Below are 56,540 nucleotides of genomic sequence, written 5' to 3'. Positions count from 1 at the left end.
GCAACCATCATATGTATACTTAGGGGTATAGTTATCATGCTGCGTAAAAATTGGAGTAAAACATTACAGGTGATGTTGCTTACAGCAGCAAATCAGATGCTTTGCTTTGATTTTCTAACTTTTGAAATCTAATTGCTGATTGATTGGTTGCCCTGGGCAACATGATCGGTAATGCTTCACTCCACTTTTTACACAAAATGATAAATATACCCCCAAGTGCGTCCAGCTACCCATTATCACATCATAATGTAACAGCACTTGGTGTTGACTGACTGGATGTTAGCACCACTCCTGTTAGCACTGTAAACATGTACATGCGTCTCATGCAAACTGGAAAAAAACAGGCTTGACCAGAATATTGTGGAAGAACAAATTTTAAGATATCTTTATTGTAAAATATTTAAACAATAATTTTGTATTTCAGGCAACATTTCCTTTTGTCAACGGCAATCTTTATCTGTAGGAACCACATCTTGTGATTCACAAGTTAAAAATTCAGTTTGTGCTAACATAATCAGTACAAACCAGCTGGCCTTTACACGGTGCAAGAGACCACACTGATAAAATAACTTTGAGCTGGTAATTCACAAGATAAGATTCTCTTAATTCTTGTCATTTACTGGTGACTTTTCCTGTAGAAAACAAGTATTACCGGGCCTCATTATCTTTTCAAATGAAAACTACACATTCCATACATGTCAGGGGTAAGCAAAGACTATCTCAAGTAACAGAGCATGTTCTGTTGTCACAAAACAGAAGTCCTAGAAGTACAGCCTTCAGATTCTTCTCCATTTCAACTCAATGTCTGTATTCACGAGGGGCGAGCTGGGGCAGTATCTGTCCCTCTGACTTGCAGGTAATTCAGATGTGCCAGGTTAAGGGACCAATAACCATTGTTGAAAAGTTCAGGTAGGGGATAGCTCATGTAACTAAGAAAATAGGTCCCAGTATAAACAGTTTTACTCTATATTACTTTTACTCTATATAAGGAAGATCACATACATACAATAATTAAGTAATGTAATAGTCAGTTCATTGGGGGCCAGTATAGCTTGCCCCAACTTTAAACCCCACTCTCCTGTCTGCCCCTGTCACACTACTATGCCTTGTCATTATTTAAGACATATGTTATGGAAGCTTATGTGAAAGTTACATAAGTTTGCACTACACAGATGTGTCCCCTTCAGATTGGATTTGAGACAGTCTTTTGGCAAAAAAATGTTCAATTTCAGGGTCAGACTGCAGACTGGCTGCAGACATCAGTGGGGGTGGGCCGGTGGGGCCCCAGGACTAGGGCTCGTGATTTTTCCTCATATTTCGGTGGGCCCTGGACCTGGGGAGCCATCTGCCACTAATGCCATCAGTGCTGAAAAGAAAAATCAAATATGACCATGCATTTGTTTACAGGAGTTTAGTCAGACAGAGTTAGGTAGATAGAGACAAGCACCATGGTAAAATAAAACTTTGTGCAAGTGAAGGTGAGGTAATGCTTTCTATCTAACCATTTCTGCTGGTGACCTTACAGGCATGTTTGTGGGTGAAGTGCTCATTGGCCATTTCTTCAATTATCTGGTATGTCTGGGGTTAATATGCTGATTATCCATTTTCTGTAGCATTTATGCTGGCAGGTCTGGGCAGCACCAGATTTGTCATCGGGGTGCCCCAAGGCCGCCCCCACATTCGTGCCCAAGACCCACACACATCACCCATTTAAACTCACATATGGAGCAGTGGGGAGAGGTCCCCATGGCTCCATATATGAGCAAAATTGCAGTGCGGCTTGGGTGGCATGCCACCCCTGCATTTGTACCGCCCTAGGCTCAGGCCTTTGTGGCATCACCACAAATCCGGGCCTGCATCTGTGATAAATATTCCTGAAGGAAGTTCTACTGGCATAGCATAACCCAGCCCAGTACTTGATCCAGATGCATCAGTTTGTAAATCATTTTGATGATTCTGCTTTTCTCTTTTACTTTCCAGTGGCTTATTCTACATGACACAATTCCTTCCAGGTGTTCAGTGAATATCCTGTCATCTGATCTTCCTAATGGTTTGATCGCCTGAAGGAAGTGTTGACCCTTAAAGTTGAACGATGAAAGAGAACAATTCAATTACACCTTATTAAAGGCAAGGTAGCTAAACACAACAGTGTTGTAAAACATTATACAAATACTCTATGAGTCTAAGGAATCATCTCTGGGTTTCTCAGCTCTCTAACACCCGCAGTATTGTCTGTATCCCAATCTTGCTGCTTAAATTTACTTACCCCAAATTTTACTAGACAATCATTCATTTCCATACTAGATACCACTAGGATCAGTAAATGCATAATTTGACAGAAAGCTGTAGTAACACTAGGTGGGCAGAAAAGGAAATTTAAGTTGTAAATTACATAGCAGATTTTGTATTTGCCATGATTTGTGGCCAATTATTCAGAGCTATACAACCATTTATGTTCATGACCAAATCATAACAAAATACATTTTCACTTTAGTGGGGAAACTATAACATGTATGGCAACCATCAGTCCTAGGTACACATATGTAATGTTAGTTGTACACTCAGTGAACCTGCCTGCCATAGGGCAACTGCACTGTAACCAAAGCAACTAATCCACTATGTCCTACTTCATTTATTAATTTTGGCTTTAACGTGAAAAGGCATCCAGCTGTTCTGAACTGTGCTCTTTGCTATTTCATGAACTGTGATGCCTTATAAATGATGCCAGCCTTCCATCTGATTGCTCACCCAGTGCAAAGCAATAGGAACAGGGCTACAACAAGTCATTTACAGAAATATCATTTTAAAGGGGAACTATCATGATTGGAAATCTGCGTAACAGCTTGTGTTCTGAGCAGAGAGCAGTGGGAGTGGTCCAACTATTCTTGACTGACATCCAGTGTCGGACTGGGACCCACCAGAAAACGTAGACCATGGGCCCACTCTCCAAACCATTTTTCATCCACTTCTTACTCAGTCTTTATATTTTCCTAGTTTTTTATCTTTATATACTATAATCTATTCTTCTGTATATTTAGTTGTTTTGTTCCCATAGAGAAATAGGGAATGACTATAAATTAGACCAAATGGCTAGTGATGTAGCGAACATCGCCGAAAATGTTCGCGAACCCGTTCGCGGACTTTCGCCAAAACTCGCAAATATTCGCGAACTTTGCGAACCCCATAGACTTCAATGGGAAGGCGAACTTTAAAACCTAGAAAAGCCATTTCTGGCCAGAAAACTGATTTTAAAGTTGTTTAAAGGGTGCCATGACCTGGACAGTGGCATGCAGGAGGGGGATCAAGGGCAAAAACTTCTCTGAAAAATACTTTGTAAAAAAAACGCCAAAAAAAAAACGCCAAAAAAAAACGCCAAAAAATAACGCCAAAAAAAAAACGCAAGCTATTCCTATGTATATGCATAGGCGAAAAAACGCGGCGAACCCAAAGTGGCGAACATCGGCGAATTAGTTCGCCGGCGAACAGTTCGCTACATCTCTACAAATGGCTATAAGCAGGAGGGCCCACTGACACCTGGGCCTACCGGGAGTTTTTCTAGTATCCCTGTGGGCCAGTCCGACACTGCTGACATCTAAGGCTAATGCCACACGAGGCGTAAGGCTAAAATTCTGCTTGCCGAAAATTCAGCCCTACGCCTGCTACTTGTGCCTGCACCCGAATGAATGGGATACGCTCGGGTGCAGGCACATGTAGCCGATATACGCATGAAAACGCGCGAGAATGCAAAGTCTCACGTTTTCATGCTTATATCGGCTACATGTGCCTGCACCCGAGCGTATCCCATTCATTCGGGTGCAGGCACAAGTAGCAGGCGTAGGGCTGAATTTTCGGCAAGCGTTTTTCCGCTTGCCGAAAATTTCAGCCCTACGCCTCGTGTGGCATTAGCCTAAAGTTCAACCCCCACCTGCCCATTTTTCCTTTCTAATAGAAAACCTGGAAAAGTTCAACTAATTCACCCTTACATTGCCTAACACTTCATTGTCTTCTAACTCACCTGGGTCACTAACAAACACCTAGAATTTATTTCTTGGTTATTTATGAGTAAACATGAAATAAGCTACATATCACTTTCTTTTTTGAGCAGCAGCAATCCAGTTATTTAGCACAAAGGTCCAGCAATTTGAAACATATTTGTCAAGCTGGCAGGTGATGCTGGGAATTGTAGTTAAACAATAACGTTAAGGCATCCGCTTATACATTCCCTTAAAACTACAATTTGCCTTTTGTATAACTTATAAATAAATGTTGTAGCAATAGTAACTTGAGCTACAGTACAATAACATTGTAGTCACTCTCTATATGTATGCAAGCTAATCGATAACAAAATATATAGCAAAATGGACTGGCTATAACAGAGTAAATGCTACAGACTAACCAGGTGGGCCTGGTGAGACTCAGCTGACTAACCAAGAAGTCTGAAAGCCTGGCTAGTCAGTCTATAGGAGAGTTCTGACTGAAAGACATAGAGAGGTGTCTGTGAATCCAACATACAGGAATCTACGCGCCTGTACACACACACAGTTGCTTGTGCAGAGGTCTGGAATATTGTTGTAATTGATGTATCACTGTCACTGGTATGGAGGAAGTCTCTTTTATACACTATTTGGTTAGACCTGTATCTAACTACTTAAGTAAGATTTGTATGTGCATGTGTAAATTGCAGTAGGGTGACTGAAAGCTGATCTAAGCCTGCGGGTGGGCAACACGAAACCCAAATGAGTCTAAAGTGTTGTGTACATGTGGATATTAAGGATATAAACAATAAGCTGCTTTACTGTTATATGTACAAATGCAGCTTCATCAGCACCCAGTCTGGCTCCATTCCTTTACTTTCCCTTTGCACATGTTTGCTGTTGAGGGATGTGGCCTCATGACATGCCACAGCAAATCAGCTTTCACTCTGTTCTGTCACTCACACATTTCTGTGTCACTGACACAAATCAGGGAGCCAGAGATTCTGGAGGGTGGGGGATGGGAAGCCACTTTAATAATTAGCCACAACTTTGTAACGGTGCAAAATTTCTAAAAGCTATAAATTGTCAAAATGTCTGTACACTTTATATTTTCAATATTATAAAAACATTTTTCATGATTGTTCCCCTTTAAGAAAATAATAATTTAGCTAGCCATTTGTCAGTGGATCCTTACAATAAAGAGAGAATATAAAATTACTTCTAAACTGGTATTTTTACCATCTGATAAAACTAAGCCCATCTCTTAGAGACAGGCAACCCACAGTTGTATTTCTGAAAGAACCCATTAATCTCACTAAGGATTGCTACAAAGAGCACTGCATTAATTTCCCCAGTAGAATAAGGACTCGGGTAAAATCGTTTTTTTTCCAGTACATTTTTATAAACAATGAGGATTCCAGAAAAGTATGCACACATTTTTTTAACTGTTTATTTCAATATATATTTATCACCAACAAATGAATTTAAAAGCCCTTTTGCCTTCAGCTGTAGTTTTTTCCTGATATAGTATATGGCATTATAATAAGCTGTGTGATCATGTTTCAGGAAAAAAGATACCATTTCACCAAGAGATAATAAGGTGGAAATACACTCTGCACTTGACATTTCCAGTCATCCCAAAGCAATGTCATGAACTTTTTACAGGTGGAGATTATAAAAGGCACGTTGACTTCATGCTGGTCTTCATGTAGTCTCTCATTAAACTACTGTGAAAAGAATACTTGCAGCATCAGGTGCAGCTGGCCTTGGCCATATTTCTACCCAACAGATTGATATTCTGACCGAATTACTTCAACATGATGGGCCCCCCTGAAATCTGCATAAAAATGCAAGAAAATCAAAGTCTTGCGTATTCCATTCATTGTTTTTCAGGCTTAAAAAACGCTTAAGAACTTTTTAGTCCATGCCCTTCAAGCACTTATTTGCCTAAACTAGGCATAAACAAGTGGAGCCACAGGGCTTACCAATACTCTTTATTTCCCAGGGAGACACAATCATGTGACCTGTGCTCTGATAAACTTCTGCCACACTTTACTGCTGCGCTGCAAGTTGGAGTTATATTCCCCCCTCCCTTTCCCCCCCAGCAGTTGATCAGCAGAACAATGGGAAGGTGGGAAGGTAGCAAGACAGCAGCTCCCAGTAGATATCAGAATAGCACTCAATAGTAAGAAATCCAAGTCCGGCTTGGGACTCCTCCAATTACATGGAAGTAGGAGAAACAATAGGTTACCTGAAAGCAGTTCTAATGTGTAGCACTGGCTCTTTCTGAAAGTCAGGCAAAATGCACAGAGATGGCTGCCTACATACCAATAGTACAACTAAAAAAAATACATTTGTTGATTCAAGAATAACATTTTAAATGGTAGAGTGAATTATTTGATATGTAATTTAGAAATAAAAAGTATACCATAATAAATTTCATTCACTTTTCTCTGCTAATATGCTTCTCAACGTACCATCACATTGACCATTTTTTTATTCCACTGTCATATTTCAGAGGTGTTATTGAACTACATTGAGGATGCTTGGATTTTCATTTGACAACAGCTGTTAAACTAAAGGTTTGACATGTTAAACATTTTAGTTGTGCTGGTTAAGGTGCATGGATACAGCCTTAATTACAGATCATAGGAAAGAAGAAAACAGTTGGCTGTTGGCAAAAACAGCTGTGCCCAGCAGCCTCACTTATTTCTCTGCTTGCTGTTAGGAAAGCAGGATTCCTAATGAAAGGGTCCTGGCACAGGCATAAATGGGTACAACCAAATAATTTACATTCTTCTCATGAGAAACCTCAGGTAATATGCAGCAGTATTGTTAATTTATAATGCAATTACTTTTATTGATTATTATGGTTCTACATATGTGAAGAAGACTTGCATAGTTCCTACAGATTTATAACAGGTGATTTTGTCTTCACAACAGCAAATGACTGGTTTGTTAGAGTCAAGTACTGTATCTACATTAAATACTCTGTATTGCCACCTAATTGAATTTAGTTGCAGATATGAACGCATACCTCAAAAACGCATGGGTTTATACAGTACACAGACAAAGCAAATTTCCCTGAAGACTGTATAATAGCTATCTAGAGCAGTGCTGTCCAACTGGCGGCCCGCGGGCCGCATGCGGCCCGCGACCCCCCTCTGTGTGGCCCCCCACCTGTCTGGCTGCTTTGATGGCTTACCTTTGTGTAAGCTTTAAATGGTATCAGTACTGTGATTAACTGCCCCCCCCTGCATGGTTCTCACCTCAGATTCAGGCTGTAATCAGGCTGTATTGTTTAAATATGTAATCCCCTGTGTTGTTCACACCTTTTAATCTCTGCATTGTTCTACCCCCTGCAGTGTTCACACCTCAGGCTCAGGCTGTAATCACTCCCATTGTTCACTTCTTCACACCTCAGGAGCAGTAGAAACCCACAAATAATCCCTGCATACTACAAAAAGAACATATACTGAGGTGGTACTGCAATTAAAAAGTTTTTTAATATATAGTTATTGTGCAGACTGTAGGAGCAGTGCCAGCATTGTGTCACTGTAGGCTGCCTGTGTGTGAGCATAGGGCAAGCAGAGTATGGCACACACAGGCAGGGTAGGGAAGGCAGAGTATGGCACACACAGGCAGGGTAGGGAAGGCAGAGTATGGCACACACAGGCAGAGTAGGGCAGGCAGAGTATGGCACACACAGGCAGGGTAGGGCAAGCAGAGTATGGCACACACAGGCCAAGTTTGTCACAAACCAGCCAAGAATGGCACACACAGTGAAAGTATGGCACACGCAGGCAGGGTAGGGCAGGCAGAGTATGGCACACACAGGCCAAGTTTGGCACAAACCAGCCAAGAATGGCACACACAGTGAAAGTATGGCACACGCAGGCAGGGTAGGGAAGGCAGAGTATGGCACACACAAAGGCAGGGTAGGGCAGGCAGAGTATGGCAGGTTTTTGCTGTACTACAACCATTAATATGGGTATGGTCATGTGATAACATGGGTGTGGTTTCAAGTGGGTGCGGTTTCAAAAAGGGGAGTGGTCAAAACTGGCTTCCATTATCGGCCCTCCACCACGTAGGTCGGAAAAATTCCGGCCCTCGGTACAACAGAAGTTGGACAGCACTGATCTAGAGCATATGTGTATTAGAAGGAAGAAGACCACCAGAGGGACAGGTTTATTATTCACTCTCCAGCACTCAGTTTATAACCTCTGACTTTGTCCCTAAACCAGCATTCCTATGAGGATAAGGAGTCTGCCCTTTGTCATTATTACTGAGCTCATTCAACATTTGGATTCTTAAATTATATATTTGGCAACACTTTTAAGTAACATTAAATTCAAATACTGCAACATATTTCATAGCATTCATCTACTTTCAGTGCCAACAGCTGTATACGCTGAATATACTAAAGGCTTGTCATGGATACAATAGAAGTCAGAAGACACTAGCAAAGATAGATATCAAGCTAAAAGCTTGGCTGTGAGCAAAAGCTAGGTCTCAGCCAAATATAGACCTAGAATTAGAAAAGACAATAAAGGACTGAGTGCCAAGCCTGACTCATTGCTACTTACCAATGCATGAACAGCAATGATCTTAAGAAAAAAAATACAGCTAATGCCTATTTATATTTATCCATTAGCATACTATAATTTTTTTAATCAATTCCATTGAGCAATATTAATGAGTAAACTGTAAGGGCTAGTTATGTCTCTCTCAGTTTTGGAAATCACATGAAATTTAGCTAAGCACCAGTAACTAAGTTGCATAGGCTGGGAACAGGAAAAAGTCAAATATGTACTTACATTGGTGGTCTTGTTGCATATCTATCTTTTGACTCAGGACAGCTGCAAGGAATCCCTGGAAACATAGATAACACAGTCCCCACATTGGTCACTAGATTAGTACCCTGAGGCAGTACAATTTTTAGTAAAGGGTAGTGCCTGAAGTTCTAGGTTAGTGATTATAATTACTGGTTTTCAGGCTGAAGGAGCAGATTTCAGACTGGGCCTTGAGGAATTGCCTACAATGATTTTCTAAGTTGTTTGTATGTATGTGCATATAGAAATATACTGAGGCTAACACACAAAACTAACTATTGTCTGAACAAAGAATGTTGTGTGGAAACTTTTGAGTGCAATTTTTCTCTGAATTCTGATGTCATCGTAATCACATTGGGCCAATTCGGCAAAAATGTATACCAATAAACATGCAAGCACAAAAGTGCATATAACTTTTTAAAAATGAGATAGTATCCCTTTAATCAACAAAGTAACTTGGAAATGTTGCCCAGACGGCCTTTACATCCATTTATGGTTTTCATGCGGTCTGGTTTTGAAATTAGCAAATCCTTACACTACGTGGGGCATTTACTAGATCTCTAAGCTGGGCTTTTTGTCTCCGAAAACCTGAAAAAGTTGTGGGAAAAAGAGTTACAACATTTTTGAGATTTTTTTTTACTATGTGTCAAAATCGAAAAAGTCATGGTTATTGCAACTGTTTGGTGACCTTTTTCCCACACGTGCTTTTGCAGTTCGGATTTTTTATTAAATGTCTGACATTCCTTGAAATGATTTTATTTGTTGTTTCAAAAAAATAAAAATTAGATAAATCTGCCGCTATATATTTACTTGAATGGTGCAAATGCTTTTTTACATATTTAAACCACTTCTACTAAACTTACTGTTTCTTTAAACTTTTTTTTTTTTTACTCCAATATCCAGAAAAAAAAATCGTAATGTTAGGAGGGTGGGGAAATGTGTATTCTTAGAGTTTGCGTGAGCTTATTGGTAGGAAATAAGAACCTTTTCTGAAGTCTGTCTTTTAGCAACTGTGACATGTACAACTCTGATGTCTGTAAATTAGGAAATACGAGACATATTGTCCTGGTTGCTGTGGAGTATATAAGGGGAAACATAACTTAGAATTATTGTAAGCTGTGTGGCTAAATTACTTTTAAGATAATTTTAGAAAGTCTGACGGCCACTGCCTGGAAAAGTGCATCCCACGGTGTAGGAAAATACTCAATTTGCCTCCTAGTTACAAGCAAAAGAACGGGGAGGGAGTGGCTTCTTCAACAGCCACAAAAAATGCCTGTCCCTTCACAAGCCAGTTGTAGCTGAAGTCTCAAGGGCTCGGCTGGGTCCCCCTGTCTCCCAAAATACATAACAGTAGCCAATAGTTTTAGTTACTGTAAATGCACAGTAAAAACACCTATAAAAATGTATTTGCACAGTGAGTCATGAACCAGCATTTGACATAATGCCAGAGAAAACATGTTATATACACACAAAGGAATTATGGCAATTAGTATGAAAGTATCACCCTTATGCTTTTGGCTTGACCAATACCAACTAAATTCAATTATAACAGCAGAGAAACAGCTGAAGACGCAAAAATGTTATAGAGATAGCCAGAAATCATTTGCTTGCTGCAAAAAGAATCTAGTGCCAAATTTTGTGTGTAGAGCTTGACCATACCACCCAACTGTCTGGACATGTATGGCCAGTTGAAAAACTGTTCTGACAGATATTCCTGTGATACTGGTGTTTCCAGTATTATCTGTTCTGGCAGATCATTTCCAATGGTCGGACAAAAAAAGTGAAGATTCCGCTTCACTTTGCTGTTCCAATTGTTTTGCCAATTGTGCCAAATAAACAGAACAATACAAATATTGGCCATACCTGTATAGCTCCTTGTACAGTATCTGTCTGTTTGGCCTCTGGCTGATCTTTTGGAGTACCATATGGGTTAGCCAGAGTATGGCATCCAGCAGTGATTTAAAAATGCAAAACAATACACAAGTCAAACTGTGGCTTGAAAGGGGAAGGAGCCTAAATTATATATGTGAGTGCCATTCTTATTCTTTTGTGTTTTCAGTCAGTGTATGGCAGTGATTTGAAAAGTGGGTCTCAGATTTAAGGATGACTTAAAGCGTGCCATAAAGCAGGGATCCCCAACCCTTTTTACCTGTGAGCCACACTCAAACGTAAAAAGAGTTGGGGAGTAACACAAGCATGAAAAATGTTCATGAGGGTGCCAAATAAGGGCTGTGATTGGGTATTTGGTAACTCCTGTGTGAACTGGCAGCCTAAATGAGGCTCAGTTTGGCAGTACAACTGGTTTTATTGAAACCAAAACTTGCCTCCAATCCAGGATTAAAAAAAAAGCACCTGCTTTGAGGCCACTGGGAGCAACATCCAGAGCAGGGGTCCCCAACCTTTCTTACTCATGAGCCACAGTCAAATATAAAAAGACTTGGGGAGCAACACAAGCATCATAAAAGTTCATGGAGGAGCCAAATAAGGGCTGTGATTGGCTATTAGCCTCTATGCACCCTATCTGCTTACAGGGGCTTTATTTGGTAGGAAATCTTGTTTTTATTCAAAACTTGCCCCCAAGTCAGGAATTCAAACATAACTACCTGGTTTGGGGGCACTGAGAGCAACATCGAAGGGGTTGGGGAGCAACACGCTGCTCAAAAACTACTGGTTGGGGATCACTGATCCAGAGAGTTGGGGAGCAACATGTTGCTGACTGGTTGGGGATCACTGCCATAAAGCATCACATTATTTATGTTGAGTAATCCTGAAGCATGACAGGACTGCTGCTTTGTGTTAGTATGGTTACCCATTTGATTATGTTATACATTTTAGTTGCCAAAAACATTTCCCTGTAAAACTACTAAATATCAAGCATTGGTTTCATGGAAATGTCCCTTTAAAAATCGTCAACTGTCGAACCAACCATGTTGCAATTTCTTAAGAACCATTTTTTGCATAATACATTGTTGCAGCGACTTGTTTAAGCGCCTCATGGTCCTGCCCCGCAAATCCTTCTGCCTAAACTACAACCTAAACGACTGCTTCTTTGCTCCTTTCAGAACACTGTCCCCACTGCACAGCTTTTGGCTAGTACTGACAAACGTATGTCGCACATTTCCAGCATTCCCACAATCTCAGTCTTGCTGTATTGAAACTCTCCCACAGCGACACACCTCTTCAGACAGGTCTCTCCGGTCAACCCGCCCAACTCCTTACAGCGCATGCGCCTACGATTGTCTGTTTAAAAGGCAGCGACAGCAGCAGCAGCCACGGGGCACAGAGAGGGTAGTAATGCGCCAGTCGGTGTGAGCGGAGACAAGGGACTTAGCGGCACACACACAGGTAAGGCTTTGTGGGAATACCTCCCATCCCCATAACAACACTGCCCTGTCTTCTCCTCACGTCGCTCCCTCACAGCAACGAGAAGGCAACTTGGCAGCCCAGTGTGGGGACTTTGGCAGACTATTCTGTGCTTCTCTCCGCGGGGATCCTCCAAGCCTTAGTGCTACTAATTGTCCCAGAAGCCCTGGTCTGCAGGGGGCAAAAGAAACAGACAGAGCGGCATAAAATACTTGTGTCTGTGTGAAATCCATCCCATCGCTTCATACAATAGCAGGGCATGGGAGAGCTGCAAACAATCCTAGCACTGTGTATTTGCTTATAAAACATTCTTTAGCCATTCCGATGCCTTAAGCAAGTGGCCTGTCAGTACTGGTTACCGGGACTGCCCCATTAGTCAGTGGTCACTGGGAACTGAGGAGTCATTTGCTTACTGATGCCAGTGATATAAATAGATGTTGAGTTTATGGTACCAGTGAGTACTATATGCACACAAAACACTTATACTAGGATGTCAGAACCACACAGCATGCTGTCAGGAACCTTGTAGAACTGAGATCAAAGCAAACAGCAAGGTATTAGCAGTGTTTAAGTCCATGAGCAAGGCCTTCATCAAGATAAAGTTATGTATAACTATATCATATACAACTACATACATGTATTATATATAGAAACAGAGAGGAGCACACCCTTCACAATTTAAATTGCTCTGGGTGCAGGTTAAAACATACAAATGTAGAAAGAGTAGCACACACAGGGACTTCATGCAAAAAGGTGATGTTTAATGGTGCTCTTTCTCAGGGACAAACCTGGGACAATATATATATATATACATACACACACAAGCACACATAAGATGGTGTACTGTAGCTTGAAAAATGAACATTAGTCACTGATGGCAGACATGTATATTTCTTTTCAAATGTAATTTTAAAAAAATGAATTTTTACAAGGGAATGTATTTGAATTGTTAAATGTCATTTGCTGCTAGCTGTTTATGTAGTACATTCTGTAAAATCACCTCTTCCTTAATTTAAGAGTTATGCCCTATTTTTGTCATCTCTTCCTCTATTCTTTTTTTTTTTTTTTTTTTGCTGGAGCAGTGCTGAATTTCTCTCTGATCTTCCGGATGAGAATCATGACTCACGTTAAATGAATACTTAGGATATGATTTTGTCCTTTTTCCCATCTCCTGTACACCTAATATGCATGTCCCCAAAGTAACTATTCATTGCCTGAAAAATTCAAATTGTGGTACAATATTCTACTTCAGACTTCAGTTTAGATGATATTTTTATCATGAGAGTGGCCTAGCAAGATGAGGGATTAAAGGGGCCTAAAAACTATCTGCAAAAATAACATTAAGCAGCACTTTGCCACTTACTGAATGAAGCATTTGTGCATTGTGAAGGCCTTACAGTATTATTCCAGCTGTGGTACCACAGTGCAATGTACATTGTATCAGTGATGACATTTTCATGCAAACTCAATTTGTTGCATGAATATATGTGACTCCACATATATTGTGGATTCATTTTAACAGCAGGCATAAACAGTGGGCAGTATAGCAGGTACATTGCTATGATGTGTCAGTAGCATATTAGTTCTGTTGCAGACCTAAGAGAAAATTAGAGAAAATGACTTTCCCATTTGTATGTCAGATCTAGACACACAGGAACAGTGGAGCTCATTTATGAACACTGGGCAAATTTGCACATGTGCAATAACCTATGGCAAATAGCCTTTACTGTTCTACCTACCTTGGGTGCAAATTTGCACAGCCTTCATAAATGAGCCCCAATGAGTGTGCCATTTGCACCATTTGTATGGTTGATATTTGGGTGGCCACCTTTGAGTTAACTTTTAGTATAATGTAGAGAGTAATATGCTGAGATAATTTGCATTTGGTCTTCATTTATTATTTGTAGTTTTTTTTATTATTTCAGTTTTTGTTCAGAAGCTCTACAGCTTGGAGTCTCAGCAGCGTTTTGGTAGCTAGGATGCAAATTACCTTAGCAACCAGCATGTGGTTTGAATGAACAGAGAAAAAGGAAATCATTTTTTAAAATTATAATTATTTGCTTATAATGGAGTCTATGGGAAATGGCCTTTCCGTAATTCGGAACTTTCTAGATAACGGGTTTCTGGATTAGGGATCCTATACCTGTAATAACAATTAAACTGTAGCTTCACAGAGCAATAGTTTTTTGGCTCAGGGGTCAGTGACCCCCCCATTTGAAAGCTGCAAAGAGTTAGAAGAAGAAGGCAAGTAATTCAAAAACAAATAATGAAGACTAACCGAAAACTAACTGAAAAGTTGCTAAGAATTGGTCTTTCTATAACATACTAAAAGTTAACTTAAAGGTGAACCACCCCTTCAATTCATCATGGACTTTATTTACTAAAAGCAAGCAAGGTTAAAAACACACAAAAAGTATCATTTCTATTCAGCTATTTTAATATTAATATTTTGTAGCAGTTGCTATGTGCAAACAATATGCTAACATAGTTGCAATTTTTGTGCCTGTTTGTAAATTTTGGGAAACTCGTTTCCTTGCCATCATGAGTGTCATGTGTGCATGACTTGGGTATTTTCTAAACACTCATTATTTGTGCACTGTTCACTTGGGGCAAAAAACATAACGTTCGGCCACAGCAAAAAGAGGAACATCCAGTCCACAGCAGGCGTAATGGGTTCCCATGTGTCGCATGTCTTGTCATATTGTAAGTTACATTTGTCAGAAAAAGACATTGTCAGAATAAATGCAGCTATTTTAACATTGTTGCAAGTGCTTTATGTTGCAAGTGTATGATATTTTTGCAGGCAGAAATTTTCCAACAGTTTTTGCGCCTAGCACTGAACCATCCCTTTGTTAATGAGGCCCCAAATATTTATCTTGCCTGTCTCATGATTATTGAACAAGTTGTTGAGGCAGCAGTTAACATGCTTAGTTTAATTACTTCCCCCACAGTTCTGTTTAAATGACAGCACCCATGCACACCAAAAATAATGCTTGGAGGAAAGATATTACACAGAACTAGCCGACCTGTATTTCAGGTATTTAGCCTTACATTGGATATGTTGTCTTGCAGATCTGGGCGGGTTCTCTATAATGTTTTTTCTTTAGCTATCAGCATTTTTTGTTAAGATTATTTTTCTGTTAATAGTATTTGAATGTAGAGTCTTGTGATATCATTGATTTCTACTTCTAATGGCTATTTAGTTTAAAGGGGAAGCTTCCCAAAAACTTTCCTGTGCCTAAATATTTATGTCTCTAGTCATAGCAGGTGCTTAATAATTTTTGTACTTATTTGGTATTAATTTTAACTTGCACTATTCTGTTATGATTGTTATCAGTGGAGTTAGAGAATCTAGGTAGGATGCCAGACTCCCAGCAACCCATCAAATTTCAGCCAAGCACATTCTAAGTGCAGTTAATTATGATTTATGCAAAAAAAAATTGCATCTGGTCAAATATTTTTCTTCAACCTGACATTGGTTGTGTGTGCTATTCCTTTGTTAATATCTAAGTAAGGACTAAAAGGGGACATGTTTTAGGATATATAAGAAATAATTACATGCATTGGAAGTGTATCTATTTTTAGATTTTTTATACTTTATTTGCAGAATAACACTTTTATGTGCAACAAGCAGGATCATACTAAGCTCTAGTGTTTGACCATGTAGCTTAATATCATAACACATTATAGGAAAGGAGAATGTAAACTCATCTGGGACAGGGAGTCAACTATAAATAATCTGTGTAAACAGTGCATAATATATTAAATATGTTGTAATAATAAAGAAAACCTTGATTGGTGGATCTTTTATGCATGTTAAGCAGCCTTAACCAATTGCAGAGAGAAGGTAATGGGGGCTGGTTAAAACCAAGTTACATATCAGGAAATGCTTAACAGATTATGAGCTTCCTCGTTGTATAAGTCTGACATACAGAAAATGACATGACATACAGAAAATGTATTTTTTTTACTTATATGCATTTTAGCACTGATAAAGTTAAGTATCTCCCTGTCTTGTTCTGTATGTGTCTTTGATATAAGCTACATTCACAAGTTTTAGGCACGCAAATGGAAATACCACATGCACATAGCCTTGAAAAAATAATGACAGATCACTCTGCTGTGTGGCTACTCCTGCAGGGAACTGTGAAGAGCATTTTCAATTTTTTTACAGGTCTGCTAGGTCTGGAAGGTAATATACACCTGCATTATTTGAAATGATCAATCTTTTATTTTTAGTTTTCCAATTAGTCTTGTTTCTTGTTTTAGGAAATTGGTATTTGTAGTTTAAATAGCAATAATTAAGGCAAGCACTAGTTATATTAATAAAACCAAGAAAATGCAAGAATTCCTGGGAATATTTTGGTTTCTTGAAATCATGAGTAATCAAGCACTGATTACCCCAGAATGACCTCCCTACTTATCCAGGGAACTCCCATTGCATACTGAACTTAAAGAAAGTATCTAGTAGCAGAAATACCCATTGCTGTTACATTCTGAGATAAATATGTATTTTCAAGTCATTCTTTTTACTACCTCATCATCATTGTAGTCCTTGCAGTGGACCATTTTAGATCCACATTTTCAAGATCAAACAAAAATGTCTATGAAGCACTTTTTTAGGCTGGGCGGTTATAAAGATCCCTTTGAAGGTCACATTTATTTAGTCTGATTTGACCCTACACATGGTCCAAATGGGGCAAAGATCTGGTTGTTTGATTACATTGCCAAATGAGCTAATCTTTACACTTATGGCCAGTTTAACAAATCCATTACATTTGGGTGGATCATGGGTGGAGTTTGGGCATAACTGAGCCATGGCTAAGGTTACCACCTTTTTTGAATAAAGTGACATCTTTGCTATATTTTTTTTTATCTTTCTGTCCTATGAATAACATTGGCATCAAACATTATTTTTACGAGCCAGATGGCAACCCTAGTCATGGCTGGGGCAGTTAGGGTTGTGACTGTGCTGCATGCATTTCTTTTTTTCATTAGGCCCCTATTTTACTTGTTAGCAGGCCCTTCCACTCACGGAGACCTGTGTTGCTAGTTCAGTGTTTATTTATTTTTTAACTAGCAGCACTAAGTAGGGTTAATGTCATGTGAGTGCTTAGGATGTGTAAGAATCATTGTTAAAAGGATTATTTAAAAAATGGTAAATTATACTATTATCCCTTTTAAGTTCTGCTATTTCAATAGAAGCCAAGAATATTACCTACGATCCACTGTTTCCATGTTTGGTGGAATCACAGTGTTAAGTATTGTGTTTCATTGAGTAATACCATTAAGAACTTTTTTTGCCTGACAGTGATTTAATATGTTACACTGTTTTATTTTATGCCTGAGACTATTACCATATATTTTACTTTATCGTAAAGGGGATATATACCCTCTTGGTCAACATGAGTTTAAAGGGCTTAGGTTGAATTTATTAAGTGAACCTATTCCATGTATGATCAGTAAATACTTACCAGTACACAACCCCCTCCCTTTACTTTTTGTTGTGACAGTTTTGTTATGCAGGGGAACTATCTGTGTGCTGGTAATATAAAGATCTACCTTGCAAAGGACTAAACATGGATCAGTTTTAGTTTTCTTGTTTGTACTGTTTAGCTAAAGAAAATAACAAATCATATTTAGTGAGTAAAACAATTATATATTAAATTTATGGTGAACAAGGGTGTACACTGCCCCTTTAAAAAAGGGATGTATCATTTGCCTGGAAAGATCTAACAGTCAAAGAAACAGAATTTTTTTTACTCAGATTCTTAAGCCAAGAGGCTGTATAGAAGCCTATGTTAAGTGGCTGGAGTTGTTTTCTCTTATAGTTTTAATCCAGTATTGGACAATAATTTTACATCATCATCCTGATCAAATACTTTCTTTGACAGAACAGTTTTCCTACTGTTAGATCAGCATAGCTACAAGGTGAAGGCAAGTTCAGTCATCACTCCCTTCTCTGTGTATACAATTGTAAAGGAAACTTCCAGGATGCAGATTCCTGTTTGTTGCTATAATCACATTTTTTATTAATGTTATTTCCTTGGGTTAATTTGATTGCAAGTCCCTTGAAAGCAAATTGTTATGTGGGGTAAACACTTAAATGTCTTGATGATGAACAACTTGCAGCCAGTTTCTGCAAGGTTTGATAATACAGCAACGCTCCAAACACCCTATAGTTAAAGTGGTGGTGTTCTCAATTTGGTTATATTTTGCAGTGTTCTACATTTTGAGCATTAATTTCTGTGATACAGTACAAATACATTTTCCTTCCTGAGGATAATGGCACAGGGGTGTTTTGACCACTGCTACTTACAGCAGCTTGCCAAATGTCCGCCCCCTACCTCAAACTGTGTCCTATTGACTTGAAGTGCTGCGGTTTTCCCTGTATGGGACATTATTGTCTGAAATATTAATTACTTTGGGCATTGTTTAGGGGCTGCAATAAGCAGTATAAGCTAGCTAATAACAAAACATATTTATAGCTATAAGGCTGGGGTCCAGATATCACTGAAAATATTGCACAAGGCCCAGCCCAAAGCCAAACAAGTATGACTATTAAATGTTGCACACAGCATTCTTCAAGCAATACATCCTTGTAAGTTGTTAAACTACTAAGCTCCACTTAGCTCCACTAAGTCTCCTTCAGCACCCTGGCCCAAAGTTGTAAAGAGGGCTGTCCTGGTAATGGGTATCACTGCAGTACTCTGGTGGCCATTTTGGGATGTTTGCAGTTTCCCTATTATTTGGCATCAAGTGTAATTTTTACTGGCCAGATGGCCAAAATATTTTTTGTGCACATTAATTAAAAAAAAAATTCTTTGTGCGCACCACAATATGTTGTGTGCGCTAGCCTTAAAATTTGTGTATGATGCTTAGAGGGAACATTGCACCAGAGCAAGCTACCTGATTGAAGAATGTTAGGACACTGTTTTCTGTGTGGCTTGTCCTGATGGGTTAAGAATATCCAATAATACCAATGTCAAACCATGAACTATTGACTCCATAAAAGCAAATCCTATTTAAACTTTTCTTTTTTCATTGTTATATATTTATTTTGCCTGATGTTGTCTTTTGCCCAGTGTCAAAGGATAGCGAAATAAGAATTGAACATAAAGTAATACCAAGTATAGAGTAGCACTTGCTTCTTTGCTGTCCAAACTGCTTTAAGGGCGAAGACACATGCAGAAATTAGTAGCCTTGACTTTTTAAAAAGTTGTGACAATTAATCCGTGCAGCGGAAACCATGCGCGATTAGTTGCAGCGAATTATACAGTAACCTAAGGCAGGAAAGTCGGCCGACTTTTTTAAAAGTCCTAGCAACTAATCGCCCCATGTGTCCATGTGTCTTCGCCCTAAGAAAGCATTATAATCAGATTATATAAAGGTGTGTGTGAGCAAGTCCCGATTAACAGATATATTGTACAAAGTGTGAATCCAGTGTGAGTTATGGCAATGGCTGGTAAATTTCTCTAGTTGTTATTCCTGTATAAGTGAAATTAGTAAGGAAAATTAATAATGCTGGCTGTTAAAATAATCAGGCATAAGGCACCCCCTGCTATTAATATCATTATTTTTTTCTGTGGCTGTTGACTCCTGTTACAAAAGGCCTGTAAACCTTTAGGCTAATGCCAGACGTGACTTTTGGCGTATATTTTTGGGCAAGCCGAAAATCGTTTGCCGAAAATAGCGCCATACGCCTCCTACCTGTGCCTGCCCCCGAATGAATGAAAAACACACTCGGGTGCAGGCACATGTAGCTGATATCCACCAAAAAACGCGAGACATGTGTCTGCACCTGAGCGTATTTCATTTATTCAGTTGCAGGCACAGGTAGGCTATTTTCTAAAATATACGCCAAACGCCACGTCTGGCATTAGCCTTACACTGCTAAATTTCCAGGTACAGGTGCCAAAAGGCCCTTCAGTGAGTGAGTACTATCCTGCATGTTTTAAAAGAGTATTCAGTTATATAAAACCAAATTGGATCTCTTGTGCTACTGGAAGAAGTTTTACAGCAAAACATGTTTTCTGTTGGAATCGCTATGAATCTGGATGTGAGGCTTTTGGCCAGCCTTTGGAACAAGTTCATTCCTATTAGAGAAGAAGTGAAATGCCACCCTCCTGAAATAGGCTGATTAAATTGCAATCCATTTGAAAAAACACTGCGTCATCTGATTCATTGGCCAGTGGATGAAGCAAGAAGATATCGTGGGAATTGGTCTTGTGTAGCAACCTTTATCTGCCTCAGGCACACCAGAGAGAGTGAGAAAGCATAAGGTTCAGTGAATCTCTTTAGCCACATCTGTTACCTGAATCTCTTCTGCGTATTTATCAGCTGAACTTTGATTCAGCAAACAGGGCAGAGATAAGGCATGTGGGGGAAAGAGGGAGGGAAGGTAAAATATATAAAAGAGACAGAAGGAAAATAAATAAATCTGTTTTTTTTCTTTGGAAATCCTGTTTAAATTTGGGTCTTAGAACAATATTATATAATACATTTTATATAATACTACAATAAGTGAAAAAAAAAAACTATACACTGGGTACCTGATATTTGCATACAAAGGCATACATTGGCGAGAGTGATAGAAATTACTGCACAAATCTGAGTTTCTCTGTGGCAGTTCTGCTGTGTGTTTGTGTGTGTGTTTTTACATCACAGTTTGGTTGTAACTACAGTTGCCAATATGGAGGATGCGATGATGGTAAATGAGGAAGCTGAATCCTTGTGGGCTGAGCTTTTTACACAGTAAAGAATCCAGTAAATTAATGGTAGGGGTATGCTGTAGACCCCCTAATGTAAGCAAGGAGGTAGAGGCTCCGCTCCTGTTGCAAATAGAAAAGGTTGCTAGTTTGGGGAAATGGGGTATTTTAATTACCCAGGTATTGACTGGAACTATGGTACTGCCAGGACAGTAAATGGGAACAAGTTTATAAACTTGTTGTATGACAACTTTTTGTCACAGGTTATTGAGGAGCCAACCAGGAACCATTTTGTGCTGGATCTAGTGATCTCTAATGACCCAGAACGTATAGCAAACGTGCAAGTGGTTGAACCCCTGGGTAACAGCGACCATAATGTTATATCATTTAATGTACAGTGCAAAAAACAAATATACACAGGCGCAACAAAGACCCTGATTTTCAGAAAAGCAAAAATTGGGGTATTAGCTTTTCTGCTAAAAACACAGAACAGAAATGGTTGTTGTTTAAAATTATATTAAATCATTACTGTTGTCCATTTATTCCTTTAAGAAGTAAATGTAGATGCATTAAAAACCACCCTATGTGGCTTAATTTAAAAGTAAAAAGTTAACAGGGAAAAAAGGAAAACCTTTAAGCGATAACAATCAGAAGCTTTATTTAATTAATATAAACACTATATCAAGTGTTCTGAAAACCCCGTATAAAATTGCGGGGTTGAGAGTGTGGCTCCATTGAATTATGGTAACATTATGGTTATAACTGATACAGAAAAGACAAATGTGCTAAATCAGTTATGTTCTTCAGTATACAATAGAGGAGCCAGAGTTCCAAGGTCCACCCAATAACTTCACTGTTGGCTCAGCTCAAACTAGTCAGTGGCTGACTCAGGATATGGCGCATAAAATTAATGTCAACAAGGCACCAGGGCAAGATGGAATACACCCTAGGGGTACTGAGAGAGCTTAGTTCAGTTCTAGCCAGGCCTCTATTTCTGATATCCTCTATTTCATCTGGTATGGTACCTATGGATTGGTGGAAAACTGATGTAATTCCTATATTTAAAGGAACAGTAACACCAAAAAATGAAAGCGTATAAAAGTAACTAAAATATAATGTGCTGCTGCCCTGCACTGGTAAAAGTTGTGTGTTTACTTCAGAAAGTCTACTATAATTTATATAATAAGCTGCTGTGTAGCCACGGGGGCAGCCATTCAAGCTGGAAAAAAGGAGAAAAGGCACAGGTTACATAGCAGATAACAGATAAGTTCTGTAGAATACAATAGTGTTTTATCTGTTATCTGCAATGTGCCTGTGCCTTTTCTCCTTTGAATGGCTGCCTCCATGGCTACATAGCAGCTTATTTATATAAATTATAGTAGACTTTCTGACGTAAACACACAACTTTTACCAGTGCAGGGCAGCAGCACATTATATTTTAGTTACTTTTATACACTTTCATTTTTTGGTGTTACTGTTCCTTTAAAAAGGAATTCTGATTCTGAAAAGCCTGGCAATTATAGGCCAGTAAGTTTGAGATCTTTGAGCAATAATAAGCATGGCTTTATAAAGGACAGGTCATGTCAGAGAAATTTAATTGTTTTTTATGGGGTTAGTTTAGGTTAGTAAGAAGCTGGACAGTGGGGATGCAGTAGATGTGATCTATTTGGATTTTGCCAAAGCATTTGATACTGTGCCCCACAAATGACTGCTTTTTAAATTGGTACAGAGGGTGGTTGTTAATGGTACATTCTCTACTTGGAGTAGGATTCTTAGTGGGGTCCCTCAAGGTTCTGTGTTGGGTCCACTTGTATGGACAGCTAAGTGGCAGATGAGATTTAATGTTGATAAATTTAAGGTCATTATCCTGGGATGTAAAAATATCCAAGCCACTTATACCCTTAATGGGACTGCACTAGGCAAATCCATAATGGAGAAGGACCTTGGAGTCCTTGTAGATAATAAACTTGGCTGTAGCAAGCAACGCCAGGCAGCAGCTGCAAGGGCAAACAAGGTTTTGAGCTGTATTAAAAGGGGCATAGATTTGCAGGAGGAGGGAGTTATTCTTCTGCTTTACAGAGCGTTGGTAAGGCCCCATCTAGAATATGCTGTGAAGTTTTGGTCTCCAATGCTCATACGGGGCATTATTGAGTCAGAGAGGGTTCAGAGAATGGCAGCTAAGCTAGAAATGAGCATGGAAAGTCTTAGTTATGAAGAAAGACTGGCCAAGTTGGGATTGTTTACACTGGAGAAGAGGCACTTAAGTGGTGATATGATAACTATGTTTAAAAATATAAGGGAATCATATAATAATCTCTCTAATGCTTTATTTATCAAGAGGTCCTTCCAGCAGAAACACAAGGGCAACCGTTCTGATAAGAAAGGAGGTTCTGTTTGAATATATATGCAGTTCTTTCCCAGAACTGTTGCACTGACTGATACATTAGATAACTCAAGAAGGGGTTGGATGGCTTTTTAGCAAGTGAGGGAATACAGGGTTATGGGAGATAGCTCTTAGTACAAGTTCATCCAGGGACTTGTCCGATTGCCATCTTGGAGTCAGGAAGGATTTTTTTCGACCCTCTGCAGGCTTCAGAAGGGGTTTTTTTTGCCTTTCTTTGGATCAACTAGGCAGGTTATAGATAGGCATATAAGGTTAAACCTAATAAATGTGTCTTTTTTTTCATCTCACTTGCTTAATGTCACTATAACATGAAATAATGTATATGATCAATAAAAGAATAGTTTTGAAAAGCATGTAGCACATGAGTAAGTGGTGTACCTCAGATAGGGCAAACGGTAGGAGGCATCTGGGTCGAAAATAAGCAACAGGGTAGTAGAACAGAAAGGCTATGGGAATTTGACAAAAAGTACAGAATAAACTGGGTGAGAAAGTAATCATGATGCCAAGAAAATTATTTTAAAAATATAACATTTTACTTATTCAGACTGGTCAGCAATCCACACTACATTTACCACATTTACTGAAGGGGTTTTGAATGTTGTAGCTATTTGGATAGAAATGATGTACACTGCATATTGTTTACTGTACTAGCCTAGTACAGGCCTATGGTAATATGTCATAAATGACCCATGCCTCAGACCTTCATCATCCAATATGCGTCTGTTAATGGTTATTCATCTTTCTGATGTTTAAAGCGCTGCACATTGGCCTCTCCAGATGGTTATAGGGTATGCTCAGGTATTGAGTGGCACACATGAGCCTGGCACAAGCATGGAGGCATGATTCTTCATATGGGAGGGAGGAATATCTCTCCCCAAGGAGGGTACAGAATTTCTGTGCATAATCCCCAAATAATTTTTTTGCATGAATAACTGAGCTAAGTGTTTTTTGTTTTTGCCATCATTTCCTTTTTGTGCATTCTCTACAGTCCTTCACTTTCCCTGTAGGGTAGAGTGAGTATGTGAATTGTACAGTTGTTTTCGCATTGAGAGACATGCATAACTTACACTTACACAGTTTAGACTGTGAAGTATCTGCTGCACTGTACATGCTCATTGCCCTATCTAGATTGTTGGTGTTCCTAGGGAATGCTAAGGTGTTTTTTGCATTACAACCTATTATAGTCTGAATTGTACTGTTATTTTGAGATATTTTACATCTCTCCAACAGAAGTTTTGCATTCCTATTTTAAATGTAAGATCCAAGCTAGTACTTGCTTGTGTGCACTGTAATCCTTTGTAATGTGTGCTTGTCATTCTTTTAATATTTTTCCTCTGTATTCTAATTTCCAATAATGTTATCTTTACCATTTCCATTTATTAAAGCTTATTTGGATATTACCTTACATTTGCTGCTTTCTCAGTTCTTTTTGGTTTATTTTTGCTTTATTACAATACACTTGCTTTTCCCAGTAGCAAACTAGTTACAGAGCTGGAAAGAACGAGTGTGTGAAACAGAGGAATGCTGAAATACCTGCTGCCCTCACAAAGAATGGGAGAATGCCCCCTCCCAGTATAGTATCAAGTACCACTTTATGTAAACCCAGAGAACCTGAGAGGCCAGGCAGCCACAGTTCCCCTGGGGCCTCCCTTTTAGTAAAGAGCAAGACTAAGGTAATACAGATCAAAGCATAGATAACCTATTGTGTGTGTAGTAACCTTTATGCCTCTCAAATGTGGGAGTCCCCAGCATTCTGTTTCTTAGATTGTGGTTTATACAGCTGTCAAACCTTTTTCAACTTAATGATGTGATTAATTGTACAGTTTAAGAAATATGTTCTGTTTGTCCTAGTTTCATTATTTGTATATTTTCTGTAAGTCGCTACTAGGCATGATAGGTTCAAAATAAGGATTTTTAAATTTATTAGATTAATAGAAATAATCGAGCCAAAAATAACTCAGGAACTAGTGTTTCTTTTTTTAAATTCTGTGATTTTAGTTACTACAAGTTGTTACAGTATGACCAGGCTTTATTTTATTTTACATGCTGGTTTAGTAACTTCTAGTTGTGTGAAATTTAATTCAGCACAGGTCTAAACTACAGGGATTCTGCTTGTTTGTATAATAAAATACTGAATGAAATGATATTTCAATGAAAACATCAGCAAATTAATTTATATTCTGGCAAATTGAATAATTGTAGAAAGCATCTTTTCAACAAAAAGAAATTTAAGGTGAGGTTTGAAGTACAGAACTAACCAAAATAAAAATCTTTGATTTGTTTCACCCCAAAGAAAAGGAGCATGACAAATCCAGCACTCCAACTCAGTTGTAAATTTATAATGTCCCCTCTCAATATCCAGTTTAATTGATCCCGCTGTCAGTGTGGTACTGAAATAGAAGATTTATAAATGGATATAACAGTTGGGTCCTCCAGTCCATTAGGGAAGGGCACCCAAAAACTATTAAATACATTATTTTAATGAATGCTGGAAAGTTTGTGTGCTGACAGTGCCAAAAAGGCAGGAATGGTGCTCACTCACTTCTTGTATTTAACCACTTTCAGCCACAGGCACAAGTTAAATCAGTGTTTTGTGGAGGGGGGGGCACCCTCCTTTCTGCAGGAACTGTATGTTCCCCTGAAACAGGGATTACACTTTACAAGTCATGTCTGTGGCTGAATAAAAACAGTTAAATGGCAAAAGTGAATGTCATTTGTGCCTTGCTTACACTCAGATTACGGGTTGACATTCTACCAGAGATCCAGAAACTTGAGCACCACTTGAAAATTAGTAAAGAACGTGTGAAGGCAGGCTCTTTTGTAATGGTTTTTATGTACTGAGACATTTTGTGATACCCAACTATTTTGCAGTTTTAATAATCCATAGCAACCAACCAGCAGGTAGCATTTTCTCATCTGCTGTTTAGAAGCAAAAAATAGATTTCCATGGCTTACAGATTTGGTCAGCTAGTTAATAACATTCAACAAATTTGTCTGACCATGGAACTGACCTTAAATGATTGCCATAAACTTGAAACTTACTATATATGCACGTGCCAGATGAATGCATTGTAAGTGGCCCAAGCTTATTGTTCTGCAGGTACATCAAGTATAACCCATTTAACTTGTTGCCAAATTGACCATAAATCCAGTTGTTCTCTTATCAGATGGATCAACAGGATCTCGCTGTGTATGTCTAGCTTTAGAAGCAGGAATGTCTGGTTCTGGTTCTTAGGCAGCATTTTAGATCTTTGGTAAAGGATTTAATCTGAGAAATTCATTTGTTTTAGGGCTCTGGCACACGGGGAGATTAGTCGCCCGCGACAAAACTCCCTGTTCGTGGGCGACTAATCTCCCCGAGTTGCCTTCCCCTGCCATCCCACCGGCGAAAATGTAAGTCACCGGTGGGATGGCACACGCAACGGCGCGAAATCGTGCTATCCCACCGGCGTCTTGCAAGTCTTTTTTGGCGATTTCGGGAAATCGCGCCACCGCGTGTGCCATCCCGCCGGCGACTTACATGTTCGCCGGTGGGATGGCGGGTCATGGCAACTCGGGGAGATTAGTCACCCCCGCGAACAGGGAGTTTTGTCGCGGGCGACTAATCTCCCCGTGTGCCAGAGCCCTAAATAAACGGTAATTCTAAGTTCCTGAAAATCTTGAAGGATACTGTAGTCCAGCTACAAAGCATTTTATGGCTATTCAGAGATTCTAAAGCCAATTTTAAAGCTGTCAGTGTAAATAATAACTTTCACTTGGATCAGGGAGGACATTTTTTGTTTTCTGCAGCAAATTTGAGAGGCTTCCGTGGGTTTTTTGTTTACCTCCCTCTGAATCAACTAGTAGGCAGGTTTTATTTAGACCAAAAGGTTCAACTTCATGGATGTGATTACTAAATTACTATGTTATGTTGTATGACTGAATACAAGAGTAACTGTTGTAGCCTTCAAATTGAGGATGTCATCTGTCTGAACTCTTTCTGGGCTTTGCTCATTTTTACCCCTAGTTTTGAAACAATGCACCTCAGATGTTCTACATTGCTGATATCAGTATGGTAAACATACCTCACAGGTAGAGCGGATCCACTGGCTTTTGGTCCCTTCTGTGTCTGTGGTTAGAGACACTGAGTTGGCCTGGGTGCAGACACAGAGTGGATTATGGTGCAAAAATGCATACTCGTGCATTTCCGTGCCAAAATACGCTTTTGTGCATCTGCACCCAGGCCAACATAGTGCTTCTCGCCACAGACACAGGAGGGCACAGAGGATGACATAGTGCTTCTCACCACAGACACAGGAGGGCACAGAGGATGATATAGTGCTTCTCACCACAGACACGGGAAGGCGCAGAGGCCAGCGCACCAGCCTAATACCATCTGGCAAGAGCCTTAGTGTATCAGTATTTATACTTATTATTTGTGCACTTGCATCCATGTGTGCAGTGCTTTACAAAACCCACAAGCACAGTACTACTCTGAGAACTTGGAACATGGAAAAGAAAAAGCCAAGCCCTAAGAAGTTTGCATTGTATTTAAGTAAATCGCTGCCTGTTTATCCACCAGTTGTTATCAGATCTTCAGCACAATGGGTGAAGAATAAAAGACTGTTCATGTGGAAGTTCCAGTTTGTTTGGATTTTATTGTCTTGATGTCATGGCTGCTCCCAGTTTGCAGTGTGAACAGAAAAAGTAAAGAATTCTTTGATTACATGAAGTGATGTACAAACTTTCCCTGCACACTGTGTAATCATTTGACAAATCTTTCTGGTGTTTGTCTATTGTGCAGTCTATTGAAAGTGTCTGTCACATAGATATACACCTTGAAAATGTCAGGTGCTGATGAACTACTTTACTGTTTAAAGTCTACGTCAGTGTTCACAACCAGTTGTGAATAACATGTTGCTCACCAACTCCTTGGATGTTGCTCCCCGTGGCCTCAAAGCAGGTGCTCATTTTTGAATTTTTGGTAAGGAGGCAAGTTTTGGTTGCATTAAAAAAAAGTATACACAATAACCCACATAGGGCTATTAAATAGCCACTTATAGCTCTTATTGCTACCCCCAGGAGCATGTTTGTGTTGCTCCCCAACACTTTTTCCATATAGATGTGGCTCACGGGCATAAAAGGTTGGGGATCCCTGGTCTACGCCATGGGCATTGTGGCTGGTGGTGTAATGACCTGCAGGCATTTGCTAATTCATCTTACTGCACCTCCAAACTTAGTAACAGTGATTGATTCAGAAAAATGTCATACAATGTTGGTCATATAACATATCACCAATCTTTTAATCATAAGAAATGCAATTTCTGAGTAACTAAAAAAAACAGGTTTGTGGGCTTTGAGGAAAGTAAAACTGTAAGGCAGATAGTTAAAAGGTTTCAGAGACAGGATAACACTCACTCACTTACCCTCCCTGCAGTCCATTCACAGTACAGCTGCAAGACACAGCCATAGAATTTTGTACCTTGTGTATTAATTGTTTTTACCCTATTTATTTTAAGCCTGTGTTCAGGGCCTTCATTACCAAATGTATCAATCTGTTGGTAACTTGTGTACTTTTAATTTAGTCTGCACTGAGACTCAAAAATAAACCAAGAATAGACAGAATATGTAACATTTTTGTTGTTGTTTTATTTTCTAGGCTTTAATTTTGGTGCATTTGATCCTGTCTCATGGGAGTTTTACAAACACATTTTTGTTGCCTGACACCTTCCTGACTCATTTGCAGTTTTACCCATCACTAAATCACCTGGTCCTCACGTAAGAGATGACTCTTTGTAAACTGAACACAAAGTGCAGAAGGAAGCATCCGTCATGTTATTGGACATAAAGCGCTTACTGGCAACCTATAAGTAATGACAATTAAGAAAATGTTGCATGCAGGAATCCAAGAACATCTAAGTACCCCACGAGCACAGCTGCTTCTTATAAACCTACTGACATGTGGTCTGGAGGTGTGTCTGGCCGCAGGGGTCACATTCGTTCCTCCCCTGCTCTTGGAAGCTGGAGTGGAAGGCAAATTTATGACAATGGTGTTAGGTGAGTCAAACCATTATAATCGGTAGCTGAATGGATTTACCAATGTCCTAATAATAATCTGACTGATTCCTAGCAGATTCTGATTTATATTTGGCTGAATAGAGACAGAGATTAGCCATTGAAAAATGGCCAAACTGAACAATCCTAACTGCCATGGGCGCCCAGCTTTTGTTGGCTAATTGTTTGCAAGTCAGATAGAGTTGGTATTCCAAAGCGAGTAATATTCCGAAGTGAGTGACAAAGCTGATCTTCACTCAGCTGCCCTGCCTAATTGAGGGGTGTTGGTCCCATAATAAGCAACGTTTCCGTGAGTTATTGCCACATTAGAGTTTCTGATGACATTAACGTTTCACATTAAATTTCTGTAATGGGCATATCTGTTTATTTAATAGAGCTTGTACTGAGCGTACTTTTTGCCCATTGTTTTAATTAATATAATTTGGTATTTGTCACAAAACAATGAAATCAGTTTCATTTAGTACTTTGTCACTTTCTAGTTAAAAATATATTGCTGCATGAGAATATCTTTAGCAAAATTTAGTGGTGATTTAGATGTGCTCAAAACTATCCACATGTGACATAAGCAGAGCCAGTCCTTTATCTTATGCAGTATCTCATTGAATTGATTGTTTGGCTGTTGTGTTTTAAACATTTCTGATTCAGTCTTTTTTTTCCCTCTTAATTCATGGCAGGTATTGGACCAATCGCTGGTCTTCTCATTGTTCATCTCATTGGATCTGCTAGTGACAGCTGGACTAGCAGGTATGGCCGCCGCCGTCCCTTTATCTGGCTTATGTGCGTTGGAGTGATGTTGAGCCTGATTATCATACCTTATTCCAGTCAACTTGCCAGTTTGCTAGGGGGCCATAATGCTGGAGTAGAGGTGGCCTTTCTTGTGCTGGGCATAGGACTGTTGGACTCCTGCGGGCAGGTCTGCTTCACACCGTTGGAAGCTTTGCTCGCTGACCTCTTTCCTGAGGGAGAGAGCTGCAGAAAAGCATTCTCTGTGTATGCACTAACAGTTGGACTTGGAGCCTGCATTGGAACTCTGCTGCCAGCTGTGGATTGGAGTGGTAGTTGGCTGGCAAAACATTTAGGTGGGCAAGAGCAGGTTCTCTTCATCTTGCTACTTATTATTTTCACTGGATGTGTTATTGCAACATTCTTTGTCTCAGAAGAACTAAAGCCAGGAATTGTACAAGTTGAAGTGCCAGGAGATCACCCAGCCAGAAAAGGACCTTGTCTACAGGCTTGTCAGTTGTGGACTTTTCCCCTCAGAGCTTGGCAGCTGGTGCTGACATTAAGAAGTGTGTGTGCTTTGTTTCCACAGCTCAGGACATTTTGTTGCAAAGTGCCTGTTACTCTGTGGCGCCTCTTTGTAGCACAGTTGTGCTCCTGGATGGGTCTTATGACATTTATGCTCTTTTACACTGACTTTGTGGGTGAGGGCCTATACAAAGGTGTTCCAGTAGCAAAGCCAGGCACAGAAGACAGACTGCGTTATGATGAAGGTAAGTGTTTGGTATAGGTGACTTATTTTTAGTGCAGGGCTTACATTGTTGTCAGTTGTATAAGGGATTAAATCCACTTTTCACTGTTACACTTTCCAAATGCTCTTTTTATAATCTGTGCATCATTGTTAACTCACTGTAGGACTTGGTATAGGACTTACCTATATCTCTGACTTGTGATTGCCTCATGCCATGGCTTGTATATATTAGCATATGCCTGACTCTTTGCCTCTTACATTTTTTGTAGGAGTAAGGATGGGTAGCATGGGACTCTTCCTACAGTCTGTGATATCTATGATCTTCTCCTGTTCAATGGATCATCTAATCAAGATGTTTGGTACCCGATCCATTTACCTTGCCAGCATTGCTTGCCTTCCATTGGCTACAATAGTCATGTGCTTCTCCAGCAGCATTACCATTGTGACAATATCAGCTGCCATGACAGGCTTCACCTTCTCTGTTCTGCAGATTGTGCCATACACTCTTACAACATTTTATCACCATAACCGTCAAGTAAGTGAGCTGCAACTATTCTACCTTACTCTTAAACAGAAAGCCATGTTTTTATATTACTGATCAGTCAAATTCTTCAGAATGGGGCACTGTGCACTTTGAGGCTAAGAAAGTGCAGTCATTGCTGAAGAATCTTTGGGGTTAGAATATTGTACCAGTCAGGGGGCAGCAATACTGTGAGAAATTCTTAAGTGTAAGGGGCACATTTACTAATCCACGAATCCGAATCACGAATGGGAAAAAATCGTATTGGAAACGAAAATTTCGGAAGATCGCAAATATCAGGAAAATGCTTACGAAAAAATCGTATTAGTCACGATAATATCGTATTGGCGATCCGAAAGTCACCAAATTTTCGTACCGAACAATTGTAAACAGCGGCAAAACCTTTCCGATTTTTTCGTGCGGACGCCCGAAAAAATCGGCAAAAATACGCTCGGAGCGTTCGTGCTTTTGTAAATGTGCCCCTAAGTGTTGCCAACCTTTCATGTTTTATTTTTAATAAAGAGCATTTTTCATTGTAAAACCCCTACAAGCTGCAAGTTTCAAACAATGTTTCTAGGCAAAATCTACAGAAAGCCTGACATATTAGACTCACAAACATATTAAAGAAAAATGCCTGTGGTTTCAGAAGATAGTCACCTACCTATATAGCATTGTTGCAATAGACATTTAACATAAGCCTAATCCTGCTGTAGTTATAACCTTTTGTAAGTTATACTCAAACATGAAGATTAGATGCTTCTATACACACATAATTGTAGGTCCTAATATTTCAAAAGTCTGTGTTATTATGAAAATGCTTGCTGAAGGCATGTTTAAATTGTCACATTTTCCATGGGAATTATTGAAGGAAGAAGTTGAAGGAATCATTAATTGCTAAAGTTTTGGAGCTGGACAGTTTATTTTAACTGGCACCCAATGGGCTGCTTCATTAGGGGTGTCCATACCTCTTACAGTCACTTCATCTATCTGCTGTCTTTATTTCAAATTTGTTCTGTCTTTTCTTCTTGTATTTTTCTCTTTTCTGCTTTCATTGGATGGGATTTTTATCTGAGGCTGCAAGAGGTTCTTCTATCATTCTGTAAGTCCAAGCATTAATCATAGTGTGCCATAGATTTAAGATTTCTCTAAAGGGGTTGTTCACCTTTGAGTTAACTTTTAGTATTTTGTAGAGAATGATATTCTGAGACAATTTGCAATTAGTCTTTTTTTATTATTTGTAGTTTTTTAGTTATTCTATTTTCAGTTCAGGAGCTCTCCAGTTTGGAGTTTCAGCAGCTATTTGGTTGCTAGGGCCCAAGTTGCCTTAGCAATGAGGGAGTGGTTTGAATGAGAGACTGGTATATGAAAAGGAGAGGGACTGAATAGAAAGGAAAGTTACAAAAAGTAATAAGAATAAAACTGTAGCCTTACAGAGCAATAGTTTTCGCTGTTTGGGTCGGTGACCCCCATTTAAAACCTACAAAGAGTTGGAAGAAGGCAAATAATTCAAACAATATAACAAATAAAGACCAATTGAAAAGTTTCTTAGAATTGACCATTCTATAACATACTAAAAGTTAACTTAAAGTGAATTTTTTTTTTTTCACTGGTTGACCAAGTTTATTTTTGATGGCTCAATTGAATTATATTGTCATAGTAATTAATATATATTACTTTTATTATTATCATCCCATTTTTAAATAGCACCAACATGAATGCATGGTCTATTCCAAGAGCTGTTTAAATAACTTATATATATCTTTTCCATAGGTGTATGTGCCCAAATATAAAGATGCTGGTGGGTATAATAATGTGACTGAGAAAGAACGAAAGACAGGATTTCATAAGGACACCCCAAATGGCGTGTCGATATTCCCATCTCTGGGCCCAGAATGTGATACAACAGTCACTATTACAGATCCTTCTGCTCAGAAGCATGGAATCTGCCTGGATATGGCCATCTTAGACAGTGCTGTTCTTCTATCACAAGTGGTTCCATCACTAGTCATGGGTTTTATCGTGCAGATGACACAGACAGTCACAGCATATGCGGCTGTTGCCGCAGCCTTTGGATTTATAGCCATCTACTTCTCCAACAAGGTTGTGTTTGATAAAAGTGACTTAACCAAACTGACAGCACTTTAAGGTTTTTCCTGGTCTAAAATTTTGCTTAACTTATTATCTTTTATTGAGGTTCAGTTTAATGTCTGACATTTGTGTTATAAGGGCATTTTATTTAAATATTGAGGGGCAAACTGGACCAAAGATTTTGTAAATACTGTCCTTGTTTCATATATACTATTTTAGAAGAGGATTTTAGGGTGCCTCTGTTAAATTTTTAGATGGGTGCAATGAAACAAACTGAGCCATTGGTTTGATGTGGTGCACTTCATTGTTTCCACCATTTTTAGCCCTGCTTACCATTTTAACATTTATTGTCTTACCACTTGAAATTGCGCTCGTTCGTCATATTAAATAGTTACACCATAAACCGAGTCATAAGTCATAGATCCCATTCATCCCAGCAAAATTGTCTGTGTAAACCATAGTTTACCAAGTTTTCCTTGACAAAATGTATAAAGTGTATATGCCACTGAGGCATATATATGCTGTAATATTTCAGTCTGTGTTTATGTGTTGTATAAACATATGAGCATATTTATTTGATATAAAGGGCATTATTATATTGTTACAAGTACAAACAACAGTCTTAAACTAACGTTACCAGATTTCAAAATGAAATCTGTGGACACCTATAAAATATTTATTAAGGCCATATCTGCAGACGAGGACTCTGTACGGGCAAACTTTTTTTCCCAGGACAAAGGTCTTAAAACCTGGCTTTTCCCCTTGAAGTGGGGACTGATGGGAAACAGATCACTGAGCTTGAACTTGTATCAACAAGGATTTATATACCTGGGTGAAACCAAAAAAATACATTACTAAATGCTGTATATGAGCAGGGGGGAAACCATTTTGTCTTTGTTCTTCACCAAGACTTTTAGTCTAAGATGTGTTATATTGAAAAAAGTGAGGTATAAAAATGCTGAACTGCTTGAAACCTACAAAAATCAATTTAAATATTTTATTTATAATTGATTTTATAGCCTGTCTATTCTGTTTGTATGAATACAATAGATATCAGTTACAAAGCACTTTATAGAAATGTTGTGTTTAGCGTTAATTCCTTTTAGTGTTCTGCATTCAGCCCATTTATATGCAAAACACCTCCCTGATTGTATGGTTTCATATGAATCCTCAGAAAGTACCTAGTAGTACATCTCTGTAACCCCAACAGTGCAGTCCATTATAACTGCTTCACTTTCTGGGCTAAAACTTGAATAAATCTTGCTTTGTGTTCAGCCCATCTCTACTGACAAGGAAGTATCCTAATGCCTTGTCTGACATACTTGAAAGAAATACATTTCCAGGTCAAGTTACTTTAAAGGGAAGTTAGAAATATGAGAGAACCATTTTCATTTTATCTGATTATTTCTGTACCTCAGAAATATCACAGACACACATAATTTATGGTTTTGCATGGGAGTATTCAATTAGGATGTTTGCCTGGGACCAGCCCCAATGCATCTATTTATAGTGATAAGAATTTTGTTTTATTGATTGTGGATGGGGCATATCTTTCAAGATGAAGGCAAATATTTAACATTACATTTTTTTAAATGAAGTTATATAACCACTAATGCATTAACGAAACCCTCTGTGGCATCCCATGGTTTATATAGACTTTCTAAGTTATCTAGGTATCAATATCTACAATTCATATATTTTTTGTTACCTGTATGGTGCCCTCCCAAGTCCGATGTACAGTTCTGAGCTTTCTGGATAACAGATGCCTTTATCTGTAGTATGAACATTGGTTGGTTCCAGATTTGGGCAGGTTATGGACAGTTCATGGTGCATTGGCAGATGAGGAAATCAACAGAAGCTGCAGCATGGCCAGTGTTATTGGAACATTCTGCAATAATCACAGTTTAAAGCTCAGCTATAAAGCAGGACAGGGCTGCTTGTATTTTGAAATAAGAATATGAAGGAATGTTTATGTCATAGGAAATACAGTACTATTATATAACAAAATAATACACCTTTTATAGAGTTTATACTTTTTTTTATTACTGAACTTCTCATATTGACTAAAGAGTCTGCATTATTTTTAGGAAAATGCATCAGTTTTTAACCTTATAATGTTAGTACCAGGCCCGGACTAACAATCTATTGAATCTACAGTGTAGATTCTGGCAAATGCCAGAGGGGATGCTGTAAGAAGCCATAGACATTATTTTGGGGCGTGTGGGAGGCTTTTGGGCCTCCATGTACTTGAAATACCAGGGTCTATAATTATATATTGTATATAGTCCGGACCTGGCAAGTAATATTTACACCTATTCCTGCTGGACACATGCTGATAGATGTTGCTGTAGAGCTTTATGTTAACTGAGAATGGTAATATTATAGTTTACACATTTCTACAAATATATAAAGTAATGTTCAAAGTACACATCCAAACATATTTATATATTATCAATATTTAGGAGATGAGTTTTATTCTATAAAGTGTGTGTTTGCAGACATGTTTGTCTATTTTAAAATGTGTAAAAATACATGTTTTTATCTTACTGGAAGTATACATGAAGGTGGTTACATTTACATTTAAGTTTCAATTTTTTTACTGAGATTTTTTTTCTTTGGTATTGGTAAATTATTTATTTTTATTGTAGGTGTATATTTTCTAAAGCAACCTGATGCCAAATTGTATGTAAAAATGTGACGGTAATATATTCCTTTTTATTTAAATCTCTTCATACTTTGGAAGACTTCAGCTAGGGATGGATAAGTAGACCATCCAAACTACTGTTTCAGTGTGAAATATTTATTTCTAGGATAATAGTATGTAAGTGTTTTTTTTCTGTGATATGGATTGAAGATCCTCAACCACAGCTGTTGTACACTACTGGTACCCAAGGACAGATCGCAAGATCTACTAGTATTGAAAACTACAGCTTCCACCTCAGTGCAGGCACACGCAGCGGAGCATAGGTCGGACCTACGCTTCACTCTGCTGCATGTGCCTGCACTAAGGCAGAGCTCAGCCTAAGCACAAAACATCATGTAAGAATAAAGTGGTATGTTAAAGATTGGTAATTGTTGCCCCCTGCAATAGTGAATTAGAATTAAGGTATCTAGGAGATATTGTGGTTAGTAAATGATGTTATGTATTAGAATTAAAGAAAAGTAAATTAAAATGAAAGAATTATGTGAAATATTGACCCCTGTTTGGTGCCATTGTGCTTTGGCTTGCACAGAGAAACCCAGGCCTGTATCTACAAATTTTTTGCGGTCTTTTTTTGTTTTTTTTCTTTTGATATAAAGTATTTATAAAGACCTGTGCAAATATATTTTTATATGCATATATGTAATTAAAATATTAATCATATATAATGTCCACTTAAGTGAAATATTCCTGCGTAATATAGGAATTGTTGGTAACCTAAAATAACACAGTAGTATGTTTGAGGGCATGCTGAAACAAGTCCAATATTATGGTATTATGAGGAGGGGAATTATTTAGTTCTACTTTTTGTTATTTTTATAGTTGGAATTAAATGGGAGAGTGGTCTTAAATAATCCCTTTCTTCCCACAATGACTATGCAGTGTCCAGGAGGAGAGAGACTTGCACTGTTAATGGAAATTCTTCTGTAAATGATAATTATGGGTATGACATTTGGTATGATTTTAGGTTTATATATTTTGTCTATTTGTGGTGGAAGATTCAAATTATCATTAAGGAAATCCAAATATTGCATTTGATCCATTCTGTTAACAACAATAAAGGGAAATAAGGTTTCATAATAAAAAAAATCTATATTTGTTCAGCTCTGTGTGTTTTCTTTCAGTATCCTAGATTTAGTTTGCTGAGTAAATTATATATACACATCACCCCTTGTATCAGGCTTAAAGCATTATACAAGTCATGGTCATCTGCAGATTTTCTGGGGGGAGGGCAAAGCCATCAACCAAAAACAGCCTAAAGGTCCCCATACACGGGCCGACTATAGCTGCCGATATCGGTCCCTTGGACCGATTCGGCAGCTAATCGGCCCGTGTATGGGCAGAACAGAGCGGCCTGGTTAGAAAATCTAGTCGGATCGGGGACCGCATCGGCTCGTTGATGCGGTCCCTGAACCGACTACCCCATAACCACAAATGTAATCCGATCGTTTGGCCCCAGGGCCAAACGATCGGATTATTTTTTTTTTTACGTTTCTTGCTACCCGATATTACCCACCCGTAGGTGGAGATATCGGGTGAAGATCGGCGACATCGCCAAGCGAGCGGATCTTATAGTGTATGGGCACCTTAAGTCATCATACAGATGTTAAAGTGCCAGGCGCCTTAGGCAACCCAGCTGGCCCCAGCCAGCAACCTCCCCTCCCACCATGCATGTGATGGTGGGAATGGGCAGAGATAACTACAAAGGGGGAAAAAGGACGCAGGCAGGGTAATGGGGCAGGTGATGGGCCAAAAGGAGGAAATAAAAATGGTCATGTGTTTCACAGCAGAATGTCAGTCCATCTTTCCCATGAGTCGTGCACTCATAGTACCACTATGCCACTTACCCAGACCCGCTACCTGACCCACACCTGCAATGGGTTTAACTTACCACCTGACCAGGGGACCCAAGATACCAGAAGTGATGTCACCATGGACCAGAAGTAACATCATTATGGAGGATTTAACCAGGTAAAATGAATTATTAACCAAGTAAAAGATACCTAGGTAGGTTACCTGTGGACCGTCTGCCCGGTTGGTGAATCAGGAACTTTCTACCCGATACCTGACCACTTTGAGTATTCTGCAGTTACCCACCCTGATGCAGGTCTCGCCCACCTTTGCAGCCTAAGCAGGTTCCTCTTCTGCGTACCCCTAGTTCCAGCCCTGTTTTTCGCAGCATGCAAACTAGGGAGTGGTAGGGGATACATGATGCTAGGGAACCCTGTACTTACTGTGCTTCTGGCAGGTGTAAAGAACTAGGCTCCCTGGCATCTGACAGCACTGCACTGCGCCTTATTCTGGACCATATTTGCTTTTGTTAGCTGTGCAGGATTCCATAAATAAGCTAGGTTTAACCAGTTCCAAAAACAAACACTAGGTGGCATTTTTTTTTCTTGACTGTATTAACACCTTTAAACATTATTATCATTGTCTAAAATGATTATAGGGGCTAGTCCCATGCTAGTGCATACACAAGATGGGGCAGATGGGAGCAAAGCCATTAATGGAGGAGTAACTTATAAAATGTCAACTTTTAGAAAGGACATACAGAACCCATATCACTTAAACAATCAGAGGTGTCTAAGTAAGCCCATGTCATAACATAGAGGAACAGAGCTTCCATTTTAAGCAGCGAAGGTGGTTTTTACGGTGAGGGCAGTAGGGGGTTGGGCGATGCCCTTCCTAAAGATGTGCAGATTCTGTTAATGCCTTTAAGAGGGGCCTGGATACATTTTTGAACAAGCAGAATATCCAAGGTTATTGTGATATTAATTTATACAGTATTAGTGGTTGTATATATAGTTTATGTATGTGAGTATATAGATTGGTAAGTATAGGTTGTGTGTGCTGGGTTTACTTGGATGGGTTGAACTTGATGGACTCTGGTCTTCTTTCAACCCTATGTAACTATATAACAGTGAACTTGTTTTTTAAGGTCTAAAAATGCCTTGCCCAGACCGGTGAAGGTAGAATGAGGTGCTTGCAAACAAATCAAAAGGGTTTACAGTCAGACACTCCATAGGGTTAAAACTCAAAAGCAAAAAAAAACCCAGATCCCTCTAGAACAGACCTGTCCAACTTCTGTGGTACAGAGGGCCAGAATTTTCCTGGCCTACATGGTGGAGGGTAGCTAATGGAAGCCAGATTTGACCACTCCCCTTTTTTAAAAACTGCACCTACTTCCAACCACACCCAAGTTATCACAAGACCTTTTAAGACCACACCCACATTAATGGTAGTGCAGCAAAAGCCCAAATGGTTGGTGCTCACTGCAGGTATATCCCCCTTCATTCATATGTGAAATAATTATATTATGACATACCCTTAAATCCATATGCCTCCTCCTCCCCTGTGGATAGCACAGCAACCCCCAGCATATAATTACACACCTTAGAGACCATTTAATGACTATTTCCAATTGCTAACAAACTCCCAGAACAAACCCCTGCCAGGTTTCACTCCCACAGGCAGCATAGGGCAGGCAGAGGATGGCACACACAGAGTATGCTGCCTGTGTGTGCCATACTCTGCCTGCCCTATGTTGCTTGTGTATGCCATACTCTGCCTGCCCTACTCTGCCTGTGTGCCATCCTCTGCCTGACCTATGCTGCCTGTGTGTGCCATACTCTGCCTGCCCTATGCTGCCTGTGTGCCATACTCTGCCTGCCCAACCCTGCCTGTGTGTTCCATCCTCTGCTTGGCCTATGCTGCCTGTGTGTGCCCTACTCTGCCTGCCCTATACTGCCTGCATGTACCCTACTCTGCCTGCCTTATGCTGCCTGTGTGTGCCATACCCTGCCTACCCTATGCTGCCTGTGTGTGCCAAACTCTGCCTGCCCTACCCTGCCTGTGTGTGCCAAACTCTGCCTGCCCTACCCTTCCTGTGTGTGCCAAACTCCGCCTGCCCTACCCTGCCTGTGTGTGCCCTACTCTGCCTGCCCTACCCTGCCTGTGTGTGCCATACACACAAGTAGCATAGGGCACTGTATCAGTGACAGAATACTGGCACTGCTCCTACAGTCTGTCTGAGGAGTAAACAGGTGAACAATTTGGGGGCCGTCTGAGCCTGAGGTTTGAACAATGCAGGCACTAAAAGGGCTGAACAACATATGGTCTTAAAAATGTGAACAGTAAAGGGGATTACATGTATAAACAATACAGGGGATAACAGTCTGAATCTGAGGTGTGAACTATGCAGGGGGCCTGTTAATCTCAGTACTGATACTATTTAAAGTTTACACAAAGGCAAGCAGTCACAGCAGCCAGACAGGTGGGGACCACAAAGAGGGGGTGGTCGCAGGCCGGATACGGCCCGCAGGCCAGCAGTGGGAAAGCACTCTAGTCCAATACTGCTTGATTCCACCAGATACTCTGTAGATACAATTTTGTTTTGTACACACAGCCTTCAAAACATTACTGGGGGCATTGCTATAGAGTAGGTATGCTAGCATGTTAGATTTATCACAGACATTGCAAACAAAATTGAAAACAACTGTAGTTTTATTTAATCTAGGTTAAATTTGCCATCACATCTGTATAAAATATACAGAAAAATAATTATATATTAATCTTTTAACAAACTGTTTATTTATTTTTGGCCTCTACTAGTAAAGATGTAGGTTCATGTATGTGAGCACATTTGTTTAAAGAAGAACTAAAGGCCAACAAAGAATTAGGTTGGAAATGCAACACCTTTGGGCTTTTGTACCAGCACAAGGCTACCAAAGCCCATTAGCCAAACAGATCAGAGTCATTGCATGGCAACTCAGATACCAGATAATTCTGCATCAGAATTGCCTAATAATCAGTCCTGTAGCATCAGCTTCTGTGACACATGTAACCACACTTTCTGTTAATGTTCTGATGATTTCCTGTGACGCCTATGATAGGCTTCTCAGCAGTAGACCAGAACTCACTGAACATGTGAAGTGTCGCTGACAAAAAAGTATGGCCTAACAAGATGGTGCACTCCTGTGGGTGACTTTAACGGCCTGGGACATTACTGTTATTGGGCTGCTGAGCCTCTGGGCTGCTACAAAAATTTCAGTATATATAATACATTTATGCTAATTTTGAAAAACTTGTTCAAACTCAAAAGGCGGCAGCATAACTATCAGGACGTAGGCTGCGAAGGATAAAGGAACAAATAAGCCCGTATCTATACATGCAGATTTCTGGGAGACATCATTAACTGAGATATGTGATGTTTTTTGCGAAAGTCTGAATAGGATTGTATAGCAGATATGCTTATTTAAATTCCAATAAAATCATCATTAGAACGAAAATGCATCACGTGAGTTGGATCCTACAAAAACTTCTTGAATTCAGCTGACTACCAAACAGGGCTGTGGAGTCAGAGTCAAGGAGTCGGAGGCAATTTTGGGTACCTGGAGTCGGAGTCGGCAAAAAATGAACCGACTCCGACTCCTACTAAATTTAAATGGGAATAAAAAAAAAAAATAAAGCAAGTTTAAATGTCCCAATTCACAAACAGTCATAATTAATTACTTCTCTGCTATAAGAATAAAGCCCAATGCACGCAGTGCATAAACGAACACGTTGAGTGACCATGAAGCATGCTTTTCATTGACTGTATGAATGTATAAAATACATTAGCATATTAAAAACAGAGGAGTCGGAAGTATCAGAAACTAAGGAGTCGAGAATTTATCTACCGACTCCACAGCCCTGCTACCAAACCAAATCATGCATTGAGCGCATCCCAAAAACACACATACAATCATGTGTTGAAATTACTTAATTCTAAGGTGGTCCAATGATAAATATAAAAGCTGAATAGGCCATGGTTGGTTGTACTGTGGCATGTGCTGTACCAATGGAATTACGCTGTTACCCGTCATGAATACGCAACATTACACAGAAGCTGAATATTACAACATACCTTGGAAATGTTGCGCCATTTGAGAAGATAACAAACAAGCCAAAACCACCAACATTTGAAATTCAGGGGCCTATGACAATGCGCTACCATTTTACATATTCTCTCCCCATACGTGACTACTCTCAACCTTCATTTTGTTATTATTAATGCATGCCAGTGGAATTAAAACGCATGTAAAGCATACGGTAGCAGTTAGAATCGAGGCTATTGCCTCTCATTCGAGTCCTGTGCATCAGTCGCTATTAGTATCCCTGTGCCCTACAAGTTCTTGTCCGGCCAAACAACATGAGCTTGTGTGCGGAGTGCCGCCAGGCCGGCCTAATGCTGCCCATATAAGACGTCAATGCGTCATTGCCCCATGGAATGCGGGCCGGAAAGTCACGTGGTTTGGATGATACACAAAGAGCACGCCGCGGCCCTGGGAAGGGCACATGTATGGCCCCCAAGCTCTCGCTTAGGTTGGATAAATCACCAGTTAAATCCGCCCATTTAATACATAAGCCCGCCCGCTCTGTCACGAAAGCCCGCCTTCCGCTCGCTCACTTTAGAACTTTCTAAGTCACCCTACGCCTTGAATCGCTGCTATCGAGCTAGAGATTGGGGTGAAACTGTCACAGCAGTAGGTGAGTCACCAAACTACAAAGTGGAGGAATAAACCCCTCGGTGCGTTTAGATTTCCTCACTTCTCACTGAGACGTCACGGTACAGGCCAAAGTCGAGCCCTTTTAAGCACAGGACCAATGAGAACGCAGCTTTGGAGCCGAGCCCTCTCCAAGGGAACCAATAGCCACCTCCTGTTGTTGATCGAGCCTCCTCCGGTCATGTGAGAGCTGGATGCCAGCATGGAAGGTAGGAGTCACTGCAGCGCCATGTGGGCCCGTGGCTGAGGCAGAGGGATCCCAGGATCAGTAGAGGTGAGGAGTTTTCACATGCCACGAACTGACTGCAAATGTGTACAGGCGGTGGGTGCATCCTGCGTGCGAGCTTCGCTGGGAAGGGGAGAGAGTATAACACTTGTACAATCATATCTTGTATATAACATAGGCGTGCACCGATGTGTAGGAATTAACTAACACGTGCAAGCACTGCCTATCGATTTCTATATGTGCTATTGCACGCAATGGATTTCCTTACTGTAGCAGGTCTCTCTATAGAAACATACACTCAACCCCTTATAACGATCATTCTTAATTAGCTAGCATATAACGGCATTAGTATCGAAATTGTATAATGCAGTGCAAAACGATCACTGAAGGGTCACAGCTGGCCCCAGGGCCCCTAGCAGAACATTGCTGTTAGAGATACACAAAAGTGCATGTGAGTGGGTGTGGCGCACTACCTGCATACCTCACACTAAGGAACTGGAAATTGAGGTTTCTCTTCTGACACTGAAGCTAGGCATGTGATTCATGTGTTCTTGTTCAGATGCTGGATGGGAATGCATACTGCTTTTATTATATCTATAAACTGAGAGCCCTTGGTCTTGACCACAGACTTGTAGCTTTACTTGTGATCCACTATGTGCTGTCACACTGCTGGGGGGGGGGGGGGGGTCACTGCTCACACTGAGCTTTTTTTAAACTTGTTAATGAACACCACTTGTCTTGTCTCTACAGTGAAGTAGGAAAGGGATCTTTAAGTGGAAAGAACAAATTATCTGAAGGCATAACTAAATATCAGGAGCTCCTTGTAAGACATTATTACATTTATTATACCAGTCCTGAATCAAAGGCACTCTTTACTGTTTTCAAATGCCAATAAAGTGTTTAAATATTATTATAAAACTGCAGGCCAGACTTTCAGCCCCACGAACTGTGCACATGTGTACAGCTTAGAGGCAACAAGATACTTGCATATCCAGTGGCATAGCTAGAGGTGAACTTGCCCTGTTGCCAAATTTGTACCAAGGCCCCACCTTTGCAGCGAATGCCCACCCTTCACTTCACCGCAGCACTTCTGGGTCCCTGGCAGATCTCCTGACACTTTGCATCAGGCTTCTTGTCAGGCGACGCTAGGGCACAGGCCCTGGTAACATGAAACCAATTGAATTCTTCTTTTCCCTCAAACACAGATAATTAACAGGTACAATGCACCTTCATATAATTATAGAGAAAAGTAAACCAGTTAGTAATACAGTTTTGTTTGTTTAAATAGGACACTATTAAAGCTTTTCAGGTAATGGGTTTCTGGTTGGTAGATCCTATACACACACATGTCCCTTTTTATACATAAAGCAGGTATGCTTCTAACTCACATGTCTTAAATTAAGATTGGATTTATTTACTAAACATTGTATTTTGTATAGGGACTGAAAGGTAGAACAATAAACTAGGTTTTATTTAAGACCTTGTCTTTTGCAAGAGGAGAGCGCAGTTGTCAGTCCAGTGCTGCTCTAAGAAATACAGCTATTGTTTCTAAGGTGTGCATGTCACATGTTTCTCCCTAAATACACAACTTGGACACACATGACTTTTTCTTTCCACTTTTCCAGGGTAGGCAAAAGAGATACCTGCCCAGCGCCCTGCCATCACTGTGCCCTAGGCAGGTGCATTTTCTGACTTACCCCAGTTCCACCCTAAGTACAGGTATAGGACCTGTTATCCAGAATGCTTGGGACCTTGGGTTTTCCAGATGAGGGAACTTTCCATAGTTTGAGTCTCCATACCTGAAGTCTTCTAAAAAGTCATTTAAACATTAACTAAACCTAATAGGTTTGTTTTACCTCCAATAAGGATTAATTATATCATAGTTGGGATCAAGTACAAGGTATTGTTTCATTATTACAGAGCAAAAGGAAATCATTTTTATTTGATTTAAAATAGAGTCTGTGGGATATGGCTTTCCATAATTTTAATCTCTTGGGATAATGGGTTTTGGATAATGGATTTCATACCTGTACCTTGTAAACAGCATAAATCCAAGTTTGTGGCAAAACAATCCTCATTCTTTAATGTTGAGATTCTTAATGCACAGTACCCCACATTTGAAAAACCCCATACCTGTAATATAAAAATTTTTCTGACATATTTATCTTGTACCTTTTAAAGAAGAAAAGGTAACCAGTGAAACTGCATTTTTTTGGCTTCTCTGATAATTTTTCCTAGTATTTATTGGCAGTAGCTGGTAAAACAGACCTTGGGGGTTCTTTTCTAGCAGAAGTGCTAAATTACCCTTAGCAACCATCTTAGCAGTTAGTTTTGATCAGTCTAATACAAGTTAGAATATTAAAGCAAATATCTGTTGCTATGGATAAACACATTTTAGTGCAGTTTTGAGTCTATGGGACATGTAGCAATCACCCAGCAATCAAAAGCCAAAATCTTATTGGTTGCTACAGGTTACTGCATGTGGGGAAACATTGTGTATTTTATTACACCATATTCTCCCACCCCAAAAAATGGGTCTAGGCAGGAAAAAGTGGAGCCAGGTGAGGAAAAACATTATAATTAAATAATTATGTGCCTCCCCCACTTCAGCTGCTATAATAGAACTTTTTTTTACAGTAGCCAATAGGCATGTGTGGTTTTGCAACTATCTTCCATAGTACTCGGTCCTACTGCCTTCTAAGAAGTGTTCTTTTACAAAAAGTGCTAGACTGCCAATAAAATATGCAGGCCCATGCACATGGCCAAAATGACCTGGAGAGAACATTGATTTTATATGGGGGTTTGTTTCTTAAATTAGTCTACTTGTGTTGTACTACTTAGATCAAAACATTTTGTTTTTTTATTTATGATTGCATTTGTCATAATGTATTCATAATTATGGAGCCTTTTAATAAAATAAAGTAAAAAAAAAAGTGTTTAATTGGAAGGCTATTTGAGTAGCTGGCTTGTTGGTCAATATTCATATTTTTAGGATATGCATTGCATTTTCTTACACAGAATCACAAAAGTGAGTTGGCACAAAAACCAGTGGCTCCCTAGCAAAATGTTGCTCACCAATTCTTTTAATCTTGCACCCAGTGGCCTCAAAGCAGGTGCTCATTTTTGAATTTCTGGCTTGGAGGCAAGTTTTGGAGGTGTAAAGACCATGTGTACTGCCAAACAGGGCCTCCTGTAGTCTGCTAGTAACCAATCACAGCCCAGTAGGGGCACCACTTAGAAGATTTTTTCATGCTTGCACTGCTGCCCAGCTTTCTTTATATTTAAATGTTGCTCACATTGTGGTCCCCTGGTATAATGTTTGTCTCACCACTTTGCATGTGTGTTTGTAATTTAATTCTACATTAAAGGAGAAGGAAAGGCAAAGTCACTTGGAGGTGCCAAAAAGTTAAGCACCCCCAAGTGACTTAAATCGTCTACCTTGTACCCCGGGCTGGTGCCCCTGTTAGGAGAAAAACAGCACCAGCCCGCGGAAGCTGCCAGCACTTCCTCTTTCCTGCTTCGCTCGCAAGTGTATGCGCAGTAGAGTGAAAAGCCAAACTTTAACAGAAAAGTCGGCTTTTCACTCTACTGCGCATGTGCTGACCACTGGCATTTGCCGGAAAACGAAGCAGGAAGGAGGAAACGCTTGCTACAGGTACCCCGGACTGGTGCTGTTTTCTCCTAACAGGGGCACCAGCCCGGAGTAGAAGGTAAGCGATTAAAGCCACTTGGGGGTGCCTAACATTTTGGCACCCCCAAGTGACTTTGCCTTTCCTTCTCCTTTTAAGGGACAAAATACCACAGTGGGTACACTATTTAATTTAATTAGATCTTATTCTGTCTACAGATTACTGACTTTATCCAGTCTGAAGATCTCCAGAAATCATTCTGCTTGAGGCGCCCCTCTCTTTGCTCTGCAGGGAGCAAGGTGTTCCTCTCCTCTACATAAAATGGTTTCCATCAGTTGCAGCAAACCTCTCCCTGGGGCTGATATTATTTCTAATGCTGCATCTCCATGTGACTTGACCATGGCAATTTCACAGTGGGAGGAGACACCAGTGCCCACAATAATGAAGACTAATGATTGCTCTTCTGCCAGCTCCCTGGATGAGCAGCTTAACAGCACTATTGCCTTTAAAAAAGATGAGTGTGATGATTTTCCTCAAGAAGGTGGTCTTCAGGAAGAAGTGGGAGGTATTATTTTCTCTCATTTGGTAAGGACTGTGGATGATACCAAGGAAACCACCCAGTCTGCACATCTAAAAGTCCCAGACTTTTCTGCTGCTTTCCCCCAGGAATTTTCTCCCACATTAGAGGAAATTGAAGAGTTTTTAAAGGACAACATGGATCTCATACGTGAGGAGCTGGGTGAAAATCAGGCAATTCCCTCTGGATGGCTTCAGAGCTGTAAGACAGGTGATCAGACGTCACCCACAAGTGAAATACTCTCGGGAGAGAAGTTGTCCACTCCAGTGACCCCAGAAGCTTCCACAAATTCACCTTCCTCAACTGGAACTATACCTGTTATCCTTCAGATTCAGCCAGTGCCTGGGACTTCCTCCCCAGCCCAAAGCTCATCTGGCACTGTGCGTGTGGCACAGCTGTTAATCAGTGTTCAGGGCCAGAGTCTGGCATTGGCACCCATGCCAGGACCTGCTTCACCTGGGGACCAGAAGTATGTGAGGATTGCTCCACTTCCAGTAGCTGTCCGACCCCTCACACTGGGAGGTGTGTTTGTTAGTGAGGGACAGCAAAGGACACAGAAGGGGGCAGCAGCTGTAATCAGGGTACACAAGTGTAGCCATCCTGGTTGTAACAAGATGTACACCAAGAGTTCACACCTTAAAGCACATTTCAGGAGGCATACAGGAGAAAAACCTTATGTGTGCACATGGCCTGATTGTGGCTGGAGGTAAGATATACAAGGCAAGAATTTGTTACTGGTCATTGATTGTAAGGCGCTGGGCAGATATTTCAATTTACAGTTAATGATAACATTTATTTACAGTAACATAGCATTCAGGACTACATCGGCATGCAAAGATTTTATGCCAAATGATATGCTACAAGGCTGCCAATACAACTGGCCAATCTGATTTACCATTTCCACTATACACATAATACAGCGAAATGGGTAAGCTTGGACAAAAGGGGCCAGATGCTAGATACATTTTAATATAAGTGAAGTAGCTCAGTCACTTTATGTATCCAGTAATAGGAGTGTTATGGGTAAAATTACCATACCTCCTTATTGCAAAAGTTCTGTTGAGTGCAAGGATAAAGATTCAACACAGTGCAGTAGTGAATATGCCTCTATATATAAAGGAAAGATAACAGGCAAACTGTAAATGGATTTTTATAAAAGTTTTGCAGATTCTGTATTTTCTTTCTGGTTCTATATCTGTAATGGGGAAGTTTACTTTTTCATGTTTTCTTGGCTTTAATTTGCATTGTTACTAAATTTGTCCTTCTTCCTCTGCTATTTTCCATCCTCCAGCTAAAGACATTTTCTAATTACTGGGGGCCAGGAGAGCTGAAGGGCAAAAAGTGAAAGCATCCAAAGACTGATTGCAAAATGGCACATTACATGATTTTCTAGTCTACCTTAAAGAAAACTGTAAAAAAAAAATCTATCGTTCTGAATATTGTTGCCTTTGCTAGATTAAATGCAGTAGTTGCTTGGTGGGGTTATGTCCTGTTGAATTGATCTGTTCCTGGTAGAACACACCCAGAGGTATAAGAACAGTATATTATTATTGTTTCTTTGTTATTGTCCACATGGAGCATTGGTTACAGGTTACAGTGGCATTGTTTCTTTCTTTATATATACATGCTATTTTTCTAAAGGGAAATTATTATTGCTCACCGATACAATTTGAAAAGATTTCCACAGCAACGTTCAGACCTAAGAGCAAACAAACGATTGTTACACAAACATGCAAATGTATAGTCCTGAAAAAGCCAAGGAGGTGCAAGTGTTTAGCAGTTGCTCCAGTTCACCTAGGTTACTAATAGTAAGGGTATTATTATGATGCTGATGGTGTTATGATTCTGCCAACGCTCATATGGTATTTTTATTCTATTATAACAGCATGGAATTTTGCCATTGATTAACTACAGTATGGGATCTGTTATCTGGAAACCCATTATCCAGAAAGCTCTAAATTACAGCATTGCCATGTCCCATTGACTCAATAATAATTCACATTTTTAAAAAATGATTTTCTTTTTCACTGTAATAATAATACTTGATCCTAACTAATATATAATGAATCCTTACTAGAGGCAAAACAATCCTATTGGGTTTAGTCAATGTTTAAATGAATTTTTAGTAGACTTACAGCATGGAGAGCCAAATTATCCTGAAAACCCCAGGTCCCGAGCATTCCGGATAACAGGTCCCATACCTGTAGTATCACTGGAGAAATAGCTGCATGCAGTGTTCTCTTGGTAATCTTATCTCACTCTAATCACCTTTCTTGCTACAACTTGGTTGCAACAATACAGAAACACTGCACAGCATTTTTTTTCTGCATTAAGTCTGAAATTTGTTCTAGATTGTAACTGAGCTATCATAAATCCATGCTAATGGCAAATAAAATCTTTTGGATCTATTAATGTTACATTTTTTAGACTTTTTCTAGAAAACACCAAATTCTAAGTATACCTGTAGTACAGACTACAGATGGGATAATATTTTTAACTATCTACAAGCAGTAAGCATGTATTTTGGCATGTGTGCTTATGGCTTATTCTTGTAAATATGATATTGCACCTCAAACTTTTGGAAACTGCTAATGATACATAAACTGAAATAACCACACTGCCATATAGATTTTTAAAAAATGGTGAGTGTGTTAAATTTTTTTACTTTCTTTTAGGTTTTCTCGCTCTGATGAGCTGTCCAGACATAAGAGGTCCCATTCTGGAGTGAAGCCCTATCAGTGTGTAGTTTGTGACAAGAAATTTGCTCGCAGTGACCATTTGTCGAAGCACATGAAGATTCATCGCGGCCAGAGGGTTGGTGGAACGCGGATACCCCGTGCTAGCACTTAACTTCTTTCCCTTTCCCAGTAATTTTAAATGGACACTGTGAAAATATGGTCTTTCCCAAATACAAGTCCTAGGTCCTCCAGGTGATAAGGGAATGTGGAAGCAGGCTTTTGGTTACAGTCTGTTTAACCTCTTCGGCACCATCTTGGCACCAAATGGAGACATTTTGCTCAACTGATTTTTTTTTTTTGCAAATTTCTCACAAAGCTGTGTTGAGGTGGCTTAATATGAATCCCTGTGGATCTAAACCTACCTCTTCTGACTGACTGTTACATGCAACAACTTGGGCACACCAAAACTCTGACCTCTACTATAAACAATAGAGAGTCCATTCGCACCATCCTGTTGAGTTAATAATGTCCATTGGCTGAGGATATTGGATTTATATTGTCAGGTTTGTTGTCCTATAAAACTTTTCTGTCCTGGTTCCTAAAATGTCACACTTAGTTCTTAAATTTTATTTGACGGATGCACTTCTCTTAAAAGTCTCTAAGCATTTTAATTATATAAATAAGTGTAATAATTCCTGCATCCTGTCTGCCTTAAGTTACTCATACACACATGTATTATGGACTGCATACAGGATTCAGTTTGGAATTCAGTTCAATTGTAGCACTTCTATTCAGATTTGAATCCTTAGTGGTCAGCTGAAGCCTAATATCAGTTGGCTTTAAAAACAATGGACGGCTGAAGGGGACAACATCTCTTTTATTTATAGATAATTTGTTTTTCTTGATTTTACTCAAACTTGAATTAGTATTTGGTTTCCTATTTAACCATATAACTATAACTGTTTCAGTGTATGTGTACCAATACACATATTATACCTTAATTTTCCTATTTTGCCCCAGACATACACAAACCTATCCACTGACACTGAGAAAGCATAGCAGGTTTTATGTTATAGTGATGGCTCCAGCTATGAATTAAAGCAACATTTTAAATATGAGCTCTTTGAGATGAGTAAAGTTTGCCACAATATGGGCACCCAAATACAAAATATGCATTGATTAAGAATTTATGTTAGGTTACACAGTTTTTTCTAAAAGCAAACAAGTATGTGTGTGGGTATGTATGTGTGTGTGTATGTATGTGTGTGTGTAGGTATGTGTGTATGTATATATATATATATATATATATATATATATATATATATATATATATATATATATATATATATATATATATATATATATATATATAGAAAATAATCATCTGTGGCCAGCACACCCTTCAATGTTTCATCAAAAAAAAATTTTTTTTTTTCAAAAAAAAATTTTTTTTTAATCAATTTTTTTTATTGCAGATATATTGTTAAAACCAATGTTTCGGTCCTTGTTAGGACCTTTCTCAAGGTCCTAACAAGGACCGAAACGTTGGTTTTAACAATATATCTGCAATAAAAAATTTTTTGATGAAACATTGAAGGGTGTGCTGGCCACAGATGATTATTTTCTATGCATACATAATTTTGGCTAGCACCCCGCAGAATATTGAGCCTTGGAGTGCGGACACCATTTGGATTGATATATATATATATATATATATACCTTTTCTGCACCTTGCAATGTTCAGCAGCATCTTTTTAATAAAAAGTGCAGGCAGGGCAACCATGGCAGGGGTTGGATAAGTAGAATCTTGACAGGTGCCTGGTCCATATGGAGGCTTCAACAGCCAAAAGGGTGGGGTTTGCAGGAAATAGGGAATGGGTGTAATGGGGCATTGTCAGGCAGGTATATTGGGGGGCTGTATGTATGATACAGCAGCACAAGTCACAGGCTTCAAATGGCAATCTGGGTATACTGCAAAATGCCACAGGAGTTTATTATACATTGTGGGGCTATTAGGGCCAGATTGTTAGATAGTAAAGTGTTTGTTGAATCTCATCTCAGTTGAGGTTGCATGGGGCTATTGACATGAAATTTACACCAGATGTTGGTAACAACCCAAGTAATCCACACATACAAAGCAATCAAAACAAATAAGTAAATTAAGTTATATGTAGTAAAGTGAAATGACACAGGGAATAAGTATTGAACTTCCTTACTGAAATGTATTTCATACTTTAATAGAAAAGCCTTTGTTGGTAATGACAGCTTCAAGGTGCCTCCTGTATGGGGAAACTAGTTGCATGCATGGCTCAGCTGTGATTTTGGCCCATTTTTCCACACAAATCTGAATGGTTCTGGGGCCCTCTTCTGTGAACTTTGATCTTCAGTTCTTATATCATAGATTTTCAATTGGATTCAAGATGGGTGACTGACTGGGCCATTCTAGCACCTATTTATTATTATTTATTATTTTCTTTCTCTGAAACCAATTGAGAGTTTTCCTTGGGTGTGTTTGGGATCATTGTCTTTGCTGAAGTGTCCACCCTCCTTTCGTCTTCAGCATCCTGGTAGATGGCAGCAGATTCTTATCAATAATGTCCTGGTACATTTCTCTATTCATCCTTCCTTCAATTATATGAAGTCTGCCGGTACCATATGCTGAAAAGCAGGCCCACACCATGGTGTTCCCACCTCCAAACTTCACTGTTGGTAAGGTGTTTTTGGGGTGATGTGCAGAGCCATTTATCCTTTAAACATGGTATGTGCAATCCAAAGAGTTCAATTTTTTTTTTAATTAAATGTCTTTATTTGAAATAACAGTGGAAAAGGATACATTCATTTTAGAACTTAAAGTATTTTTCAGTAAATAAATGTACGATAATTAACAAATTTTCAAAGAAAAGAACATTGTGACCTTTTACTTAACAAAGTATTTCCAGTTTCATTTCTTAATCAGACCATTTAAGATATTCAGTATTTTTTACCAGGAATTTACAGGTTGTAGCAATCCTTCCTGGTTCCAATTGGTTAGTAATCTGTCAACGAGGTGACTCCTGGGGGCTTCATATGTCAAAGATGGGCTCTGAGGTTCTGTATGTCGTAATGTTTACTCTGCCTCTCGGACTAATAAGTTATTTCAGTGCTATACCAGGTGGTATGTTGAAAAGTTAGTATTGTTGGGTGTTTTATGGTTTATGGTAAGGATGATATGTATGTTATCCATGTATCAAAATTTTTTTTAATAATGTTTTTCAATATTGGTTAAAGTCTCTATCCAATCAAGGTGGAATATGTAATGGAGTTTTTGTTGTACTAGTGTGATAGGTGGGGGTGCATGCGTGAGCCATGATTTTACGGTTTCTTGTCTTGTCCATAGGATTATTTTTATCTTTGTCTGTTAGTTGTGTCAATTTTTGCTTGGTGAAATGTAATAATTGTAGTTGATAGAATTTGGTCTTTTAGGAAGGGGTATTTTTGCATTAGGTTTGCGATGGGTGCTATAGTGAGGTTTTATGTGGCTAGATCTTTGATGTTCTGCAATCCTAGTGAGTGGCAAGTTTGAAATAGGGTATTGTTGAGACCTTATGTTAAAAGTCTTTGTTTCTTATCCATGTCAGGTACATCGAGTTGTAGGGGGAGAGGTTGTATCTTTTTCTGAGTGATTGCAAGGCTTTATAGGTGTGTATAAAAAGAGGGTTGTTTTGCATTTCTTGTGGGATATTTCGATTTCATCTATTGCTAGTGTCATGTAGATGTTTCTATTTTGTAACCAGTCCCCTGCGTAAAGTAAGAGTGCTGCTTCATTATACTCTGCTACGTTCGGGAGGTTAACACCTCCTAGTGTTTTGGTTTGTTGTAAATTATAAATGCTTATTCTGGGGCGTTTTTTGTTCCATATGAAGGTTCGTATTGACTTTGTTAAAGAGTTACATTTTTGTCTCATCCGACCAGACTATATTCTCCCAGAATTTCATAGGCTTATGCAAATGTTGTGCAGCAAACTTTAAACGAATTTCAACCTGCTAATTCAACCTGCTTTCTGAAGTTCTCCGCGAGTGATCCTTGGCCCTTGGACAACTCTATTGATTATTATTTGACTTGCCTGTCAGAAATCTTACGAGGAGTACCTGTTCGTGGCCGGTTTAGGGTGAAATGATGTTCTTTCAACTTCCGGATAATAGCCCCAATGGTGCTCACTAGAACATTCAGAAGCATAGAAAGGTTGCAAAAGTTTTAAGAGAGCTCTTTGCTTTTACCCAATATGAGATGCTTCTTGTGTGATACCTTGGTAATGAGAAACCTTTTTATAGGCCATCAGTTAGGACTAAACCAGCCGATATTAATTTGCACTGATAGGGGGCAGGAATGATTTCTAAATACTGACATTTCAGCAGGTTTCTTGGCTTTCCATGCCTTTTTTTCACCTCCTTTTCTTCATGTGTTCAATACTTATTCCCTGTGTCATTCCACTTTATTACACATAACTTAATTTAAAGACTTATTTCTTTTGAGTTTTTTGTATGTGTGGATTGCTTGGGTTGTTACCGACATCTGGTGTAAATTTCATGTCAATAGTCCCATTAGAAATATATTTACTGAGAAAAACATTGATGTGTTCAATACTTATTTTCCCTGCTATGGAAGTGCACGCTGTGCATGACGTCCCTTCCATGACACAGGGTCCCTAAGCACCAGACCTAAATACAGCACTGCCTGCATTATTTTATTTAGAAGATTGTATCTGTAATCTAACAGGAATGATTGTTAGCAAATATTTTTCTTAAGTAGGGTTGGAAATGTTTGCTCATTGTTTGTGTAGCCAAACTCATAACACCCACATTTAAGCTGTAAAAGAAGGGAAAAAAAAAACCCATAAACCACATCAATATCCACTTCCAGTCCCCAAGTGTGACCTTGATGTACCTAAATACTACACCCAAGCTCACCGTTTTGTTCTGTTAATCAGCATCACGGGTGGTAAAGCCAATCTGGCCATCTTACGGTACTTATTCTGATGATTAAAATGTTATTTGACAAATGAGAGGCAAGTTCAGTGTCAGATTACTGTCAGGTGCTACTACAGGCAAGCTTTCAGTGAATGTTATGAAATATAATCTAGATCTGTTTTTCTGCCATTATCTTTTCTTAAGCTTTTAACACTACAAGGTGTTTTCATATTGAACCAGGTATGATAATAATGACACCAATAATCACCTCTACTTTTTAAAAAAAAAAAAATTACAAAAAAGGGAAACAGTTTTATTTTCTTCTCTAATGCAGATTAATTCCTTTGTACTGTAACAGTATGGCTGCCCAACCAAAAAGGAACTCCACTCCCACAATTGTCAATGAACTGCAGCAGTAGTATGTGGTCTTAGACAGGTTCAAAGGCCGCAATGTTTCTCTAGACTACCAGAAACAAAATTCTTAGAACATTCATATAAAACATTCTGCTAGTTTCATGCACTAAGGACTGTGTAGTTTCTATTTTGGTCAATATAATGTATTTATGATTGTATTCATGAATCTGTATAAGCATCATCCTGTCAGCTTTGTCACCATGACCTGTCTATAACAGGGAAATAGTGGTACAGGATGTGAAGCACCCTTTCTTTGAAGGAGAAATAAAGCTAAACTAAGAAGTAGGGTAGAAATTCTGCACATTGTGTTTTGGGTTTCTGTACTAGCCAAAGGCAACCACAGCCCTTTAGCAGGGAAGATCTGTGCCTCCAAAGATGCCACAGTAGCTCCCCATCTTCTTTTCAGCTTATTCGCTGCACATGCTCTGGCCTTCTTAAGTTGGCCATACATGCACCAATATTATCGTACAAAACCTCGTTTCATACAATATTTGGTGCGTGTATGGCAGATCGATGAGACGAACGATATCGCAGAAGCTTTGGATATCTGTCGTCTCGTCGATTGGGCAGGACAAAAGATTTTGATCGGTGTCCGAGTAAAATATGCCTTTTGGGTCTGTATCGGCAGGTGGAGGTAGAATGCCTATTGTTTCTACCTCCATATCTGATAATTCTGCCCTGAACGTTGATGGAGGGAACAAACGATCCTTCCTGCGACCAAAGGTAGCCGGAAAGATCGTAATTCGTACATGTATGGCCACCTAGGGACAGACTCACAATATACTGTATATATAGAATGTAAAAGTCATTAATTCAGATCCTCACTGCATGACCGCTCAGAAACCAGTGCAATATTTGTCAGAATTTAATAGTAAGCCCTGTAGTGTCATTGACAGGCCAACCTAATTTTTGCTTGATAATTTGCGATGACCCTAAGGTTAGCTTCACAACAGCTGCTCAGAGCGCACTGAGCATGTGAGTGTCACTGACAAAATCCAAGATGGTCACTCCTAGTGCACAACTTTGAAGGCCTGGATTATTACTGTTATACAAATACTGGACCTTTAGGCTGGTGCTGTAAGTTCAGCATATAAAATATGGAGCTTCTACCCATATTTGTTTTAGGGTTTACTTCTATAGTTACATATAGTTCATGTTGATTGTTTTTCACAGATAGGGTAGGTAATGTAAAAGCATTGGGCAAATACTTTTAAAGCAAAAGTTTAAATAGCATGCAAAGACAATGTTTGAATTCTGCAGTCAGTGTCTCTTTAGATTCCACTGATCTACTATTTTCAATGCTTTAATGAAACTTTTGCCCTTGGCCCTGTTCTAGCACATTTACATGAATGAGAAGTTGAGAATTCTGTTTGGGGTCACATTAAAATGTTTAGAAACAAATTCTCACAT

The 56,540-nt window shown here is 39.3% G+C and overlaps 2 protein-coding genes across 3 annotated transcripts; both read left to right on the top strand.

Moving 5' to 3' along the window:
* Nucleotides 1-12,032: 12,032 nt before the first annotated feature.
* Nucleotides 12,033-37,218, top strand: slc45a3 (solute carrier family 45 member 3). Of its 2 annotated transcripts, none has more exons than XM_002933003.5 (5): nt 12,033-12,151; nt 28,920-29,317; nt 30,010-30,828; nt 31,076-31,341; nt 33,097-37,218. In XM_002933003.5, the coding sequence occupies exons 2-5, from the start codon at nt 29,134-29,136 to the stop codon at nt 33,469-33,471; spliced, it is 1,644 nt and encodes a 547-aa protein (XP_002933049.1). In that variant the 5' UTR covers nt 12,033-12,151; nt 28,920-29,133; the 3' UTR covers nt 33,472-37,218. The 2 variants fall into 2 exon arrangements, with proteins under 2 accessions (XP_002933049.1, XP_031752730.1); XM_031896870.1 differs by lacking the exon at nt 12,033-12,151 and adding an exon at nt 24,773-24,954.
* A 5,214-nt stretch (nt 37,219-42,432) lies between these two features.
* On the top strand, nt 42,433-50,888 carry klf15.2 (Kruppel-like factor 15, gene 2). The gene is made up of 3 exons (XM_002933002.5): nt 42,433-42,934; nt 46,734-47,798; nt 49,768-50,888. Exons 2-3 carry the CDS (start codon nt 46,837-46,839, stop codon nt 49,940-49,942), a joined length of 1,137 nt encoding a protein of 378 aa, XP_002933048.2. The 5' UTR covers nt 42,433-42,934; nt 46,734-46,836; the 3' UTR covers nt 49,943-50,888.
* The last annotated feature ends 5,652 nt before the right edge of the window (nt 50,889-56,540 follow it).

This window comes from Xenopus tropicalis, chromosome 2 (assembly GCF_000004195.4).
Source record: "Xenopus tropicalis strain Nigerian chromosome 2, UCB_Xtro_10.0, whole genome shotgun sequence".
NCBI lineage: Eukaryota > Metazoa > Chordata > Amphibia > Anura > Pipidae > Xenopus > Xenopus tropicalis.
Note: the sequence above shows the minus strand (reverse complement) of the source record. Positions and strands in the feature narration are given on the sequence as shown.

Excerpts from the sequence above, each read along its gene's own strand:
- klf15.2 (XM_002933002.5), top strand. The coding sequence starts at position 46,837 with ATGGTTTCCATCAGTTGCAGCAAACCTCTCCCTGGGGCTGATATTATT. Across the intron at positions 47,799-49,767 it reads TGGCCTGATTGTGGCTGGAG|GTTTTCTCGCTCTGATGAGC; the intron begins GTAAGATATACA and ends ACTTTCTTTTAG.
- slc45a3 (XM_002933003.5), top strand. The coding sequence starts at position 29,134 with ATGACAATTAAGAAAATGTTGCATGCAGGAATCCAAGAACATCTAAGT. Across the intron at positions 30,829-31,075 it reads CAGACTGCGTTATGATGAAG|GAGTAAGGATGGGTAGCATG; the intron begins GTAAGTGTTTGG and ends CATTTTTTGTAG. Across the intron at positions 31,342-33,096 it reads TTTATCACCATAACCGTCAA|GTGTATGTGCCCAAATATAA; the intron begins GTAAGTGAGCTG and ends TCTTTTCCATAG.